The 59,554-nt window shown below is 38.4% G+C and overlaps 1 protein-coding gene and 1 long non-coding RNA gene across 2 annotated transcripts; both read left to right on the top strand.

The window, feature by feature from the left end:
- The first annotated feature begins 742 nt into the window (after nucleotides 1-742).
- LOC124872796 lies at nucleotides 743-3,214 on the top strand. Its single transcript, XR_007039359.1, has 2 exons — nucleotides 743-925; nucleotides 2,340-3,214. It is a non-coding gene; the product is annotated as an uncharacterized LOC124872796 (long non-coding RNA).
- Nucleotides 3,215-12,629: 9,415 nt separating this feature from the next.
- Nucleotides 12,630-47,267, top strand: sppl3 (signal peptide peptidase 3). The gene is made up of 11 exons (XM_047372836.1): nucleotides 12,630-13,150; nucleotides 37,366-37,443; nucleotides 38,151-38,242; nucleotides 38,365-38,484; nucleotides 38,697-38,775; nucleotides 40,786-40,898; nucleotides 41,600-41,706; nucleotides 43,677-43,840; nucleotides 44,905-45,095; nucleotides 45,237-45,346; nucleotides 45,801-47,267. Exons 1-11 carry the CDS (start codon nucleotides 13,125-13,127, stop codon nucleotides 45,870-45,872), a joined length of 1,152 nt encoding a protein of 383 aa, XP_047228792.1. The 5' UTR covers nucleotides 12,630-13,124; the 3' UTR covers nucleotides 45,873-47,267.
- Nucleotides 47,268-59,554: the final 12,287 nt, after the last annotated feature.

Genomic DNA, 59,554 nt, shown 5'->3' with positions numbered 1-59,554 from the left:
GAAAACGTGAGGGGATGATTTAATGCTACAAAGTCCGTTTGTAGAGGTAAGGGGATTAGTTATCAGCGTTGCTATTGGTTCCCATGATCACATTTTCTTATCATGACCATGAATTTGTATAACCGAGTATTTATTGCTATCACATCCCAGTTTTAGTCTTTGATAAATTACCTACCTCTTTTCAGGGCCTTCGTTTCTAGGGTTTGGTGAGATTTCTGGACTTTCTTTTTCTTCCTGACCAGCCCCTTTGGCTTTTCTGGGGAGAATAAATGTGTGTTCAAGCCATGAGAACATTTATATTTCTCACAAAGTCCCCAGTTTGCCCTTAGGCCTCCTCCTGGTGAGATGTGCCCTAAACAAATCCTGGGGGAGATGCCAGGATGGGATCCAAACCAGATGCATCAGTCTTCTGAGCTCACCTCAGATAAATGAAAAAGAACTTTAAAGGGAGGTTATTTCAGCAATTGGTATTTCTATTATTTCATTTATTACCCACAGAAGGTGACAATGGAAAACAACTGAATCAACATAACTGCCCCAACTTAACATTGATGTCTACCCTGACGTTGGAATCCCGAGCTCCCAGAATATTGAGGTCCTCTACCTGAGGCACCAACTGATTTCACACCAAAATATTCTTTATAGCAGGAGCTTGGGACCTCAGACAAGTTGACAGAATAACAGTCATGTTTCTGAAGGGGGCGCTGATGCGACAACTCTCAAAAAGGGGGAAAAACGCTGAGCGAAATAAATACCAACAATGTGTAGCCCTGACTCACGCCCCTTTCTCGTGCTCTGTTGAAAATAAAACTGCAGAACATATAAAGAACAATCCTGCGCCATGTTTTTCTCGTTATGATGGACCTCCCATCACTGTCGGTCAGACGCACTGATGCGCGACAATGAGCTGATCCAACGGAAGTAGGTAAAGAAATGTTTAAATCAATTAGTTAAAGTTTAGATGACTTTACAGAATGTCTGGGAGTGAAAGCTAACCTTTCTAACGTGTCCCTTGAGTTACAGATTAGCAAAATAACGCAAATAGGTGGTTTTTATTGTTGTTGTTATTATAAGCTAAAGTTAGGATGTGATTTGTAGCGTCTGACAGAATGGTTTCTCTTATTTAAAGGTGGAATTGGTAGGTACGAATCAGAGGCCAGCTTCAGTGTCGTATTTTTCGCCTGAAAAAGTTGTAAACTGATGTTAGAACAGCCTTACATACGTTTACCTGCTGAATGGTTGTTTGACTCTATTTCCTTATGTGAATAGGCTGAGAGGCTGTTTCAGGTCGCAATAAATTATTATTTATTTAACTCAAATATATATTTTACTTTATTTCAGACCCATTCGTATTAGTTTCCATTCTCTTGTTGCCCCAAAAATCCACTAAACTATTACAGAAATTGAGGGACTTAATGCTGGGGAGGTTAATTGCTAGAGTGAACCAAGTTGAGCCTAATAAACAGAATAAATGTCATCTGTCAGAAAGGCAGGAACTGAGACAAAATGGTGAATAAACAAAATAAACACTTATCTAGGGAAAAAACCACAACAGAGGGCAGACCAGAACACAACCTAACATGAGAATGAATACTAACCAAAATGTAACTAAATTAGGAAACAGGAAGTGAACAGGATGCAGAACTCCAGGAAGACAGATAAGTACAAACATAAAACAGTAATGATGGTGGAAAACAAGTAAACAAATTTACAAAACAAATCAGAAACTACAAATACAGCTCAGAAAATAAGAATATGCGTTCTGATGGGGCTCGTTTGTCAGATTAAAAGTACCTTTTGAACATAACTTTTAAGAAGGTATTAAACATAATTTTAATCATTTAATTTTATTAAGGTCACATTTCCGCATGAAAAAAATGTTTTGTTTGGTCTGATGTAATATACTAGTCTTCTAAGAAATGAAATGCCCTGTTTTCATTAGCTGTAAGTGTGAACCAAAGAAAAGCTAAATAAGGAATGTGACCAAACCACAAAATAACCAAAATACAAAGAGAATGTTTGTAGTATCGTGACAGTGTGGGTGGGCAAGATAAACTTGGGTCCATCTACCTGTATTTGTTTTAAAGCTTTTAATTATTGCTTTGATTGTAGATTTGGACACATTTAGGCAAGTAGTTATTTTCTTTTACCCACATCAAAACTTAACCAGATCAACACAAATCTGTCTTACCAAACTTCACTTTTTTTCATTGGGATTCACACTGCATAAATCTGTAATTCAACAAAAGGCTACATTATTTTCAAAATTTTTTACAAACATCTGAGTGTCATGTTTTGGAGTGTGAGTGCATTGAGTGTGCTTGTGTTTCTCTCTCCAGAGGTGCAGGGCATCCATCTGGGGCTGTGGCTGTGTCAAAATGCTGCAATAGCACCAGACTGCAATCTACTCATTACCCTTGGTGTACTCAAGGAGCTGTCTGACGATCATTTGATGCTTTAACCAGTACTGGTTGTGGGTCAAGCTGAATCAAATCATCTTGTGATTTCTTGTCAGTATAGTCATGTTATTTTATCTCTGCAATTTCATAGAAAGGACCAGAGTTAACACTTACCGACCAAACTATCTCAAGTGATTGCCATAATGGCTGCTCCTGGTCCAAGATGATTCCTCCTTTGATCCTCCTTTGAGCCAAACTGACACCTTCCATAAGCTCCTCTGGAATCCTCATCAGCCTCCAGAGTCGTCACTCGCAGCTCCTTCCACCTTCAAGTTCTCTGCATGCCCACTATCATACTTGCCTTCTACAGACTCTGAAAACCTCACCCTCTTCCATCATGCACAGACGGAAAGAGAGCTCAGTTGGCAGTCTTGCCTTGCAGCAAGAAGGTCCTGTGTTTGAACCCCAGCCTGGGGTCTTCTGCATGAAGTTAGCATGTTCTCCTCGGGAAGTATGGGTTATCTCAGGTACTCCAGCTCCCTCCCAAAGTCCTAAAACATGACTACAGATAAGCAGATATTTTTTGGGAGCATTAAACATCAAGAATACCAAAGGAAATTAGGCAAGTAATGGATAAAGATAAGAAGCCTAAAGCAGAGTTACATTACAAAACATCCAAAACTTTGAATATCTATAAAATCTGATAGTAAATGGCACCATTGCAAATCTAGTAAGACTGGGTGGGTGAATACCAATGCATCCTTGGCTGTTTATTTATTAAAAACAAAATAAAACTATGTATGGTTTTCCTTTCACATCACATTTGTGAGCTACTTTGTGTCAGTCTATCACATTAAATCCTTATCAAATACCTTAAAGTTTGTGGTTTTAACATTACAGAATTTTAAAAAAAGTTCAACAGGTGTACATATTTTTTTGCCAAGCTTGCAAATATGCAAAAAATAGTTAACCTTAAATGTTTTTGTTTAAATAATGTTCGCTCGAAGCTTAAATCTGGTTAACAAAACTCTAAATTAATAAACATAATTGCCTAATAATTTTTTTCACCTTTGCTTTTTGCTCTAAATTTTTGATTCACATTCTGTGCATCAGCTTGTTCTTTTAGGAAAGTATTTGCTCCTGGCATCTTACAGTTTTTTCTTTTACCAAATCAAGAGTTCAAAGAGTTTAAGTTTTAATTTTAACGAAGACCAGCATTTTTCTTTAAGGTTCTACCTCATTTACACATGAACAACAACATAGTAAGCATAGTTATCATGTGCTCTAAATTGCATATGGTTATTTAGGCGGTTCTTTCACATCTAAAGTGACTGTGACAATTATGGGACTCGTGATTACAAAGAACCTCTTCAATATCACATAACATCTGATCATCTGCACTGATTGTTTAGAAGTTAGTTGGTAGTTCGGTCTTAGTCTCTTTTCATGAATTGCTTTCCATCTTCTGAATGGAAAAAGGTACCTCTGCAGCTGGTGTTTAGAAAGATGTGATGAGATGTGTATTTTTTCTTTCAAACTGGTTATCCAAACTGTAACAATTAGTCATTCTGTTGAAAAGCAGAAGGCTGAACTCTCCCTAATGTTCAGCAGCACTATTTTTTTCCTCAATGCTGCTGACTAAAGATAAGGGATGCTGCAGAAATTATCCCATTTGCCTTTGAATTAATTAGGCTCCTAGTTAATGCAGTTTCTGGGTGCCGCTAATATGGGTCTTCTTTACTTTGAACAGATTGTCCATAAACTGCAAGAAAATCGGCTCTTTGCACACTTTGCTAATGTCTACTCTGAGGCCTGTGGGAATCCTGTTGACCTCTTAGTAAACCCTATTGGCTTCTTTATCTACTATGAAGGCACACATTTAGCTGGCATAAGCAAAACCTTAACAGGAACATTAATATTTGTGAACATGATTGCTTTAACTATACAATATTTTTAGTCTCTGCATGCTGCTGATATATAGGATATTAAAGATACAATCCACTTGTGTGTTTATTTTTTCTGAAAAAATGTACACTGACCATAAAAACACAGTTGGGTAATAAAGTATGGACATCCCCTACAGGGTTTCACAAAATGTTTCACGAAACTATAAAAGGAGCAATGAAGAGATTATGCTTTGTTTGTGTTAATGTTGATGACATCACACGTGGCTAAAGGATCAAGCTCATCATCTGGCACAAAAGTTGCAAGGCTTTCAAACTTATCTCAGACAGTCTGACTCCAATGACCTCCACTGGACTTATCCAACTGGTAAAATAATGTAGGTGGAAGTAACTGTTGATGCAGCTGTTCTGCAGGAAACATCAGTGGTATAGGAAAGCATTCCAACGCGGCATGAAATGACCGTTTAAGATCTTCGATAATGAAAATTGATAATTCTAGTCATGCCTGATCCTCTTCACAAACTTCTGCCATGTTCTTAAAATCCATGCTGTGTCCTTATACATAGCAAGCACACTGGAAGGAGACATTTGATTAAAATCTTGTGAATAAGAGGAAAAAAAGGAAACTGATTAGTTGACGTATGTCTTGTGTGATATAACCAAAGGCATGTGGGTTTCAAAGCTTGTTTTCAGGAGGGTTTTAGATTTTATCTTGATGAAATAACCAGCTATATTTAAAATTAGTATGATGGATTGTATAGAAACATCTGGCTAGTCTGCCTCAAAGTGCCAAGAATGAGGGTTCTTAAAATGTTACCATTGTTATAACAAGAACTTTATAAAAGATATAGAAACCTCAACATATCGCTTGTTAAACAAATGTAGGAGTTTTAAAGTTGTTACATTAAGTTATACAAATGGTTGATTAAGAGAATATATCACTATTATCCTCTTTAATTAATTACAGGCTGCTAAGCCAGTCTCATTGGTTGTTGTAGAATGCATCAGCTATTAAAAAAAAAGCACAACATTTATAGATTGACACACACGTACACACATACTCACACATGTCCCTGAATCCCACTTTGTCATATCGATGTTGAAACATTAAGTTCCAAGATAAACAACACTGAACAAAGATTTTGTGTAGACCAAAAAAGGACTCCGCACGCACCAGTAGGCAGGCATTTTGTTTAAAGATATGTATCCTCCCTTTGCTTGGTCCATACACTGATGCAAATTATCTGAAAGTTTTGCATGAATAATCTTATCTAATGCAAAGGGGGAAAAACTTGATAGAAAATCCATAACTTTGATTGGTCCCCTGATGTTTCCACCACAAAACAATGAATTCAATAAGCTAACAAGAACATTTACAATAACTGTTTTAGCCTTTTGCACATTGCCAAATTGACATTTGTCATTTTGCAGGAACATTACCCATTATTTTGTTCCAAACCCAACATACCCTGACTCATGCTGCAAATCTATAACAGAAAAGACAGAATTTACAGTAACTGGTCTATGAATCTGAAATGGTTAGTTGTAAGGGGTGAAAATAATAATGATAATACAATTGGCTTGACAACTCATTAACTATATTGGAGCTTGTGGAAGTTCCTCCAGTTATTTCTCAGTGTTGGTATTTATATACACTACTCAAAAAAATAAAGGGAACACTCAAATAACACATCCTAGATCTGAATGAATGAAATATTGTCATTGAATACTTTGTTCTGTGCAAAGTTGAATGTGCTGACAACAAAATCACACAAAAATCATCAATAGAAATCAAATTTATTAACCAATGGAGGCCTGGATTTGGAGTCACACACAAAATTAAAGTGGAAAAACACACTACAGGCTGATCCAACTTTGATGTAATGTCCTTAAAACAAGTCAAAATGAGGCTCAGTATTGTGTGTGGCCTCCACGTCCCTGTATGACCTCCCTACAACGCCTGGACATGCTCCTGATGAGACGGTGGATGGTCTCCTGAGAGATCTCCTCCCAGACCTGGACTAAAGCATCCGCCAACTCCTGGACAGTCTGTGGTGCAACGTGACGTTGGTGGATGGAGCGAGACATGATGTCCTAGATGTGCTCAATCGGATTCAGGTCTGGGGAACGGGCGGGCCAGTCCATAGCTTCAATGTCTTCATCTTGCTGGAACTGCTGACACACTCCAGCCACATGAGGTCTAGCATTGTCCTGCATTAGGAGGAACCCAGGTCCAACCGCCCTAGCATATGGTCTCACAAGGGGTCTGAGGATCTCATCTCGGTACCCAATGGCAGTCAGGCTAGCTCTGGCGAGCACATGGAGGGCCGTGCAGCCCTCCAAAGAAATGCCACCCCACACCATTACTGACCCACTGCCAAAAAGGTCATTCTGAGGGATGTTGCAGGCAGCAGATCGCTCTCCACGATGTCTCCAGACTCTGTCACGTCTGTCACATGTGCTCAGTGTGAACCTGCTTTCATCTGTGAAGAGCACAGGGCGCCAGTGGCGAATTTGCCAATCCTGGTGTTCTCTGGCAAATGCCAAGCGTCCTGCACGGTGCTGGGCTATGAGCACAACCCCCATTTTTGGACGTCGGGCCCTCATACCATCCTCATGGAGTCAGTTTCTAACCGTTTGTGCAGACACGTGCACATTTGTGGCCTGCTGGAAGTCATTTTGCAGGGCACTGGCAGTGCTCCTCCTGTTCCTCCTTGAACAAATGCGGAGGTAGCGGTCCTGCTGCTGGGTTGTTGCCCTCCTACGGCCTCCTCCACGTCTCCTGGTCTACTGGCCTGTCTCCTGGTAGCGCCTCCAGGCTCTGGACACTACGCTGACAGACACAGCAAACCTTCTTGCCACAGCTCTCATTGATGTGCCATCCTGGATGAGCTGCACTACCTGAGCCACTTGTGTGGGTTGTAGAGTCCGTCTCATGCTACCACGAGTGTGAAAGCACCACCAACATTCAAAACTGACTAAAACATCATCCAGAAAGCATAGGTACTGAGAAGTGGTCTGTGGTCCCCACCTGCAGAACCACTCCTTTATTGAGTGTTTCTTGCTAATCACCAAAGATTTCCCCCTGTTGTCTATTCCATTTGCACAACATCATGTGAAATTGATTGTCAATCAGTGTTGCTTCCTAAGTGGACAGTTTGATTTCACAGAAGTTGGATTTACTTGGAGTTATATTGTGTTGTTTAAGTGTGTTTACATCTTCTTTCACAACAGCACATTTGACATTATAATGTCACTTTTTCTGTAATATTACTTTAAAACAGTCGTTTGCTAATATGGTTGCACACATTTAGTAAACAGCTGTTCTGCATGTTTAGATCATTAACCATCTTTATTTATTTTGATGAGTTTTTTAAAAATTTCTGGAGGAGAGGACTTTTTATGTTGTAACACCAGGAAGTGGATGAATTCATCAGGCTGCTGGAAGCAGAGGACTTGACTCTGTGGACGCTCTCTAAATTCTAATAATTGGAAACATTTTTTGTCTTTATGTTCTTTTTTCAGTTTTAACAGTTGTATTGTTATTATAATTTGTTGGCTTAAATGGGTTCCTTAGGTATATGTACTGTTTGTCTTAGTGTCATCACCTAGCCTTTGTGGATATATTTCTTTGTGTGTTCATTGTTATGTTTGTCTTAGTTGACATTTCATTTTGGCCCCTTTTGCTAGCTTCTTGAAATATATTATATATTATATTTTATTTTTCATTTTAACTTAACTATTTTTGGGGAAATTAAACAGAGCATATTTTTCTATACCTTTGTCCTTGTGCCTTACTCTGTTCTCCAAAACAGAGCTGCACATTTGAGAGGAAGTGGGAAAAGTAAAATACTGGTCCTTCTCAAAATATTAGCATATTGTGATAAAGTTCATTATTTTCCATAATGTCATGATGAAAATTTAACATTCATATATTTTAGATTCATTGCACACTAACTGAAATATTTCAGGTCTTTTATTGTCTTAATACGGATGATTTTGGCATACAGCTCATGAAAACCCAAAATTCCTATCTCACAAAATTAGCATATTTCATCCGACCAATAAAAGAAAAGTGTTTTTAATACAAAAAACGTCAACCTTCAAATAATCATGTACAGTTATACACTCAATACTTGGTCGGGAATCCTTTGGCAGAAATTACTGCTTCAATGCGGCGTGGCATGGAGGCAATCAGCCTGTGGCACTGCTGAGGTCTTATGGAGGCCCAGGATGCTTCGATAGCGGCCTTTAGCTCATCCAGAGTGTTGGGTCTTGAGTCTCTCAACGTTCTCTTCACAATATCCCACAGATTCTCTATGGGGTTCAGGTCAGGAGAGTTGGCAGGCCATTTGAGCACAGTGATACCATGGTCAGTAAACCATTTACCAGTGGTTTTGGCACTGTGAGCAGGTGCCAGGTCGTGCTGAAAAATGAAATCTTCATCTCCATAAAGCTTTTCAGCAGATGGAACCATGAAGTGCTCCAAAATCTCCTGATAGCTAGCTGCATTGACCCTGCCCTTGATATAAAACACAGCTGACACAGCACCCCAGACCATCACTAACTGTGGGTACTTGACCCTGGACTTCTGGCATTTTGGCATTTCCTTCTCCCCAGTCTTCCTCCAGACTCTGGCACCTTGATTTCCGAATGACGTGCAGAATTTGCTTTCATCCGAAAAAAGTACTTTGGACCACTGAGCAACAGTCCAGTGCTGCTTCTCTGTAGCCCAGGTCAGGCGCTTCTGCCGCTGTTTCTGGTTCAAAAGTGGCTTGACCTGGGGAATGCGGCACTTGTAGCCCATTTCCTGCACACGCCTGTGCACGGTGGCTCTGGATGTTTCTACTCCAGACTCAGTCCACTGCTTCCGCAGGTCCCCCAAGGTCTGGAATCGGCCCTTCTCCACAATCTTCCTCAGGGTCCGGTCACCTCTTCTCGTTGTGCAGCGTTTTCTGACACACTTTTTCCTTCCCACAGACTTCCCACTGAGGTGCCTTGATACAGCACTCTGGGAACAGCCTATTCGTTCAGAAATTTCTTTCTGTGTCTTACCCTCTTGCTTGAGGGTGTCAATAGTGGCCTTCTGGACAGCAGTCAGGTCGGCAGTCTTACCCATGATTGGGGTTTTGAGTGATGAACCAGGCTGGGAGTTTTAAAGGCCTCAGGAATCTTTTGCAGGTGTTTAGAGTTAACTCGTTGATTCAGATGATTAGGTTCATAGCTCGTTTAGAGACCCTTTTAATGATATGCTAATTTTGTGAGATAGGAATTTTGGGTTTTCATGAGCTGTATGCCAAAATCATCCGTATTAAGACAATAAAAGACCTGAAATATTTCAGTTAGTGTGCAATGAATCTAAAATATATGAATGTTAAATTTTCATCATGACATTATGGAAAATAATGAACTTTATCACAATATGCTAATATTTTGAGAAGGACCTGTATTACGGATACAGATGTTAGAAATGCAAGGACAAAGCAGTTTATTAGAATTTATAATTTCTGACATAATATTATTGTATTAAAATACAAATAAAAACAAGATGATTAAAAAAAACATCCCATATACAACATCATAAATATTTAAACAGAGGGCTGCAATCTTCAATTGAATTTGCAGCCTCTTTATATACAGTTGAAACATTATATCCTATTTTAAGGCAGCTAGGATTACTAAATTCATTTATCTTTGCTAGAATAATGAAGGAGAGATACTTTTAGAGACTTTTCAGAAGATTTCGTGTTTCCTCATACAAGCTTCTCGCAATAGTTTGCTGGAATGTTGGCCAATTCCTCCTGTAAGAACTGGTGTAACTGTCAACTTTGTAGGCTGCCTTGCTCGGACATACCTTTTCAGTTCTGCCAACAAATTATCTATGGGACTAAGATCAGGACTGTGTGATAGCCACTTCTATATAATGATGTTATCCCTAAGCCACTTCATAAATAATCTGAGAGGTATGCTTAGGATCCTTGTGCATTTGGAAGAACTACCTGGACTTTAGTTTTGTGGCTGATGTACTAAGATGTTGCTTCAATATTTTCCTATAGTTCTTTCATCCGCATGTTTTTTCAATCAATCAATCGCTCAATTTTTTTAAAGCCCGTTATACAACCAATTATGGTGACCAAACTGCTTTACAATCAAAAACTATGGAAAAACGTATCATAGAACCATAAGAGCAGGCAAAAAAGATTACAAATCAGGAATAGAATGTCACGGCGCTATTTGTAATTAAAAGCCAGCTTGAATAAATGAATTTTGAGATTTGTTTTAAAAATACTTAGATCAGTGGTGCAGTGTAGATCTAGAGGGATCTGGTTCCAGAATCTGCAACTGAGAAAGCCTGACCACACCAGTGTTTTAACCTGGTCCTTGGTATATACAATAAAAACTGATTCAAAGACTGCAAAGACCTGCCAGGCCCATAAAAGCTCAGTAATTAAGACAAATAAAGTAGGACCAGGCTGTTAAGTACTTTAAAAACAAACGATAAAAGTTTAAAACCTATTCTAAAGCAGAAAAAGTAAAGCCATTGCAAGAAGAATAGAAAGGAGTGATGTGTTTGTGTTTTGAGGTGTCGGAAGGAAGACCAGGAGCTGCCTTTTTCCTGCAACTGAGGGATGACTGAGAGAGACTGAAACAAAGGGCATTACAAGAATCAATTCTGGAGCTTATAAAGGCATGGATGGCCTTCACCAGGTCAGGATGATTTAGGTTTAACTTTGGCCAGGAGACGTAAATGATAAAAGCTTGATCTTACAATGGAGTGAATTTTCTTATGGAATCTGAAATCTTTGTCAAATATTACACACAAGTTAATTTCAAAGTCAGAGAACCGACATCAATGATAGCATTGTCACCAAATAAAATACATTCAGTCTTTTCTTGATTTAAAAATAGAACATTTTGGTTGACCCACTGTTTGACAGCAGTAATGCAGTTATGGAGAGGATGACAAATATTACCGTGACCTCACTTCAAGGATAGGTAAATCATCAGCATAACGATAAAAGGACAGTTGGTGTTGAGTTATAACTGATCAAAGAGGCAGCATGTAAAGAGACAAAAAAGAGGGCCAAGAATGGAGCCTTGTGGCACCCCACATGAGAGAGGAGTACAGGAGGATGTTGGGTGGGAGGTAAACCATTGCAGAGCTGTGCCAAAGATACCAACATGGTGGTCTAGATGAGACAGAAGAACAGAGGGATCAATTTTATCAAAGGCAGTGAGATCTAACAAAACCAGAAGAACAGGGCATTTTGCATCAATATAATGTTTTCATATGTCAGATAGCATCTTCACAAAGTCGTAAGTGCTTGTTGTGGAGTTCAAATGCATTTTTTCACCACAAACTTGTATCATTGGGACACATAACCCATGTTCTTTCTTGAGTATGTGGTTGAACATTCTCATGTTGTTTATACTTGTGTATAACTGTTTCAACAGATGGACATTTCACATTCAGGCATCTGGAAAATGTAGCCAAAGATGAACCAGACTTGTGAACATTCTAACATGATGTCACAGAAGGAAGCAGTGTGTTTGAGGTGTTGGCTTAAGATACATTCACAGGTGTGTCTCCAGTTAAATCAAATGTGAATTAACCTACAGAAACCTTTCAAAGCCATGAAATTATCTGGACTTTCTCAGTTTGTTAAAAGGCTTATTAATCTAGTGAATTTAAAATATTGACTTTGAAGAAAGTAATAAAAAAAATCACAAAAGTTAAACCTTTGTAATCCCAACTGATTGAAAAAGCCTAATTTTTTTCTGACTTAATGTCAGATAACCGAATAAATAATAATTATGAGTCTTTTTGTATAAAGTGGTTTCAACTTTATATATTTATCGGTTCGGTTTTGATGTGTATGAATGTGTTTTGAACAGGGAAATGACCACCTCACTGTATACAGAGTGTTTTAAATGACCCGACTCAGACACTAAAATAGGCTCAACTGGCTCCAACTAACATTTGAGCTCTGTCTCTTTTTAATGTCATCACTTGTAAATAAACCAAATGAATTTAACATCATGCATCTTTTAAAAGTGTAACTTGCTTGTAATAGCCGAATTGTGTGTTTCATGGTGAAATTAAATGTCATTATATCTGATTGATATATATGTCACATGATATAGTATTTTATGAAAAGATTAATTAATTCTTTAATCCAGTCATATATTGTTAATTTTTACTATTGATGTAATATTCAAGTTCAATGGGAGGTGTGCATGATAGGCTACAATGCTTCCAGATAAAAGGGAATAATTGCAATCGTTTTCATTACATGACGGCGTTTCAGTGCTCGTCCCACTTGTAAACCTCTACAGCAGGGCGATAGTGCGCGTTCCCGCGGACTCGCTATAGAAAACAAAGCTGAGCGTCTTCCATATCAGCTAGAGCTGCAGACTCGAGGAATATCCGAATTTATTCTGGATACATCGGACAAAATATGGATCTACATTGGGTGTAGCATCGTTGCAGACCGAGCCTTCTCGGCTGATGTGACGGCAGGACAGTAGCGAAACCGACGAAAATAACATCTGTGTGTGTTTTTTTTTTTTTTCCTCGGGGTGCTTTGTCTTGTTCACCTAACGATAGCAAACCATCATTTTCATCTCAATTGCACGAAATTCAGCTAGTGATTACTAGCTGCCGCCGGGATGTATCAGCATGTTGTCACCTAAAAGTAACTGCTAAAACGTCGGATTGTGAAAGAAAAGCAGAGACCCCTCGCTCCCAGGTCCCAGCGGGCTGACACCGGGACCTGAATCTGCGTTAGCCACAGCCGCGGAACCCACTGTTTTCGGCGATATGGCGGAGCAAGGCTACTCGTCCTGGTGAGTGCGCACAGTCGTTACGCTACCGATTAGTAGCGCCTGCCTAACATTAGCCGCTGCTATTGCCTACTCCGACAACAATATATCAAAAACCCATTAACTATCCATCTGTCATGCTACAAAAAATACTTTTATTGCCATTTAAACAGTTTTATTAGCCTTTAGGGCGGTGTAGAAACCAAATTAGCACATTTACACATATATTTCCTCAGATCTGGTTAGCTAGTGGTGGCTAATGCTAACTTTATTCAGCTGCGGTCAAATCGAATGATGCTATTGAAAGCGGATGAAGAAGTAGCTCTGTTGTAAATATAACACTATGTTGTTTGGGATTGTAGGTTTAATGTGTAGACTTTTATTTCATTAATACACTAATGACTGTACGAAAAGTATTTGTGTTCAATAATTGCAGGTTCTTAAGCTAGTATCAAGTGGCACAGTTGACGCTAGCCGTGCCAACACACTAGCATTTTAGCTGGCTAGCATTTTGTCGTCGAGCCACTGCACACAATAACAAAGGTTATGCTAAACTAGCATCGCAGTCTTAACAGAAAAATACCAGTTTCTCTACTGTAACTTGCCCCTGGTTATTATTAATAGTCTATTTTTTGGATTTACAACAAAATAAGTCAAGAGTCAGTTAGTTGTTTTGGCTTCCAGTGTTTGTGGAAGTGTAGCTTTAGTGAGCAAAAGAGAGCGTTGTCTCCATGAATGAAAAGGCCTAGTTGATTATTTTTGATTTAACTGTGACAAGGGTTGAGTCTTGGTATCAATCCTCCCAGAAAAGATAAGGGAAAAACAGACATGGCTTTACCAGCAGGGGCTTGCTTTTCCAAAACTCCTCACTTAACATTAGTATGTTACTTCCTGTGGTTTCTTTTTTAATTATTTTATTACAAAACTTTAACAAGGATAGTCATATTGAGACCAAATGTCCTTTTACAAGACCTACTGAGTGGGGCAGCAACATATATACTTCACAAACAATCAAATTAACAACATTAATACTTTTTTACATTAATAATATTTTGTCACAGAAGTGGTGAATTGCAGTAATTTACAGTATGTTTCAACTCATTCAAAGTAATAAAGGCTTGAAGCAGAAGTTTGGGTTACAATTCTTTCCATTAAAATCTGAAAGCCATCTTACCCATTTTAGTTCTTACCTTGGGGACGTTAAATGGCGTATTCATGGATTATTTTCTGTTTTCATCATATGTCATTGCTTTTCAGCTAAACAGAAGTTTTTAAAGCTGTACACTATAATTAAAGGTTTTTTTTTTTGTTTACATTGTGTAAGAAATAGACCAACGTTATTAAAAATGACTGTTTCAAAAACCGTTTTTTATTTCATCTTAGAGTATGTATGGGTTAACATTCCTTTAAAAAGATGCTGAAGAAAGTGTTGCAGGCTGTATGGTGTATAGGGTAATGCTGTGTTATTACCCACCCACTGGGGGTGTACCCCACCCAATTCTACCTGTTGCTGAAAACTGCCAGCCAGATGGCTGAAAAAGAAAAAACAGTTACCGTTTGGAAATATTTTTGGCTGCAAAAAACACAGTTATCGTGTGGAGTGTTACCCATTGCTCATGTTCTGGGAACACTGTTTTAAAACTACTGTTAATATGCTACAGGTGGCAAGTAAATTCATCACCCGTGCAAATAGCTCGTAATTACTGCTAATATCAGCTTGTTGGACTCAATTCCTAACATATTATATATAATAGCCAACATATGTTGCAAACATTCCTTTGTGATGTCAGCATTTCACACACTGATATTGTGATGATCCTGCATCTGGGAGTTATTGTGCTGCCCTACAGTTACCCAAGCACAATGGGATCATATTTGGCACAAGAGGTTCTTGAGAACTGCTGAATTTACTATATTTTTTGTCTTTAACTTTGCCTGAACTCGGTATATCAAAATCAAAATGACAACGATTAAATGTTATAGATGAAATTATAACTATAATAATCCATGTTATGTTATTTTAGAAGCAGTAGGAATAATTGTTGCGTTTTTGTTAATAAAATCTGTTAGGGTATTATGTATGTCTTAGAAATATGTATAAATACATTAAAAATATATTTGTTTATTATATTTATTTCATGAGAACCTCATACTGGTTCTAACTAGAAACAAATCAGCAAGAATTGGGAAAATAACAGCAGATTGTAGGCAAGAACTATCTATTTATTCTTTCTAAGGACTATTCTGCGTACAATCTCATTTGAAGTAACTTTGTTTTGATTAAATAATTCAGTGAATCAAACATCAAACACAAAAGCAAATGCGTCCTGCAGGTTCCTTGACTAAAGTAGTAGATTTGAATCCAGCAGGAAATGAAGGGATTCATGTTTATCTCATTTTTACTTAGGTAAAAAAGGTTTATCAAAGAGCATGCTTTTTGTTCATTTGTTTACATGCCAAAACAAGTGGGTTTTAAGTTCAAATGCATAAAATGAGCAAAGCAAATAACTTGTTTTTCAGTATTTGTCCTGTTGATCATCGGTCAGAGCCAATCAAGAGAGAATTAGCAGATTTTAAGATTGATTGATTGGTGCATAACTAATAAAAGTTCTTATGTAGGCTCAGCCCACCAGCCTCTCATTTAGTCAGTTAAATTGTAGGAAATAATTGTTCACTAATTTAGTAATCTAATAATTGTTAACTGGAGTATACACACTCTAAAACATGCCATTTGCTGAAAGAACAACCCACTCAGAGCGGTAATTAGGCCAAAACTGTACAATAAATATATCCATTGTGCATTTAAGATGAAAAAAACCTTCTTTGTCTGTAAATATGCACTATCCAGATCTGCTCAAGTGGCATAGCTTTAGCCTCACCTGGTTCAAATTCTGTAAAAAAAAAAAAAACTCCTATTGAGCACCTTTTGCTAGCTGATTATTAATCAGAAAAATACTCAACAGATTAATCAATTAGTAAAATAATTGTTATTTGCAGCTCTATTAAAATGCGTATTTGCTTTTAAAACACTGCTCACCTCATTCAACAAGTGTGGTGATAGTACTTTTTTATTTAATGTTTGATGTAAAATGCGTCATGTTAGGTAGGGAAGAAACGGATAACAATTGGATTTTTGTCCTTCCAGGGATGTCTAACTAACATCCATGAATATCGGCATCCTTCTGGGCTTTCCATTTCCCAATGACAATTGTTTTTTTACTTTTGCAAAACTTTTGAAACATTTGACCTATGGATGATTTTTACATCCTTTTCTTAGTACATATGTAGAATGTAACATCAAACCTTGTGTTTTTACTACCTTTTTATTTCTGGTATTTTGCCCATCACATTGAGTATTTGACAGTATAGTTGTCATCTTCTAATTAGCATCAAAGTAACTAGGGCCTAAAATGCAAAATGGATGCCAAAACACGCTGCCTAATGTGTATTTTGTCATGGTTGAGATATATTATGAATAATTAAGAGTGGATTGGCATTATTTATTTGAATCTTATCATATTTGCATTTTTCTGTAATACCCTACCCATATCTATGGCTAAATGGAGAAAAACAATAATTTTCAGATATTCATTAGTGTATACAACCTCAAAGTTTATGCCACTGTCTTTTTAATAACAGGCATATACTTTTTATTTTCATATAGGAATAGCTGCCAACATAACTGCAAGGGGCAGTAATGCACCATGTTTTTTGTCCAACATCAGGATGCTTTCCTGCTATGCTCTGGACAGCACCTGTCATTAAGAAGATAGAAAAAAACTTTCAAGTGATTGTCTGTTTCTGCCATTGTGGTTTTATTTGAAAACAATTATAGAGTGCCATATGTGAGCTACACTTTTACTCGATCACCGCTTTTACTGCATGAATACACACTCCCCCATTGTACTGGTGAAAAACAAACCGGCAGAAAATCCTAATAAGCAAAAGCAAATATTCTGATCTAGTTCAAATATTTAACAGATTTTTCTTATAGTGTTGCTTGAATTCTCCATCCCTGCTGCTGGATTTAATTAGTGTTGTAAAATAACCTTTGGACTTTAAAAAAGTATGAACCACATCGCTCTGAAATTTACTGCAGACGTGTACAAGTGTGATTGATCTCCATTCTGATGCGTTCTGCATGCCTTTAATCCTCATTGCACATTGGCTGTATTCTGAAGATATAATGTCAGACTGATTTTGGTTCTAGGTCAGTATGTGGTGTGTTTAGCTCAGCTTTACATAAATATTTTTTTTACAGAAATGCAAATAAACAAGGAATAAAAACAGGGTTCAAACTTGGCTTTTTGTAAATTCTGGTTTTTGTTTCAGTGTTAAGCTGACCGGAAAATATGGCAAAACAAAAAATACGTGCATTTCTTCAAATCGCTGTTTTTCACATTACATTTTCAAATAGTTTTAATTGTGCGGTGGCTTGTATGCTCTGGGAGAATTATGATCCTAAAGATATGGACCATCTGTTCCCTTAATGATAAATTATAAATAAAGATTCTCAGCTAAAACTTAAAGTGGGTGCAATTGACCAACTTTTTGCTTCTTCTTTTTTTCACACAAAATCCCCCTGGCATTTTGGGGTTTTTTTGTTTGTTTTTTTGACATGCATTTGCAGTCTTAGGATAATTTTACTACACAATTAATATTGGAATAATCTAGAAAATTGAATGAAACATAAATCAGTCCTGATCACTTGGAAAGAAAAGAACTGAGAATAAACTTTTATTGCCATTTATCACATTGTTCATGTGACCATTTAAAATAAGTTTTGGATTAATTTCCAGTATCTGACTGGTAAGTACTTACTGATTTACTTATTCTAACATCACCGATTCAGTTGCTGAGTTAAACACCATAAGATCGCTCTGAGCATGTTTATTTTTAAACCACATAAAAAATGATTGTTCAAGTATTTAAAGGAGGTAATTTGTCATATTATTTTTTTTAAAGGTTTTTGTGGCTTTAGTGGTCTTCATTCATTAGTAGCTGGACAGTACGAAGGGCAGAGAGGGAAGGGGAAGACATGCGGCAAATTGTTCAGGAATCGAACCAGGGACAACTGCGTTGAGCACTGTAGCCTCTGGATATGGTGCACCTGCTCTACCACTGAGCCTGGGGTGCCCCTAATTTGTCAGATTTGCAGTTGAATACTGGCAGTTAAATACAACAAAGCTTCCAATCCCTCTCTAATATTGAGCAAAAATAATCTGTATACAAAATAATCCTAAATAATTTTTCATGTTAGTGAAAGACCTATTAGTTGGTCAGTAGGTGGTGTTTGGACTATACATAAATCACTATCTGAATGCTTTCCCCAAATTAAAAGATCTGCCACAATTTTTTGTATTTTACCCCAGTATTTTCATGACTTTATAGTGGAACAACTAATGTCTTCCTACAGGTCCTTCTCAAAATATTAGCATATTGTGATAAAGTTCATTATTTTCCATAATGTCATGATGAAAATTTAACATTCATATATTTTAGATTCATTGCACACTAACTGAAATATTTCAGGTCTTTTATTGTCTTAATACGGATGATTTTGGCATACAGCTCATGAAAACCCAAAATTCCTATCTCACAAAATTAGCATATCATTAAAAGGGTCTCTAAACGAGCTATGAACCTAATCATCTGAATCAACGAGTTAACTCTAAACACCTGCAAAAGATTCCTGAGGCCTTTAAAACTCCCAGCCTGGTTCATCACTCAAAACCCCAATCATGGGTAAGACTGCCGACCTGACTGCTGTCCAGAAGGCCACTATTGACACCCTCAAGCAAGAGGGTAAGACACAGAAAGACATTTCTGAACGAATAGGCTGTTCCCAGAGTGCTGTATCAAGGCACCTCAGTGGGAAGTCTGTGGGAAGGAAAAAGTGTGGCAGAAAACACTGCACAACGAGAAGAGGTGACCGGACCCTGAGGAAGATTGTGGAGAAGGGCCGATTCCAGACCTTGGGGGACCTGCAGAAGCAGTGGACTGAGTCTGGAGTAGAAACATCCAGAGCCACCGTGCACAGGCGTGTGCAGGAAATGGGCTACAGGTGCCGCATTCCCCAGGTCAAGCCACTTTTGAACCAGAAACAGCGGCAGAAGCGCCTGACCTGGGCTACAGAGAAGCAGCACTGGACTGTTGCTCAGTGGTCCAAAGTACTTTTTTCGGATGAAAGCAAATTCTGCATGTCATTCGGAAATCAAGGTGCCAGAGTCTGGAGGAAGACTGGGGAGAAGGAAATGCCAAAATGCCAGAAGTCCAGTGTCAAGTACCAACAGTCAGTGATGGTCTGGGGTGCCGTGTCAGCTGCTGGTGTTGGTCCACTGTGTTTTATCAAGGGCAGGGTCAATGCAGCTAGCTATCAGGAAATTTTGGAGCACTTCATGCTTCCATCTGCTGAAAAGCTTTATGGAGATGAAGATTTCATTTTTCAGCACGACCTGGCACCTGCTCACAGTGCCAAAACCACTGGTAAATGGTTTACTGACCATGGTATCACTGTGCTCAATTGGCCTGCCAACTCTCCTGACCTGAACCCCATAGAGAATCTGTGGGATATTGTGAAGAGAACGTTGAGAGACTCAAGACCCAACACTCTGGATGAGCTAAAGGCCGCTATCGAAGCATCCTGGGCCTCCATAAGACCTCAGCAGTGCCACAGGCTGATTGCCTCCATGCCACGCCGCATTGAAGCAGTCATTTCTGCAAAAGGATTCCCGACCAAGTATTGAGTGCATAACTGTACATGATTATTTGAAGGTTGACGTTTTTTGTATTAAAAACACTTTTCTTTTATTGGTCGGATGAAATATGCTAATTTTGTGAGATAGGAAGTTTGGGTTTTCATGAGCTGTATGCCACAATCATCCGTATTAAGACAATAAAAGACCTGAAATATTTCAGTTAGTGTGCAATGAATCTAAAATATATGAATGTTAAATTTTCATCATGACATTATGGAAAATAATGAACTTTATCACAATATGCTAATATTTTGAGAAGGACCTGTAAATCAGATCTTTCGCTATTATGTGTAACCCATGCGCTTATGATGTCTTGAAAACAAACACCTACTTTATGCTGTGGCATGCTTCTAGCATACTGATTCTGGGGTACTCTCCTTAAAGAAAATGTTAGTGTTGCATAAACATACTAAATTCTGTAAGTACATTGACATTGTTAGCTGAATGTCTTTTTTGCAGCAAATGTTGGAATACATTCAGGCTCCAAGGGAGTAGAGCTACTAAGGGAACAACAGTCATTTTTATTACCATCTTAAAGAGCTGCAGATGTCAACAGTAATTCAAAACAAGGCCAGTCACGGTTTGATGCCACTTTCACCATATGACTTTTTTTTTTACCTTGAATTAAAGCTCGTCTAGTTTCTCTTCCTCTCTTTGGTCTTTGCAGTTGTCAAAACTGCGTATTCTCAAGCTTGAACTCCTTAACCATCATCTTTTAGTTTAGAGAGTGGTGCTTCCAGAGAATAGACTTTAAAATACTTCTGTTAGTCTATAAATCACTGAATGGCTTGGCACCAAAATACATTACAGACTTGTTGTCAGTGTATCAACAGACCTCTCAGGTCTTCTGGGTCAAATCTACTCTGCATACCCAAAACCAGAACTAAACATGGAGAAGCAGCTTTTAGTTCTTATGCTCCACTAATCTGGAATAAACGCCCAGAAAACTGTAAAAGTGCCGAAACCCTAAATTGCTTTAAATCAAGATTAAAAACTTGTTTAGAGTGGCCTTTGACTGTGCCATCTAGGCATGATTAGTTGCGTTTTCAGTTCAATTTTCCTTTCATTTTCTTGTCCATCATTCTATTCTCTTTATATTATTTTACTTTTTTAAATTACCTCTGTTGTTTGATTTTATCATTTGATTTGTTTTTCTGTGTTGTATCTGTGTTTATTTGCTGTGTGATTGTATTGTAATTGTATCTACAGCGCTTTGAGTGTCTCGTTGCTGGAAAGCGCTATATAAATAAACTTACCTTACCTTCCCCAGGTTGAAACATTAGAATGTAAATAGTGCAAGAGCTTTTACTTGACATACAAGAGTATGTCAAGTAAAAGCAGACCTGCACAGTTGTGTATTATTTTACTTTTCACTGTCCAAACTAATGCGCATGTTTTTAAAAATAGAATTTTGCTGAAGCAAGCCCACGTCGCATCAATGTGCAAAGAGCACTTTTAGTGATATATTGTTCAATTTTTTCCTCCAAAATGTTTGGTTGTACCTGTGTGCATTGACAAAAAGCAATTGGTGGATGGATATTTCTGCAGCAGGCTTCAACATGCCAGCTTATAACCCTGGATGACAACAGGAAGACACATCTGAGGACAATTAAAACTTTTGATTTATTAGTGATTATTTAGAAATACTCTTCAAATTTACTCTTAACTCACTATGTGCTACTTATCATAGCTCTGGCTGTATAATAAACAGTTTATTCTGATTTTTAAGAGTGTGCTGACATGAACCAGAAATGGAAATGTGAACATTCTCGTTTGAAGGTAAAACTAGTGTGAACATTAGTTTATCATGCTCATCTTAATTAATTTTGCTTAGCAATTGTTCTTATGTCATATTTAGAAAAACCCTACAAAGCAAATATTAAATAATTACAACAAAGTTGATACCTGACAATCATCACCTGCTCTGCTCCACTTGATTGATAAATATTAGCTGAGAAATCGAGTGTATGGCAGCCTTTTCTTCTTGACAGCTGTGGTCATTGTCGGTATTGTAGTTTTTTTTTTTTTTTTTCTTTTGATAAACCATTACCATTTAAGTTTGAAGCGCACTCATATTTTACCTGAGCTTGATAAGCTCTCAAGAGGCATTTTCCTTCTTCAGTTGCTTTATGGTACTTGGTTAACATCTTGGTACATTAGCATCACCTTACAGTAACAGTAAATGATTATAATCAGGTGCCAGTAAATCAGTAATAAATAAGCTGAAGGTTACAATCTGATGGTCAGACATTCTTCAACATAATTCATGGTTCAGTTTATTACGACAAGTCATCCAGGACAGCAAAGCAGCCCCAGACCCTCCCTGTTCTGCCACCATGTTTGACTCTTGGTATGACCTTTTTCTGGAATGCTACAATAAATATAACGGGACACACAACCTTAAAAAAAAGTTAAAATTTTTTGGCTTTTCAGTCTTCGGAATCATTAAGATGTTTTTTGGCAATGATGGACCATTTGTGTTCTTGTTTTTCTTATTGTCGGGATATGGACACTGACCTTAATTTAGGCAATTGAGGTCTACAGTTCTTTAGATGTTGTTCTGAACTGTTTTATGACCACCTGGTTGAGTCCTTGATGCACTCTAAAGTAATCTTGGTTGGTTGGTTACATCTGCAAGGGTTCAGTACATTTTCATGTTTTACCCCTTTTCCACCAACGCGGTTCGAAGGGCGTTGCGGTTCCCGAATGTGATGCACCGTTGATGCATGTTTCCACCAATGAAAAGAGGTTCCAGGGCGCTAACTCTTTTTCAACTCGATCAGCGGAGAATGTTTGGTTTTTCTCCACGAACCAGTGTCACACATTGTTAGAAGCTGCGGACAATAGAAGCAATTAGTACAGCTGTGAAGATGAAGAACATACAATATAATACCTTTGCCAAAACACACCAAACACGCATTGTTTAACTATTTGTTTCCATTTCACTTGTAGATATCTATCATATGTAAATGAAAACATTGTACACACCATTGTTCTTGCACAGAGTCGCATCTCCTTATCCAATTTAATTATAGTTTATGGATGCTTTCTTTTTGCATTAGAAGGGACATTGTGCGCAACTCAGCAAGCTCCGCTGTCTCACTACCACATTTTCCCCCTGCGTTTCCCCATGCCTACTGTTGATGACTCATGCTTGGTTCCCATAACTGGAGGAAATGCACTTTGGTGCTCAAAAAAACACCAAAGTTCGAAGGCACCTGACCAAACCTGTTCGGATTCGGTGGATAACGTTAACTGGGAAATACTAGAGTTCTAATGCCTTAGAAGCTGATAGATGGCAGTAGCTGGATTTCCATTACAAATGTGCGCAAAACTTTGTCAATATTCTGCCAATGTCGAAAAAACACAAATTTGCAATTGCGGTATTTCCATTAAATAAGAAATACAATTAAAATCACTCTTATTAAGTTTGTTCACGCGATATTTCCTCAAAAAACATGGCAACAACGGATGTAAACAATTGCAAACACTTGTAAATGCTCGCATTTCTTTGCTTTTTGTAATCTAAAATGCTGGTAATGCCCCTGTCCCGAACTAAATTTAAAAAACACTCCGTCTCCATGCCACGCCATTATCCTTCCTGTCGTCTTCTTCATCTTTTTCGCCAGTAGTACCATCCGGGTGTTGATTACGTGACTCGTGTAATGCGAAAAAAGTGTTTCCATTGCAGTTTTACGAAATACACCAATTTTGATGCGGCCGAAAAAACCACCTCATCCTAGCGCCAAAACATTTTATCGTAAAACGGGAGTTTTTTTGTTTTTTTTATTGCCATGTTTCCATTAAGCAATTTTTTTTTTTTGTAATTGATGGTCAATGGAAACGTAAAATACGTAAAGATGATGTTTTTACAAATTTATCCACAATTTGTCTTTGCACCACAGAACAAAACTAGAAAAGCACTTCGAGAACAGACCAGACAGGACAATAGGGTCATTGACACATGTCAGCTTTTTTCCGTACTGATGAGCTACACTCTGGATAACTTCTGGCCACTGCATATCATCTGCTGACATGGTGACAAACCATGTGGGAATTCCAAGTGTTCTCACCATGGTCTGGCAATGATAAAGAATCCTTCGAAAAACTCCTGGATCCAGATGGTGCTCCACATCACCACCGAAATCTAATCATCTGTTCCTTGTCTGAAAATTTCATCCAAATCTGTCTATAACTTTTTGAGATATTTTACAGACAGACCCAACAGTAACAAAAACATCTTCTCCTTGGCTGCGGAAACAATGAAATGACATCAAGCTGGTAGTTGGATCGCGTTGTAATTTCTTCATAACACTCGGTCTTAAAATTAGATCGGCTTCAGTTCTACCAATAACACAAAAAGAGAGGGTAACTGCATTTAAAATTAGAACTATAAAGGATATAATTTATTTGTTTTTGTCTTGTATAAGACATCCAGTTATTAGGATACGTTTCTCTCTTTGATTGAAAATGTCAGAAATTGTAAAAGAAAATTCTATCTGTTCATAATTATATGTTTACCTTATGTCTAGAGACTCCAGGCAAAACTGATGTGTTTGCTGATTATAGACACCCCTCATCCTAGTAGTTGCTTAAAACAGAGGTTTACCTCTGCTAAATTGACAATAATTTAACATAATGTCGAAAGTATCATCTTGAGGAAATATAGAAAGATTAGTGTTGCTCAACCGTGTTGGTAAAAAAAAAAAAAAGGTTTCAGAAATGTTAGTTTTATTTATGCTGAAAAGAAAATAATTATAGATCATAGAAAGCTCATATAGGGTGGAGTTTTGTTCAAAATGTCTCTTTAAACATTAGCTTTGTAGGGTGGGTTTTGACATTTTTGATCTACTTATTTTTTTATGTTTTGTTTTTTTAGAAGAATTTCATGCCACATGAAATCCTTGACTCTTTAAAATGGAGATACATTAATATATTGCATAAGTGTAACTATACATAACACAGCAGTTCACGTATGATAATAGAGCATCTTGTTTGAGAATATTCTTGCCCCTCTGCAATAGATACCACTTGTTTTAGCACAAATAATATGTTTAAATAAGCTATAATAATTATGTTGCCAGTGATAAAGGAGTAACCCAGTGGAATCAAAAGTCACAGGAAATAACTTTGTTGACATATTTAACCTAATAAAATTAGATGTGTATCAGCAAGAAGATGCAGGTCAGGCTGTAAAGGTATGTTTCCACTGCAAGAATATTTTCCTGGAACCAGGGTAGTTTCTAGGGGTTGTCTTTCTACCTCTATCATTTCAGCTGCAAGAACCAGGCCCAGATCATTTTACCAGGGTAGAAACCTACCCCAGTAAAACAGCCCTGGTATGGAGGTATGACCTTTTGTAAGGACACCAATCTACATCTGGAGTTACTATTGAAATTTTATTATCATATAAGTTCATTAAGTGAAGTGCAAATCTCTATTTTCAGCCATCTTTGGTGGATGAGGGAGTAATCAGTCATGCCAAGTCAGTTTTTAAGAATTTAAATCATGTTCTTAGACACAGAAAAAAAACAAATATTACCCCCCTGGGATTGTGTATCCTTTAGGGATGCTCCGATCAGGCTTTTTGCTGCCGATTCCGATACCGATCACCCATGAGTTCCGATCATTGCCGATCACCGATCACATGGATTGGCAGTAAATTTTTCAATTTAGCTATAAGGGCTACTGGCTACATGATGTGGAAAAAAGGAACCATAGAATCACCTTAATTTAGATGAAAAATGTGTTTTTACTTACTTTTTCAAAATAAAAAATGCAAAAAACTTGTAGGCACAATGCAGCAAATATTTAGCGAAAAGGACAACTGAAAACCTGCTATCAGTAATGCAATCTTTAACAGAGTTAAGTCATTAAGCCTCTTGGCGAATAATGCAGTAAAAATAAATCTCACATTGCCTTAATCAAATTATGTCAAATAAAAAAGGAATTGTTCAAAGGCAAGTGCAGGTTGCATTCAAATAACTGTCATAAGTGCATGAGCAAACTGTTGTGGATTGTCAGAAAAAAAACTACATGTTTACCTTTCTTATAATTTACTAAACAAATCAATACTATGGGTCTGTTGCTTCATATATAAATAAAATAGCCCATTTGCTACTCAAACAACATTAACATGGTCTTAAAGATCTTGAAACAGAAAAACAGCACAAGTGAAATTAAAGTGCATTTGCTTTGAACAGGCAAAATGTTGAACAGCATTTTCACATGCTAAATGCCTATTACTTATTGGTAAGCATTGTGGGAAGGTTCTTTTTAATAAAGAGAAGCATCTCAGCTTTTTCAGTCATGAGTCTATTCCTGTGTTCGTCCACAATGTTGGATGCAGCACTGAATAAGCGCTCACTCTCCACACTTGTGCATGGTGCAGACAGGTAAGCTCTTGCTACTTTAGCAAGGTCTGGAAAACGTTCCTTATTAGTTTTCCAGTATTCCAATGATGATGCACTCTGAGAGATGGGTGGCTCTGAGAGATAGATTATCATCTCTGATGGCGTTGGACTGTCGGTGTGAGCCTGCTGCGGGGTTTCTTCTGCCAGGATCTCACCGAATATTGAAGACAAAGATCCTGGTCGTGGCACTTTCTCTGCTGGCTCCCCTGTGCTGTTAGCTTCATGTTCTTGGTTTGGATCCCTCTGAGCGGCTTCTGTCATCAGACCAAGAAGCAGTCTGTGTGTTTTGGTCTTAAGTCCTTCAGAATAAAATCTGTCTTTGTACCTTTAGGGGAGGGGGTCACATAAATTTTCAGGCCAGTTGAGAATAAAAAATGTAACTATGTTGCTTTTATAATTTCTATAATGCTTTTTTTAATCCATCATTATTTTGATGATGATTAGCTCACCTTGGGTCTATGACTGTTGCCAAACTGTAGAGGGGCTCTTCTTCAATGTCAGCAAATCTTTTGGTGACAGCTTCCAGCAACGTGTCCTTAGTTGTCTTCACACCATGATCTGCTGCAGTCTCTTTGGTCAGAATACGCTTTAAAACCATCACAGAGGGTATGACATCAGCAGCAAATGCAGTTGATGAGCATATTTCCTTAGTCAGCTCTTCAAAAGGTTCCAGCAGTGTTGTCATGTTTTCAATCAATTCCCACTGAGAAGATGTAAAGGTTGCAGGTAGCTCAAAGTCAGCAGCGTAAACGCTCAATACTCGTTTTTGCTCAAGGAGACTGTGGAGCATATAATAAGTGCTATTCCACCTAGTGCTGACATCTTGTTGCAGTCTTTTGGAGGGCTGGCCAAGTTGTTTCTGTACACTCTGAAGTCTTGCATACGCTAATGGGGAGTGCCTGAAGTGCCCCACAAAGCGTCTCCCTTTGGCAATAATGTCACTTACACTGCGCTGTGACAGCACTGCCTCATGGATGGCCAGCTGCAGGGTGTTTGCCATACACCCCAAACTTGGTAAACCAGCATCTGTCATAGCTTTCACCATGTTTCTGGCATTATCTCCCAGTATCACGTGTATCTTGTCTTTTGGAATATGCCACGTTTTAAACATTTTCTCAAATGTGGTGGCTAAAGCTATGGCAGTATGAGAACCAGAAAACTCCTGGGCATGCAGAACAGCTTTATGAAGTTGAAAATCGAAATCAATCCAGTGAGGTGTTAAACTTAGCATCAACACAGGACTGACGACCGAGCTCCATATATCACTCGTGAAACTTAAAGAGGATGAGACGCCTTCTTTAAGGAGATGTTGAAAGTGAGAGTACACTGTCTGGTGGAGCTCGGGCAGGGCTACATCTGTGAAGTACTTACGTCCCGGTAGCACGTAGCGGGGCTCCAAGTGTGAGAGCAGTCGGCGGAACCCAGCGTCTTCCACCACGGAGAAAGGCTGGTCATCTAGCCCGATGAATTCAATTATTTTTCGAGTTATTTCCTTAGCCTTCTGACTGCCACGCTCATATGAGCGAGTGTTGGCAATGGTGGGCTGCGTTAACTGCCGTCTGACTGCTCCGGTTGCCTTCTTTTCATTTTCTGCAGTGAGCCTCGAAAACTCACCATACTCCGCCAAGTGCTTGTTCTTTAAATGTCGTATTAAATTTGTTGTGTTGAGGCATTTTGACGTGCTTCCCCCTCGAGGTATTTTACCATTGCATGTGTTGCAGGACGCAAACTTTACATCACTCTCACAGAGTAAAAGCTCCAAACAGCAGACATGTTTGTTCAGGATTTGCCGCCGCGCGCTTGCGCAGTTTGTAGGACATTGGGAGCTACACTACACTGCAAAGTATGAGGTACATGTGATCGGGTTCTGTAATCGGCAATGAAAGACACTGATCGGCACACGTCGATTACATACTTTTTAACGGAAATCGGCAGATAATGATCGGTCGCCGATCGATCGGAACACCACTGGTATCCTTAACTGATTTTAGATTTAAATGCTGCTGCTGAGTGGAGGACTGACAGGAGGATTACTTGGGACGTTCCAGGTTGCACAGTAGAAACGCGCCATAATTGAATGTTCAGAAGCTGGATTAACAATTAACAGCCAGCTTTTGCCAATATCAGTATCAATATCCAGTAATTGCTGGTGTCAAATGTATCTACTCTCTATAATCATACACTGTAGCATGGTTTGTGTCATATGATGTAAAGAGCAAAAACTGTCAACCCTCCACTCTAGCTAAGACACCAAACCTTCAATTACTTATATATTTGTGGATAAAATATGCTCAAAAGAGCAAATACAAAAAATGTTTGAAGCAGCAGAAATTGTCAGGTATGATGAGCAGAATGAGGTCCGTCTATTTTAAAACTCATGTTAGAGTGGGAGGCTACAAGCTTTATTTCTTTTATTAGTGATATACTGCAGTTTGATTTTTGTTTGATTTTATTTACAGAAGGCGGTTGCCTGCTACCCTGAAAACAGATATGAAATATATGTTCATGCTTTAAAGTTCAAATCTGTTAAATCCAATTTAACTTTGCGTGTGGGGCTGATCATTTTTCATCCAGAATTATCCAGCTGGATCAGAACAGATCCGACAGTCCCACTTAATCTTCTCCGTGGCATGTTGACCTGGCCCATAGTGCTCAAATAATGCATGCAACTGGTTTGATGGAGGACGGTTTTTGAATTGTTATTGAAAACCTAGTCTGTCAGCGAACAAGGCTGTCTTATGGCACTTTGGGCCGTTCGCCAGCTCTCAACAGTCCGGGATTGTATTTTGTTTTTAAATGTTCCATTCATCTATCTCACTCATGTTCTCCAGGCTTCTGTGCACAGAATTCAGACAAACCAGTTCGATACCAGAATATGAATGAGCTCTGGTGGATTAAACTAGCTGTCTAGCTGCTTGGTGTGTTGACGGGGAGTCTGTGATATAATTAATGTTGGCATGCAGGAGAACAAGGTCACTTTGTTAATCACTATTTTAATGCTTGTAAGACATGGAACAGTTTAAGGTAAGAACCTTAAAGGCACAAATCATTATGCAAGGTGGCATAAAAGGGCAGGATGTGTTGTCAGACCTTTACTGTGACCTAAATCTTGGGTCTAGCATAATGACTGTATCAGTTTTAATTATTTAGTTTTTATATTAAAGTGAACTTTGACAGGTTTTATTTTTTAATTACAGCCTGCATCTTTTAAACTGTTCACATCGATAGGAAACAGGTCAGCTAAACGCAGACATGTCAAGATGCCTATGTTGCTTTGCCCTAGAAAACAGAGGCCATTTTTAGGTTAAGTATAAGCTTTCATGCAACGCCTGATAACATATATAGGAGGCTGTTTATGTGCAAGATGCAAATGATAACTGCAGAAGTTTTTTTTTTTTCTCAGATGATGTTGCCATCATGAAATAACTGGCTGTTAAATGTGTTGTCTTGATGAGCATTTTCCCACAATAAGCCTGTATATTTTTCAGAGTAGAGAAATGTTTTGTAAAGAATTTGCATCTGCACAAAGTAGAACATTTTGCCCGTTTTTGCAAATTAGCTCGAGCTATGTCAGATTGGATGGATAGCAGATGTATGTTTAGGGTTATTTTCCTGCTGCAAAGTAAACTTCCTCCACATCTCAAGTCTCCTAAAGCCAGCTACAGGTTTTGTTCCAGAATTGCTCTGTATTTATCTCATCTCCATCCATTATGCCATCAATGTTTATTCGGTTCCCTTTCCCTGCTGAACAGAAGCATCCAAGAGCATTATGCTGCCACCAGTAGGGATGGGTACCGAATTCGGTACTTTTATTCCGTCGGTACTACCGAGTACCGATTCACATACAGTAAAATCAAATGGTACCTAAACGCATCATTGTCACACTGAGGGAGTGGAAGAGTAGGCGATTTTCCATGCCGGACATGATCACAGCATTGCACGCACAAGAGCGTAATGACGTCAGTAGCCGCCGGTACCGTCAACAAAGCATGGCTGATAGAAAGCGCTCGAAAGTATGACTCAAAATGAGATGCAGATTACGGTCGGTGCAATGTACAAGGCCAACAGGGGAAATACTTCTAATCTGAGGAAGCACTGCAGCGTTTCCCCTACCACTATTCAAGGGGGGCGCCCGCCCCGCCAACCAAACCGCCCGTCCACTAAGAGGATCACGGCATGTAGTAATAGGGACGTTTTAACAGTTAATGTCACTCGTTTTAATAGATCACGTCGTGAAGAATTTTTGTCGCTACTCTACTTTCTATGGCCAAACTTGACAAAAGCTGGACGAAAACACACTCCTCATTCTCTGTATCACCAACGCTGACACTGAGTTAAGCGCACTCTCGCACAGGTGAACAGAAGCTCCTGACAGCAGACAAAATAACATGCCGCTAAAACCTATAAAGCAGGCAAGGATATCTGCGGTTTTAAAAAACATCAAATTTTGTTTTGATAGCAACACTGCCTCTCCTGCGAGCAGCAGCAGAGCTAACTCTCCTACTCCTGGTTCATATGGCAAAGGTAGAAGTACACAAAATAGACCAAGTACTTCACACCCTGTCCTTAACACGCAGCAAAAGTCCAGTCACCACCCAATAAAAGTTTTTGACCTGGCTTGGTTGTCCGAGGTGAAATTATCCCCCCGGATCTATAAGATCGAGCTTGGTAATTAAATACATACATGAAAGATAGAGAAAAGAAAGATGGAAAGAGACAGAAACATATAAAAAATGTGATAAAGAGACAGAAAGATGGAGAGACAGGTAAAGATAAAGAAAAAAAATACATTGGCATGTAATTACAGTAGGTAGAAGATAAATAAACATTTCAGAGTTTTTTTTTCCTTAAGAATGTTCTGTCGAATATGTAGACAGCTTAAACAGGCTGCAGTCAGAGGAAACCATGGGCGCAGCCATTTATATATTCTTCTGAGTGTGTCTATATACACTGACCTGGTTAAGCACAAGATTTTTGTCAGCCTCAGATCTACGGCTACAAGTTGTGCATTACACTGCATCGTCAGTTAAGGGTTACAATGTTGAAGAAAGGTTTGATACTACTGAGATGTTACAATACAAACAGCTGGATGTGGTTTGGATATATTCATTAAAGGTTATATATTGAGAAATAAATATGTTAAAGTGCACATTTTTTAGATTTTATTATTAAACGAATTAACATTTATTACCACATAAACACACACAAAAGTACTGAAAAATGGTACCACTGAGTACCGGTATCGATTCCCAGGTATGGAGTATCGGTAGGGTATCAAATGTGAAAGGTACCCATCCCTAGCCACTATCATGTTTTGCTGTAGGGATGGTGTGTTCAGAGCATAAAACCACCTTCCCCATCCTTTCTGTGCACCTTACATGTTTTTTGGAAAATTGCTAAAGGGACCTCTGGCTTTCTTTTTGCCACAGTTCCATAAAGGCCATATTTGTAAGTGTGCAATTAGGCTGTTGTATCCACAGAAATATGCCTCCTGAGCTGTAAATCCCTACAGCTCCTCCAGCAATCCCATGAACGTCTTGGCTTCTTCTCTGAATAATGCTCTCCTTGTCAGTTTGGGTGGTCAGCAATCTTTTGATAGCTTTGCAGTTGTCCCATACTCCTTCCATTTTTCAGACAGCTTGCACCGAGCTCTGTCAGATACTAAAAGCTTGATTTTTGTAGCAGTTGTAGAAGTTTTATAACCCAACCCTACCTAAACATATCCACAACTCTATCCCCGACCTGTCAGGTGTGTTCCTTGGTCTCCATGATTAGATAAAAGGCATGAAAATTTCACAAAATGTCCCACTTCTGAGCCTTCTAAAGCTAAGTGGTCACTCAGGTTTTTTTTAAGGGTACCAAAGTGAAGGGCGCTTAATAGAAACGCGCGGCAAAATTTGTATTGTAAAAGAAAATTGTAAAAACAATTTCCTTCCGCTAGTATTTTACTTGTCCTGCTCTATCACATAAAATCTCAATAGAATTCATTTAAATTTGTGGTTGTAATGTGTCAAAATGTGAAAAAGTCCAAGAAGTATGAACACTTGTACCAAGGCAATGTCTGTCTGATATGGAATATTTTTTTACTTAAATAGGCAAGAAAAGTTAGCAATGGGTGTAAATTCTGCTTAGATATAAATAAAATTGCATTGAGATAAAACTGAATATTTAGATCAGTTTGTGTAAAATACTTTTAGATATATTCTAATATTCTGTTTGACCAGGTCAATGCACAACATTAATATATCTCAGAGAAATCTGATTTTCACAGCCTCTTTACAGATGAATTAATATATATATCACCACTCTACATAATGAACATCTTACATCTACCACAAAATCATGATTAAAATGGAGTTTAGTTTATATTTCACTGGTTGTTACCGCTGTCCTCAGGCACCTTTCTTTCCTTTTTTATTATTCATTTTCATAGTTCTGTCTGTTAAATGTAAAAGTCACAGAAATGGTTGTCCATTTTAAACCCAAGCTGATTACATAGAATAATAGAATTAACAATGCATCAAAGACTTTTCAGTAAGACATTTTTAAGTTATTCAATTAATCATTTAAGCCCGACTGAGCAATTTCTAAAAAAAAGTCTGAATTTAACCTTTACAAACCCAATCTGACCTTTTTTAGGCAACCAAACCTTGTATTTCCCAACTTGTTTCCTTTTTTCTCATTTGCTCCCAGTTACACTGATGTACAAAATAAACAAAGAAATCTGCTGCTGTTGAAAGACGAGCTCACCCTCCTCAGACTGTTGTTAGTGTGCCGGACGATATTCGATCCCTGTTGGATTACATTCTTTTAAAAAAATGCAACCAAGTTTATGTTGCTAAGTTTATCTCATTGTTTGTTTTTTTTCTCACTTGTTTCCTTGTGGCTTAGTTCTGTGTGTTGTTGGCCGCATTGATCGCAGGAGACCAAAATATGTTTCATTCTGTAAGAATTATGATTATTGATTAATTAATGTTTTTCAAGAATTATAATTTAAAATCATAATTTGAGAAAAACATTTTTTATTTCTTAACCAAAAATCATTACTTATGAATAGAAATCAGAGATTATGGGGTTAGAGCTCTTTAATTATTACAAATTATTAATCAAAACCACTAACTGTCACTGTTTATTCAACCACTTCACCGAAGATGGAGGATCTTCGACCTTGTTTTGACAGATAAATCACTCTTGCACGAAATAAACACAAACGCTTCTCTTAATTATACAGTACAGACCAAAGGTTTGGACACACCTTCTCATTCAAAGAGTTTTCTTTATTTTCATGACTATGAATATTGTAGCTTCACACAGAAGCCATCAAAACTATGAATTAACACATGTGGAATTATATACTGAACAAAAAAGTGTGAAACAACTAAAAATATGTCTTATATTCTAGGTTCTTCAAAGTAGCCACCTTTTGCTTTGATTACTGCTCCACACACTCTTGGCATTCTGTTGATGAGCTTCAAGAGGTAGTCACCTGAAATGGTTTCCAACAGTCTTGAAGGAGTTCCCAGAGATGCTTAGCACTTGTTGGCCCTTTTGCCTTCACTTTGCGGTCCAGCTCACCCCAAACCATCTCGATTGGGTTCAGGTCCGGTGACTGTGGAGGCCAGGTCATCTGGCGCAGCACCCCATCACTCTCCTTCTTGGTCAAATAGCCCTTACACAGCCTGGAGGTGTGTTTGGGGTCATTGTCTTGTTGAAAAATAAATAATGGTCCAACTAAACGCAAACCGGATGGAATAGCATGCCGCTGCAAGATGCTGTGGTAGCCATGCTGGTTCAGTATGCCTTCAATTTTGAATAAATCCCCAACAGTGTCACCAGCAAAGCACCCCCACACCATCACACCTCCTCCTCCATGCTTCACGGTGGGAACCAGGCATGTAGAGTCCATCTGTTCACCTCTTCTAAGCCGCACAAAGACACGGTGGTTGGAACCAAAGATCTCAAACTTGGACTCATCAGACCAAAGCACAGATTTCCACTGGTCTAATGTCCATTCCTTGTGTTCTTTAGCCCAAACAAGTCTCTTCAGCTTGTTGCCTGTCCTCAGCAGTGTTTTCCTAGCAGCTATTTTACCATGAAGGCCTGATTCACACAGTCTCCTCTTAACAGTTGTTCTAGAGATGTGTCTGCTGCTAGAACTCTGTGTGGCATTGACCTGTTCTCTAATCTGAGCTGCTGTTAACCTGCAATTTCTGAGGCTGGTGACTCGGATGAACTTATCGTCTGCAGCAGAGGTGACTCTTGGTCTTCCTTTCCTGGGGCGGTCCTCATGTGAGCCAGTTTCTTTGTATCACTTGATGGTTTTTGCGACTGCACTTGGGGACACTTTCAAAGTTTTCCCAATTGTTCGGACTGACTGACCTTCATTTCTTAAAGTAATGATGGCCACTCGTTTTTCTTTACTTAGCTACCTTTTTCTTGTCATAATACAAATTCTAGCAGTCTATTCAGTAGGACTATCAGATGTGTACTGTATCCACCTCCTGCACAACACAACTGATGGTCCCAACCCCCATTTATAAGGCTTGAAATCCCACTTGTTAAACCTGACAGGGCACACCTGTGAAGTGAAAACCCTTTCAGGTGACTGACTACCTCTTGAAGCTCATCAACAGGATGCCAAGAATGTGCAGAGCAGTAATCAAAGCAAAAGGTGGCTACTTTGAAGAACCTAGAATATAAGATATATTTTCAGTTGTTTCACACTTTTTTGTTCAGCATATAATTCCACATGTGTTAATTCATAGTTTTGATGCCTTCAGTGTGAAGCTACAATATTCATAGTCATGAAAATAAAGAAAACTCTTTGAATGAGAAGGTGTGTTCAAACTTTTGGTCTACACTGTGTGTGTGTGTATATATATATATATATATATATATATATATATATATATATATTTATTGAAGCCAAATAATCCTGATATACCATTAAATGGAAAGAGAAGTCCTCCTGGTGTGTTGATGCCTCGATTCCAGCGGTCAGCTGATAAAACGGTGAGCTGGGTGCTCTTAGCCACTATCAGCTGATCGGACAAAATCTCGGACAAAGAGTCATAAACTCTGAGGCGGGAACTCAGTGGAAAATCTCCAGCAATAACACTGGAACACTGAATGGTCAAACCACAAGGTACAGACCCCAGTTGCTTTGAATGAAAACTTTTTAAAAGTCCAACTTCTAACTCCTGGCTGATTTGAGATCAGCCGGACAAAACATTAACCACTCACAATTCAGCAGCGCTTGCGCAGCAAATCAAAACACCACTCAACATAAAACACTTCAATCGGTATTGCATGAAACAAGTTAATACCTGAGATTAACTACTGGTGATTCTAAATAACCTTAACTGCCTCATCCTACCCAGACCTCTAAATGCACCTATCCGGTTTAAAATAAAAAGAATGAAATTACTTTGATGTTGATTTCTTTTCTACACCGGTTGAGGATGGACGAAAAATGAGGGGGGATCACGTGTCCGTGATGAAATTAAGAAAAAAAAAACGAACGGTAATTTCTCATCCGTCCAGGAAGGGAAAAGATGAAGAACCGTTTAGTCGACTGAATAACAAGGAGGAAACTCATCTCCTTGGACATAGAACCTCTGTGGGTTTTCACCTGCGCCGGGTGTCGTCGTGGTCTTTGATCGGTGAATAAATCTGCTGATCTTTGTGTATCAAACAGATTTCCAGCTTTCAAGCTCTTCCGGGAATGGCCTTGTGGAGCAAACATTCGCCTGCGAGCTTTTGTCTCTCCAGATATATCCTCCGTTGTGCTGTCCTGTGAGACACGCGGGAAATGGCAACGAAACTCTCAATCTCAGCCAGTTTATACTCCCAGTGACGTCAGGGCTGCGACGTCTGTTGAGCTGCGTGTGTCAAAATGTGCGACCAAAATGGATGACCCCAACAATTCAAAACCATTTTGTAATGAAAAACCAAATATTTTACTTTTTTTTTTTTTGAGAAACAGCCCAAGTAATTGTCATAATAGGTTTGTAGTTGCTAACCCGGTTCCATTCAGATGCATAATATGAAGGCTTTTGTCCGAAATCAGTTTGCTGCTAGACAAGTTACTGTACTGTGTACTGCTACTTCTTGGAATGAAATTTTCATCACCTACAGCATTCCAAGAATTCGCAGGGTTTGGAATCGCAAAAAGGAAAACTACAGTTCTGCAGGAAATGCAGATTAAAGCAAGGAACACAAAGAAAGGGTTATGATGGAAGATAAATTTGCCTAACCGCTCAACCAAGCATAAATGATTAAACCGGTTACCAGGTGTAACCAAATGGTTTTGCAATCATAACTAAAAGGGTTCATTGTCCAGACATGCTGGTTACACTTCAACTATGAGAATATTTATTGACAGATTTCAGAGCAGCTCAAATGACCCACAAATGAACTCTGGCCCATAAAAGAAGTGAGCAACAAGCTGAGCTCAATGTCACTGCAGTTTGCATGTCAGCAGTTTTCTGCAGTTTTCAGCTAATGTCTTTGGGAATTGCCTTTTTTATGTAAAAGTATTATTTTGCATAAAGTATGTGAGCTCAGGTTCCTTGATAGAGGAAGTAGTTTTAAATAAATAAAAAACCTGAAAGGATTACAAGATTGTGCTTTCTTTACGGAATGAACAGGCTGTTTGTTGATCTGTTTTCAAGCTGTTTTCAGTTTTTATGTATTTAATGATCAAGGTAAAAAAAATATCAGATTATTATTTCACTTATCTGTCACCGGTCAGAACCGTTAAAGGGGCAATAATTGGCTGTGGAGGAGTTCAAGAGCCTGGAGATACTTTTTAAGATCACACAGAAAAAAGTGACATGGTCTGTCTTGTTAAAATGAAAAAGAAATAATTTATGACTCAATACTTTTTCTTTCCCTGAAATATTGATAAAAGAAGTGAAATCCTATCTTAGTGCCAGGTTTGTGCATGTATAAAAAACTATTTTTACAAGTTCCTCCTTGAGCTTTATTTTTAACCTCTTAATACTCACTTATTTTTGCTTAGAAATACAACCCATGTTTTTTTTTTATGTGTGTCTCATGTTTTTAGGGCATACTCCCTAGTTGACTCCAGTCAGGTGTCTACCTTCCTGATCTCCATCCTTCTTATCGTTTATGGCAGCTTCAGGTGAGTGATTTAAATGATAGCTTTCTGGTATCTCGTTACTAAGGAGACAGCTGTAGTGCAGCCTGGAATAAATTGAAAAGAAAGTTTTGTTTGTCTGAAAATGACTCTCCTTGTGTACTGTAGAAAAACTGTCCTTGAGACAAAGCATTTGTGCCTTCAACAACACACACTTTCTGCAGCATACACTTAACTAGTCATAGCAAGATAACCAAGCGGGACTGATAGGTCTGACATTGTCTCTGGTATCTGAAGTCTCAAGCAAGATCCTACCAAAAGAAAGGTAAAAGCTTCATAAAATCAACTGATAAAAACATGACTGACTCAAAAGCAACTACAGTTAATAAAGGTCTCTTCTTCATGGTCTTCTAGTAGTGCTTTTAGCTAGCTCACAAAGTGTCATTAGCTCTGTCTAATTTTGTTCGATTTAATCCAAAACATTTGTTGATAGATTAAATTTGTTTATGTTTAAGTATATATTATATTAAAAGAGACCTTGATTGGGATTGTTAAAGTTAAACTACAGAAGTTTGATTGATTTGACATCTTTTTACTTCAAATTTTGCGTTGTGTCTATTTTATACACTTTTTGCGTCCTGAATGAATTCCTACAATGGGGGCCAATTTTCAAAAGGAGATAGACTTTTCATTTTTAGGAAAAATGGTGTGTAATCTTGTCTAAATCACACTGTCTTCTGCTGCTTTTGCAGGTCATTAAACATGGATTGTGAGAACCAGGAGAAGGATAAAGACGGTAACCCCATACCAACAGGGTCTTTTAATAATGGCAACACAAACAACAGTAAGTGTTAAAAAGCCCAGGCCTTTACAAAGTGTTTTATTGGACTCATAAGTCCTGCAGTTGCTTGAGTGGCTGCTTTGATGTTTTGAAGTTCATGTGTTTATATCTGTATTGTTTTCCAGGCATTCAGACTATAGACTCAACACAGGCCCTGTTTCTGCCAATAGGAGCTTCTGTGTCTCTGTTAGTCATGTTCTTCTTTTTCGACTCGGTCCAGGTGGTCTTCACTATCTGCACTGCAGGTAACTATGCAGCTCCGGTGGGCAGCACAAAAGCACCACACATGTCGAATCATTACAAGGCTTTGCCATCGCTGTTTTCTAGTTACATCCTGGAGAATGTCTTGAAACTGAAGACCATTAGCTGCCCCATTTAACACAGAAATGACTGTTTCAAGCTGTCAAGGTGTATTAGGCTGAAGCTCTCACTGCTGTGCTTTTCTTCCTCTTCTCAGTTCTTGCTACAATTGCATTTGCATTCCTGTTGTTACCTATGTGCCAATATCTGACCAGACCCTGCTCCCCGCAGAACAAGTAAGGAAGCCATGTGGCCTTTTGTGTCTTCAAATATTCTCCATGCTGTTTTGTACCTTTCAAAAATATCCAGAACACTGCATGAAATGTGTATTACCATATCATCGTCAAGTCAGCTTCATAGCATTAGCATTTAAATCTGCAGTGCTGTATGTCTCCAAATACAGAACTAATAGAGGAACTAAAGCTTAGTGTAGCTGAAGCTAAAAGAGAACTTTTTATTGATACTGTAATTAAACAGATATCTTCCGTGATGCGGCGTAATGTCACCCCTTACCCCTTATAGATTTCATCTGTTTGTTGTTTTTTGTCACACAATTCTTTTATATCAGATTAAAAAAACGGAGAAATATAAAAAGCAGTTTTCAAATGATTACCCAAACCATTCTCAACCTATGTGAGGACCCAGACATTCAAGAGCATGTGTGAAACAGTCATTGATGTCTTTCAGTGTGGAAAGGCCTAAAAAAAATAAATCGAGGGTCTTGGAGCCACAGAGAGAGCTGTTGCCCACGAATGGAGAAAATATGGAATAGTTGTGAACCTTGCCAGGAGTGGCCGACCTACAAACATTATTCTTACCCCGGATTTACACAGCGTCCGTCTCCGAAATAAAATATGTGTATATTTATTAAAATAATAAATCTAGTCCGTGTTTAGTGAATTATTTTGAGAATACGGATGTGCTCGTTCATTTTCCTGTTGGTGCAGTGTGATCTGTGTAGATTGACTCCGACCTGGCTCCGGCGTCTGGCAAACAAAGAATTGGGCCGGATGTCGGTGCGCACGGCATCGCCCTGCGGAGGCAGTGTAAATGCTCTCATTGGCTGCATAATTACTGCGGAGTTCTTTCTGTGGCGGAGCGGAAACTGGCGCTTTAAGAATTGGGGGGTTAGAGTGCATCGACAATTCATCCAGGAGGTCAGAAAAGAACACAGAACAACAGTCACTGCAGGCCTCACTTAACTTATTTAAGGTCAACAATTATGATTAAACAATAACAAAGACTGAATAAAATGTTATATGTGGGTGAAAATTGAAAGATGTGCACACTGTTGCATCTTTTGTGAAACTAATGGAGCATTTCTGGAAAAGAAAAATATCGACAGTCAGTCATGGTGGTGGCAGAGTGATCTGTGGCTGCTTTGCAATGGACCATCAATGACCTGCAAGCCATTGATTGAACTATAGATTCTGTTCTTTAGCAGAAAATGCTGAAGGAAAAATTCAGCCCATCAAGTTGTGACCTCAAGATCAAGCCAGTTTGGAATACACAGCAGCACATCAACTCCTGAATGGCTCAAAAAAAAGCTTAACGAAAGTTTTAGAGTGGCCTAGTCAAAGCTTAGACTTATTTCCTATTAAGATGCTGGGGCATGACAGGAAACAGGCCATTCATGTTTAAAAACACCCCAGTGTGGCTGTGTTAAAAATATCCTGCGAAGACTGGACCAACATTTCTTCAGAGCGATGTAAAAGACACTTTACCAGTTATTGCAAATGCTTGATGCCAAAAGTTGCAAAACCAGTTATGAGATTTAAAGGACAATTACTTTTTCACAATCGGTTTTTTAAGTGGAGGTCAATTAAATAGATAGATACATGAAATCATCATTTGAAATCTGCATTCTGTATTTATTGAGGTTATTTTTCTCTGATCTCTAAACTTTGTTTGATCTCAAACATTTAAATCATTAAATCTTTTTTCAGAGCACTGTATATTATGTTTTGTTTTTAATTTGTTATACAAAAACAGTTTATTTAGTTTTTTGTTTATTTCTCATGTCTTCTGTTACAAATAATAAAAAAGAAACTTTATGTCACCAGGCAAAACATTAGAAAGAATTTCTTGTTTATAATGTTGGCCTGAAAGTGCTAAAACACTAAATATTCTAACAAAAAGGGAAGTAAATCTTTGGCATGCACACGTCTGAACTGTAAAAACACCTGTTCTCATGTCTTGTTCTGTGTCATTTTTACTTTCTCTTTTGCCGTTTCTTTGCGTTGCAGGATTTCGTTCGGCTGCTGTGGACGCTTCACCTTGGCTGAACTCTTGTCGTTCTCGCTTTCTGTTATGTTGGTCCTCATCTGGGTGTTGACCGGACACTGGCTCCTCATGGACGGTGCGTCTCTCAGTCAGGGCTCACATGACTAAGTTTTCCTCTCGTGGGAACGTCAATGGATGTTAGAAACATATTTCAGGGTTTCATTGAGCAGCTTTAAAATGAGAACCTTCATATAAAACCATTTAATCATTAATCACATTCTACATATTAGACTGGTCTTTTAATATTCAAAGCATCTTTGTAGGAATTTCCTGTGTTAGAGGCGACTTTATGCCTTTTACATTGCTTAAAAAATCCAGTTTTCATCGTCTGCTGAAGAAGGAACTTGGCTTGTTTGTGTTATCTTCAGGTTTTTACAGCAGTGCACCCGTTCTGAGAAGGAGCTCTGTTAGTCAGCTCAGCTAAAGGGGCTTCATGAAATGCAGACCATAAATACACAATGTGTGGTTCTGTAATTAAAAATGTTATTCAGTAAATGTTGCTGGTGGTTTTGCAGTCCTAGAAAAGATAAAAGTTCTTTATTATCAAAAGTTAAATGCAGTTGCTGCATTAAATGAAATTAAATCTTAAGATATAAATTAAATTTGAAATGTAATTTTCTGCTAAATGTGTCTTTTCAAGAAACATTATGAAATATGATTGTTTTGATAAATAAAATATAGGAAATCTGCTCTGACCTCAGTATGTCAGCTTGTTTTTACTAAAATGTGGAAATATGTTTTTAAATGCCACATTTTCTTTTTTCCCCCCTGCTGCAGCTTTAGCCATGGGCTTGTGTGTCGCCATGATCGCCTTTGTTCGGCTTCCCAGTCTGAAGGTCTCCTGCCTGCTGCTGTCAGGACTGCTCATTTATGATGTGTTCTGGGTAAGAAGTGATCCCACTATCAACTTTACCTGCATCACTAAAAGGCCATGAAATATGTCGACTCCAGCAGTTTTTCAGAAAACGACAGCAATTCTGGTTTATGACGGCCTTTATTTGCTCGTCTATATGGAGCTACTGCTTACTGCTTAGAATATGTATTCTGTGAGTTTAAAGAATGGTTAGTCAGTACTCCAAGGAGCGACACTTCTTGGAGTACTGACTTTTATTATACGTAGAGAAAATGAAGAAGCGTTATTGATGTGGTCTAGCTACTAAGGAAAACTGTTAACTCTAATTTTAAAAATTAACAGATCATCCTTTTGTTTTTTCTTTTGGGAAAACTCTTTCATGATACTGATCTGAGTCACTCAAGGGTGACAATACTCGATCCAATGCCACATTAATGTTTTAGAAAATGAATGTAATGTAAACGCTTGAAAACTCAGTGGTAACACATAGCATTTTATCAGGGTTTCAGGGCTTATCTTAGTATTATAATAGATTAATGGGGTCTTGGTTAACATTCAGGATGCTATATACCGTAAGCCACCGAAAACAAATATAGCTTTATATTCTTTCTCTAAAAAATGAGAACTTGTATGTTGTATATATAGATTTTCAACAAAAAAACATGTAGAAAATATAAAAAATATGTGCAATAACATGGTTTTATAAGAGTACACATCCTTAAGCTAATACTTTGATAAAGTACCCTTTAAATAAAAAATAGCATTCAGGTTTTCCTTGATGGGAGGATCTCAGCATCCCGCATCTCTTAAATTATGGAGACTTCTCTTGTCCACAGCCCTTTTTAGGAAACCCAATAAGTTCTGTCAAATTTAGTTCAGCTACGCTCAGACAGCTTTTTGGCCACAGTCTCAGTGCTGGTAGTTTTCCAGTTTGAAAACATTGACTATTATTGCTATGGTTTTCATCATACTAAAATTTCCAACTTAACACCAATAATACTAAGAAAAACATTTGATAGTAGCTCCATGATCTGAACGAGGTTTCTATGTCTGCAGCTCTGCTGTGCAAAGTCGTGTCCCACCTCAGCAAGATGACTCGGTTGATATTGACTTTGACATAAATGACTCTGTTACAAAACAATTATATCAAAAATAATTATTGTTTTTGACAACCTTAATTGTTGCTGATATCTATCTTATCAGCAGAATATTTTATTACTAAAGAGCAGGGCACAAAACACAGTTGTGTGGTACATGTGCAGAGAATCGTGCATTGTTTTTGTTTTGTATTTTTATTACAAATAAACTATTAATGTTTTTTAACCTGGAGCGTGGGGTGGGGTTGCATTATATCTAAAAGAAAAGAAAAAAAAGCCTCCATGTTTTCAGTTTTCACGATGTTAAACAATTAAACAGAACCATTTATTCTTGAATGGTTGGAATGTATGAACCTGACTGTTGTGAAGTGCCTTGAGACAACATGTGTTGTGAATTGGCGCTATATAAATAAAACTGAATTGAATTGAATTGATTTAACTTTATGTCAGTGCCAGGCTTTAAAATAAACTATACACAAACTATTTATTTTACCTTGAATGGTGTACAATTAGTTTTAAAGCAGCGCTCTGTGTCTCATACATGAGAGCTGTTATTACTGAGCCCCCTTCCCCACAGCGAGGCTTTAAAACATAAACTTAGTCGTTAAGAGTAAATAAGTGTGTAGACTCCTTTGTGAGTTAACATTTCTCTCAAGGAGTAATTGTTGTTTTTCGCTTATTTCCCTGTAGATTTAAGTTAGTTGAGTTTTTCCTACACGTCATTGTGTAATGTTGCTTCTGTATGACTGAGCTGCTGATCCTCTTCACCAGTTACCCAACTGGTCAAAGCTGATTGATGCAATTAAGGGGCTGAATGGAAAATCATTTTTTTGTTTTTGGAGGTGTGGGGAATAATATGCCAGCACAGCTGATGGTGTTTCTCTCTCCTGCTCTCTCCCTCCAGGTTTTCTTCTCAGCGTACATCTTCAACAGTAATGTGATGGTCAAAGTTGCCACTCAGCCTGCTGAAAATCCCATAGATGTTCTCTCCAGGAAGCTCCACCTGGGGCCGGGAATGGGCCGCGACGTACCCCGACTCTCCTTACCTGGCAAACTGGTCTTCCCAAGGTAATATTCATATTACAGTGGTGCTGGAAAGTTTTTGAATTTGTTCTGTATTATAGAACCTAAAACGAGTCTTTAAAAGTAGATGAAGACAAACCAAATTAACAAATGAACTATTTAAATTGTTACAATAGTTAAACTCAAAGTGTTAATTGAGGATTTGCCTCCATCTGCGTTTTCCTCTGATGTTTTAAGTTATTTGACAATGTCGACAATTGTGTTACCAAACTTTCCAGCACCACTGTAACCATGGAGGATGGGAAGGAGTGTAATTTGTAGAATTTCCTCGAGATTGACCTTTGCTGGTGTTTGCTTCGTTGTGTGATTTGTCGCTTTGCTAAATACTCTCAGAAGGGCTGTGTTCAAGCAGTTCATACCTGAGCTGCAGTGAAAAAAGTCTGAACCTCTGCTTGAAATGCGCTTCCAGAATGACCCCTGAGGCTATTTACCGACCGAAGAAAAGGCCGACCTTCAGGACAGATTGTCGCAGTTTTATTTGTGATCCGAACATTGGAAATCAGCACCATGTCTAGGTGTCGGTACTGATGTAGCTACTCTCGTGACGGGGCTTTCTCACGCTCAGGCTCTGCCTGCATCAAAGCCTTTCCAAACAGTGTACTGCATCCTCTCATGAGCCTGTTTGTTACTTTGAAGGGCAGCCAGATGCCAATTAGATGTGGCAGTGGTTAACAGTTGTGGCTCCTTAACATACAGTGCTTAACACAACTCCTCTTAACTTCTTAATTGTCTTTATCTGTGTAAACAATGAAATCAAAATGCAATTTGTTGACTCTGCAGGATTTCTAGCAGCCAATCAGAAAACCACGCTTTGTTCCTGCTTTTCATTTTAAGGAAAAGGAAAACAACAGTATAGGAATAAAGTGGTTTTGTGGTCGAATTTGCCCAAAATAAATTAGAGAAAAGTGTAGACAACTGAAGGTTCATATTTGAAGCTGACTGTTGAAAATACTGTGATGTTAGATTTTTAGTTGTTAACTGCCCGCAGCGATTCTCGGTCTGTCTCTTCTAGTGTTTCACCTTCGTTTCCACTCTGTGCCTTCATGCAGCTCCACAGGAAGCCACTTCTCAATGTTGGGAATAGGAGACATCGTGATGCCAGGGCTGCTGTTGTGCTTCGTCCTGCGTTATGATAACTACAAGAAGCAAGCAACCGGGGAGGTCCCGGGGCCCGGTAACATGTCCGGACGCATGCAGCGCGTCTCCTATTTCCACTGCACTCTCATCGGATACTTTGTGGGTAAGCAGCCAATCAATAGACAGCTGGATGCGAAAGGTCAAGGTTTTTTAATGTCTGCTTACAAGTCTGCCATTTTTCTTGCAGGACTCTATCTTTTTTATTATTTACTTTAGGGATTTTGAACATGTTGTGTCTCTGCAGGTCTGCTGACTGCCACTGTGGCCTCGAGAATCCATCGCGCTGCTCAGCCCGCTCTGCTTTACTTGGTTCCCTTCACCCTGTTGCCTCTTCTCACTATGGCTTACCTGAAGGTACTTTTACAGGCTAATTTTGCTCAAAAAACAAAATCACAGTAGCAGATTTTATTTACTGTACTCACTTGCAATTTAGGTGACAAATCTTCTGGTGTAATTGCAAAACAAAATGTTCATCATAAAACTGGTAGAGTTTTAGGGATGATTGACTTACTTATAAAAATATACACCACACTTTTCAGATTTTCTGTGCATTAAAAAGGGAAAAACTATATATACTTCTCTTTCCGTTTCACATTTCTTCACTATTTTGTGTGGTTTATCGCATAAATAATTCCTATAAAATACACTGAAGTTTGTTATTCTAATACGACATCTGAACGTGTTTATGTGAATACTTTTCTACGCCACTATATCAACAGAGGAGACTAATTGTACAGTAGCAAAAACTGAGTTTTTTTTACTCCAGATCCGTGATTTGTTGACTGATTGAGTGATATTACATTCACAGGGGGATTTGCGGCGAATGTGGTCTGAGCCTTTTCACACCAAGGCCAGCAGCTCTCGCTTCCTGGAGGTATGATGCAACCCGGTGACCCAACAACCAGCGCGGGGACGACTGCTGATCTTTTTCTCTTTATTGGAGGAAAGGAAAGAGGGCACACTCACCATGAGGCCATGTTGTCATCACTTCATGCTTTCCACCGATCTGTGAAGAAAATAAAATCTTGCAGAAAGGACACCAGAGTGTGGATCACAATGCCCAGACAAGGACTCATCTTTGCTACCTACATTCTTCACCATTTCATCTTCACTTCCTCCTTTACCCTTTCTTTCCTGTCCATTACAGCACATCCTGCCTACGCTGTTTTTGTGCTGCCTTCCTCTTTGTCTCCTTTCCTTTTTTTTTCTCATCCGCCCACCTTTCTACGTGACCCATCTCATATTTTCCACCTCCTCTCTCTCTCTTCTGTCTTTTTGTTCTGGATTCCTTTCTCTCGGATGAACTAAATGGACCAGGCCTCCCCCACCCACCTCCTTTTTTTGTGGACTTACAGTTGTGAGACATGGCTGGGGTTTATATGTATTTTTTTAGCATTGTCGTGGTCATTATAATTAATGTTATTATTATTGAAGAACTTTAACAAGTGGAGAAGAGTTGGAGTGTTGCAGTTGCACAGGAGCAGCAACATCATCCAGAGTCCTCTCTCTTCTTCAGTCTCCCTGTTTCATCACCCCTCCCTGATGGCTCCCCCTCCTGGTGCTCCTGCCCTCTTGCTACACTCCTTGTGCTACTCACCCCCCCAACACCCACCCACCCTTCTGTTCATCTGCTGTCCCTACCCCAACAGATAACTATGTATTTTATTTAGAAAGGTTTTATTCTTTGCATATACAGAAATGATGCATTACAAACTGTTAAGTCGTCGTTCCCCCCCCCCCCCCCGTCCTATGAGTCGGAGGGGGTAGCTTTTATTTGTATATATGTGTACACATGTATTTGCGGTATCATGAGTTTGTATTTGTGTTTGAGAGCATGTTGAAGAGGGCGGTAAACTGATGTCTAACAGCAGCCTGATTTTACTCAGATTGGTAAAGTGTGCAATAGAAACATCCTTAAAGAAAAAAGTACAAACGCAGACGACAGTTTCCCGCTCTAATCTTAAAGTGTGCGTGTGTGTGTGAGTGTGAACACGAGCAAGCCGTTATTTTACTCTTGTTTTAATTTGAAATCATCTTTAAAATGACGACAATAGTCAGGTTTGCATTGAGCTGTGTGTTGGATCAAAGGGCGTCAAGCACATGAAACACATGTAAATGGTTTATCTTGTAAAAACAGGGGAAAAAATATATAAGAAAAAATGTAGAAACTCCACAGAGGTCATTTTTCTCTTCAGTTTTCTGCAGATAGCAGAAATGTAAACAGTGTTTTTGTTTTGGTTTTTCCTTCTTCCAAATAAATGAATGTTAAATAAGATTTCCAGTCTGCTATTTTACTCTGACTGCATCATACATCGCTCTGAGTGTTAAAACTGTCAGCACTCTAGATTTAACTTATGGATAACTGCCTGGATTTTGCAGCTGCAGGTTAGGAACCTCTTCTGAATTTTGTAAATGTCAGCGTTTAACCTCAGCCGATGAAGACCCGACTATTGTCAGAGTTTAAACTCTAAGCTTTTGTATAAAGATAAATGGGTTTGGTAGATATGCATTGAATAGATGGATGGTTTGGTCCAGATAATGTTATCTTGGTAGCTGTTAAAGGCTGTATTTGTGTTTCTTGATTTAATCATAAAGTTTTGGATCCATGGAAGAGAGTTATAAATCAATCATTCCCAGGTCAAATATAATTAGGCCTGAAATTTTGTTCCTGCTTCTGTTTGTTTTGTTTCCCCACTTTTAGTGCTGCTTTTCATTTAATATGTGTATAAATGGAAACCGTATGAAAGGAAGAGATATGATGTACTGGCCACCATCATTTGCAATCTCTGAGAAAGATGGACAAGAAGGTTTAATGTAAATTTAGCTTTTTATTGCTGTAATATTAAAAATCTAAAAACAACCTTTAATTTGAGGTAGTTTAAAGTAGTGGGGAAGCCAAATCGCACATTTAGAGATAATTGCTTTATAAAAAAAGTTTTAAAAATCACATCTGGCACAATTATTGCTACTGTTGATGTTAATACTTTATAACACCCCCTTTTATTTAAACAGGGTATCAATTTGCCTTGTTGATTTGATAATGTTCTTTTTTTTTTTTTTCACCTGGAGTCCATTTGATTCTGTTTATTTAAACAATCTTGAGGTTTTAAAAAGTTCATGATGCTGTGCGCTCTAACAAGGTTCCCGGGACTTTTGGTGGAGAAACGGGCCTAGAGCATCACAGATCCTCCACTATGTGAGCATGAGGTTGCCAGAAGGCATAACCTTAGTCTCTTCTGATCAAAGCGTATGGCTCCAGTTAAAGTCACAGTGGAGTTTAGCTAGCTCAACGTTTACATTGTGATGGTAGGACAGAAAATGCTTCTTTTTTTTTTTCGGTATCTAATTGTCGTTATGGAGTCTTGGAGACCTCAAGATGCCACCTTCAGTTATGTCTCGCTCTCGGCAAGCTTTGGAGATTTTATTTTACTTCCCTGAAGGAAATAGGCCTCTGTGTTATATATTTATACCCCAGGGAAACATTACTAGACACTGATCAGTGTAAAGAATTATTCAGTTACATTTTAAAGGGGCTGTTAGGTGTATCTATTATGTGATCAGAATCAATACACTCAAATTAAAGGTTAAATTTTTCCTACCTTTTCCATTGTGAATCTAATGCTACAGCAATAAAAAAAAAAATGAATTCACCTTAAAGCTTTTCCTACATCTTTACCACTGTGGTCAATAAATGCAGATGGCACTGTATGAACAACCCTGTTTTTATTTTTTGTAAATGCTATCTATCTGTGCATGTTAAGTGTACAGTGTATCATTTTCCCAGATGAGGGCTACTGGACCTGTGGGCTTTCATCAGTGGAGTAACAGACGCTGCAGGTGGGAAAGACTTTTTACTGGTCAGCTTTGACTTCCACTGACCTGTAAAGGCTGAAGATTGAGGTGTTAAATTTTGGCCACCTCACCACTTATGGACATGGCAGGAAAATATATAGATTTATATGCATATATACATATGTTTGTGTGTGTATACATATATAAATACCAGATGATGATCATGCTGATATGTCTTTTTGTTTTTTATAGAGGATTTGTTTTTTTAGCCCCTGGTTTGTATGTTTTCCTATAGAAATTGAGTTTAGTTTCCTTTCCCCTTTCAGCTGATGACTTGAGCACCATTTTCACTCTGATTTTAAAGTGGAGTGGATTCTGTATAGAAGAAAGGTGAATAAACTAAATTAAGAACTGTGTAGTGTGCCATGAATCCTGCCCCCAACGTCCCTTCCTCTTCATTCAGGATCCTGCTGTAAATAAACCTGACACTAACTGTAACAGCAGTATCTCTTTCTTTAAGTTTAATAAAGAGAGTTTAAAACTCCAGAGGTTGACTCTAGTATCCTTGTGGAGGTGATGCAGCTCCTTCTCTTTAGATTTTCTTTACTAGTATTTGTGCCCCTTGAACCTTTTCACATTTGATCACGTTAATACCACAAACCTTATTGTATTGTTTTGGGATTTCATGTGGTGAGCTAACACATTATTGCAGATAATTGTGAATTTTGAGGAAATCAAATCTGAATGCTGTGGAGCACATTGTTGGCTTTTCACCACACATTGCGTTTTGCATGTAGGCCAAAAAGATTGATTTCACCTTACCAGAGCGCCTTCCTTCACACATTTGCAGTGTCCCCCCACGTTTTGTAGCAAACTGCGAATGGAAATTCTGGTAGCTGTTTTCATGCTAATTCTCTATAAAGGCTAGATTGGTAGAGTGCACAACTAAAAGTTTTCCTGTCAACTAATTCTCTCACCTGAGCTGTGGATATCTGCAGCTCCTCCAGACTTTACTGTGGGCTGCTTGCCTGCTTCTCTGATTAACACTCTCCTTGCCCAGCCTGTCAGTTTGAGTGGATGACTATGTAGGTGTGCAGTTATGCTAAACTGTTTCAGTTTTGCTTCAAAACTTGATATATATATATAGGCCATCAGTAACCAACCCCTACTTTAAATTTCTCCACAATTTTATCCCTGATCAGTTCGCTGTGTTCCTCTGTCTTCATGATGCTGTTTATTCACTGATGTTCTCCAACAAACCTCTGTGGCCTTAACAGAACACCTCTAATTATACTGAGATTATATACAGGTCCTTCTCAAAATATTAGCATATTGTGATAAAGTTCATTATTTTCCATAATGTCATGATGAAAATTTAACATTCATATATTTTAGATTCATTGCACACTAACTGAAATATTTCAGGGTCTTTTATTGTCTTAATACGGATGATTTTGGCATACAGCTCATGAAAACCCAAAATTCCTATCTCACAAAATTAGCATATTTCATCCGACCCATAAAAGAAAAGTGTTTTTGATAAAAAAAACGTCAACCTTCAAATAATCATGTACAGTTATGCACTCAATACTTGGTCGGGAATCCTTTTGCAGAAATGACTGCTTCAATGCGGCGTGGCATGGAGGCAATCAGCCTGTGGCACTGCTGAGGTCTTATGGAGGCCCAGGATGCTTCGATAGCGGCCTTTAGCTCATCCAGAGTGTTGGGTCTTGAGTCTCTCAACGTTCTCTTCACAATATCCCACAGATTCTCTATGGGGTTCAGGTCAGGAGAGTTGGCAGGCCAATTGAGCACAGTGATACCATGGTCAGTAAACCATTTACCAGTGGTTTTGGCACTGTGAGCAGGTGCCAGGTCGTGCTGAAAAATGAAATCTTCATCTCCATAAAGCTTTTCAGCAGATGGAAGCATGAAGTGCTCCAAAATCTCCTGATAGCTAGCTGCATTGACCCTGCCCTTGATAAAACACAGTGGACCAACACCAGCAGCTGACACGGCACCCCAGACCATCACTGACTGTGGGTACTTGACACTGGACTTCTGGCATTTTGGCATTTCCTTCTCCCCAGTCTTCCTCCAGACTCTGGCACCTTGATTTCTGAATGACATGCAGAATTTGCTTTCATCCGAAAAAAGTACTTTGGACCACTGAGCAACAGTCCAGTGCTGCTTCTCTGTAGCCCAGGTCAGGCGCTTCTGCCGCTGTTTCTGGTTCAAAAGTGGCTTGACCTGGGGAATGCGGCACCTGTAGCCCATTTCCTGCACACGCCTGTGCACGGTGGCTCTGGATGTTTCTACTCCAGACTCAGTCCACGGCTTCCGCAGGTCCCCCAAGGTCTGGAATCGGCCCTTCTCCACAATCTTCCTCAGGGTCCGGTCACCTCTTCTCGTTGTGCAGCGTTTTCTGCCACACTTTTTCCTTCCCACAGACTTCCCACTGAGGTGCCTTGATACAGCACTCTGGGAACAGCCTATTCGTTCAGAAATGTCTTTCTGTGTCTTACCCTCTTGCTTGAGGGTGTCAATAGTGGCCTTCTGGACAGCAGTCAGGTCGGCAGTCTTACCCATGATTGGGGTTTTGAGTGATGAACCAGGCTGGGAGTTTTAAAGGCCTCAGGAATCTTTTGCAGGTGTTTAGAGTTAACTCATTGATTCAGATGATTAGGTTCATAGCTCGTTTAGAGACCCTTTTAATGATATGCTAATTTTGTGAGATAGGAATTTTGGGTTTTCATGAGCTGTATGCCAAAATCATCCGTATTAAGACAATAAAAGACCTGAAATATTTCAGTTAGTGTGCAATGAATCTAAAATATATGAATGTTAAATTTTCATCATGACATTATGGAAAATAATTAACTTTATCACAATATGCTAATATTTTGAGAAGGACCTGTACAGCACAGGTGGACTCTTTAATAAATAGATGACCTCTGAAGACCATGGAAGTCAGAGTAAAGGAGGCCAAAAAATTTTTTATTTTTACAAACCTGTTAAAAGCAATGTTTCAGTTTCCTTCTGCTTCACAATCATGCTCTTTTTTATCACATTAAATCCCAATTAAATCTCAATTAAACAATGAGGTTTTAACGGGGCTAAATACGAAAAACCTCAAGGGATATGAAGAGTTTTGCAATTCACAGAAAATAAAAAACGAATCTTAAGCGCAACACACATGCTAACATTTATTATTCCTAAAATAATTACTTGTTTTGCTGACCTTGCTTGTATTTACTGGTTTTAGCTCGTGTGTTTGGATTAAGGTAGATCCAGAGTCTGGATTGGAGTTGAACTGCCTTACTGCAGCTTAAACAGCTTCTCAGACTGAATTTGAGACTGTATAATCATTTACATATTATTTTCAAAGCAGTAATATGGCTGGCATAGATGTCAACATCCCCACCACAGACTGACAGTATTTCCTGTTATTTAACTCTAAAACATAAAAAGGGGAGACAAGTTTATATTTTTTTATTTAATTTTATTTATTCTTTTCTTTTCTGAAAAGGTGTTATAGGTATTTTCTTCAAATATTATTACTTTCCTCTCTGAAAGTGCTTTGTTGTTTTCTATGTGCTGCTAATCCCTATATTGGCAAATTGCCTAATTATCTGCAATTCCAGTCTATATCACCAGATGGCAGCAAAGCATACATTTATGAAACCACAATATCATGAAAACCCCTTTGAGGATTTTGCAAGGATCGATGTTATTTAAGATTTTCAGACCAGATTATGCAGCCTATTCTCTTTTCTGATTATCACAGGAGCATTTCAATGCATTCAAAGCTAACATGCACCTGAAACTAAAGAAGAGGACTGCTTATGATCAACCCCATGTAAGATAAGCAAAATTGCACAATCAGGGGGAATTAGAGAAAGGAAATCAGCCCTTGATGGAGCAGTTTAACTGAAATGAAAGGCGTGCACTCATCACAGTCAGGTAATTGGTTCCTGCAGGGACCAGGCTGATATCTCCTGAGCCTTAATAGCACAACCAAGACGCTGAGTCAAGAGTAAATGTTTTTGCGCTAACAAAAGATCAGTGAATGAAGAAATGTGTTCCTTTCCATATAAATTACTCTCCTAGTATTAAATAGTCATGTTTATTAAAAATATACCTCAGTTTGATAGGACCTCTACTAGTTCTGGTTCTATGTTCACCATTATGTTTGTCCTGTTTAATTAAAGACACTCAGACAAATGGGCAGCTTGACCTGGTGAGTGACCAGCACACAGATGGGTGCGTGAAGAGGCTGATGTGGGGGATGATGAGATGGAGGAGGAGAATGCAGGGTGGGTGTGGGGAAGGTCGGTGAGGTCAAGACGGGCAGGGTCCACCCCTCTTTACCTATTGGCCGGAAAGCTTGATGATTCCCATCCAGCTTTGAAGCCTTGAAGTAGACAGAATTCCACCATGGCCATGGGGATTGTAGCATGTCATTTGTGAGAAATTTTTGCCGAGGTGGTCCTAAATCTGAGCTTGACCCTCATTTTTCTTTTTCTTGGAATGTATTTGAAAACGTTTGTGACTGATTGATCACTAAAATTATAGGTGAAAGGCCAGCTACAATTAGTCAATAAATGCTGCAGGATGAAATGTGTTTTTTAGAGTGATATGCATTTTAAAAACCTGTAATTTGCCAAGATTATCCTGAGTTCTGGGCTCTCTCATATGCTCTCTTGATCTCACCCCACAGATTTTTTATACGATTTAAGTCTGGGGACTGAGATGGAGGTCAATTTTCTGTGTGGTGAACCATTTCTGTGTTGATTTGGTCATATGTTTTAAATCATTATCCTTATCATCCTACTAAGTTACACAATGACGACTACTTTTGCATTTACTGGGAGAGGCCACCTGAATTAAATGCCCTGGTATTTCACAAAGGCCATTATACCCTGCATTGTAAAAATGGTTCCCAGGAGAGTGAAATAGGCCCACAGCATCACAGACCCTCCACCATGGATCATGGTGTGCTTTTCCAGGTCACCAGGTTGTTTTATTTTGTGTGTCAGGTGAATCATTTCTGTGTTGATTTTTCTTTATGTTTTGGATCATTGGCCTCTTAAGAGCCAATGACAACCAATTTTCAGTTTGCTAGTGGACTCCACCAGAATTGTATTTAACATGTCCAGGTTTTTATATATATACCATGCACTCTAACAGGACTACGATAAAATGCGAGGAGAAACAGGCCCACAGTATCACAGATCCTCCACTGTACTTAACAGGGGGCATGGTGTGCTTTTCCACTTGTTCATCTCATCTCCTTGATTTTTAACTATAGTGTATACTACTGACCAAAGCAAAATGTTTTAGTTAAAATCCTAGTCTAGAAAATCCCACATGTTTGCAATTGGTAGGACAGAAAACAACTTTTTTCAGAACTTTTTCCCAAACAAACAATTAGCAGATAATGTCTACTGGTTGCTGCCTTTGACAGAGAAACCGGCCCGCATCATCACACGTCCTCCACTGTATTTAACAGTGGGCGTGTGGTGCTTTTCAATATATTCATCTGATCTCCCTAACTTTTAAATATGATGGAATAGCAAGTTTAAATTAAAAAATATATATTTTTATTGAATTATTAAAATAGACCAATTGCAACCAACCAGTTCAGCTTGTTCTGGCTGAATCAACTTGATTAATGTCAGTGATATAAAAACAATATATAAGACAAGCACATTTCAAAGGCTGACTGCACTTCCAGAACATGCATGATACGTTCAAGCACATTACAGCAGCTGGCATTTATTCCTGTTCCAACTAGTGAACATATAGATTGAAAAAGAGCTAGTAATAAATTTCGGCAGCACATGAAGTCAGCCAATGCAGGCAATTTAAAAAGTGTTGGTAGTTATTGGAAGTGGCTCCTGCGCCTTTTTAATGGTACAGAAGTTCCTCCCCCTTCCCCCTTGCTTCTTCTTCTTCTTCCATCGAGCCAGTTTGTTTAAATAAGGCCTGCCTGCCTGGGCGCGGGTAGATTCCCTTCTGGCCCTTTGCCCTTTGACCCAATGTGCATTCCGTATGTAAAGTGAGGAATTCCTCTGAAGTTCAGTTAATGGGGCTGAGTTGTTTTTTCATCTTTTGGATCTGCCTGGTGGAAGAGAAAAAAACTAGCTTGACGTAGAGCCTTATTGCTATGAGTTATGGATGAGGTTTGTTACTGCTTGCTGGTGGTTAGAAATCGATAAGACTCCGCCAGAAAACTTTTCCAGCGGCGATGATGAGTGTCGGATTTAACGGAGGGGGTTGTGGAGTGGATGTTTGCAGGTTTGAGACAGGGGAGGTTTTTTTTTTTATTGTTCTTTGTCTCTTGGCCTCGGAAACAACTTTATAGGGTGGCAATAACAAACACAGACTTTTAAGTTGGGGAGTTCAATCTAAAGATGAGCTCCGTTTCACTCAAATAGGGAACATTTAGACACACTGCGTTATCATGTGAAAACAAGTGCTTTTATCAGCAAAAGGAGGTAATAAAATTGAATTAAGCTCTATAATTTAATTTAGCAAAAATTGAATGAGAGCACTTTTTAACTTCTTTACAGACCTTTGGTGTTGTATGTGTTTTAACAACTCAATACATCCTGAAAGGTTTATGATTTGACTGTAAAGAAAGCATTTTATGGGTCTAGAAACTTATGAAAACACAATGATTTTCATTTTAATATAAGAGTGTAAAGCTTTAAAATTAAACAAGGAGCTCTTACAGCAAAATGAAAAATATGAAATATGTCAAAAGAAAGCCTTGATTCTGATTGTAAAAAACACAAAAAACACAATTTCAGATTAACTTTCAAACAACACAGTACTGATGTGTTATTTGGGAGAATAACCCTGACTTTTAGTTACAGCTTTTTTCCACCCTGGCCTGGTCTTGTTCATGTTACTGTTTGGGTCCAGCTGATCACCTCTGATCAGCACCTCTTTAAGCAGAAAGATGTGTGCGTTGTACAACAGATACCAGTTTGCAATGAATTACAGTGGCTGATTTCAGAAGCGTTTGACAGTGGTCTCCTCCATTTTCCAGAGCTGTATAGTTAATAAACAGAAAGGTTAGAACTCAGAAAATCTATATTTTAAAGCAACTTTAAAACATTTAATTGGGGATGTAGAACTCTTTTTAAATGTGGCTTCGAGGACAGGTTTTTTTTTTTTGTTCCTTGTTAATGTAGTTGTTCGTTTATTCTGTATGTATCTTAATGTTTGTTTGGCCATATTGTGAATCGCTTTGCTTAACGTTTTTTTGTTTTGAAATTTGCGATGAAATGAAATTTCACACAGACATTAGCATCAACTGTTATATAACTCTATATTCTTACATTATTCCTTTCTGCTTATTCTATCTTTATCTTGTTGCCTGTTTGGCTAAACTGTGAAGCCCATTGGTCAAATGTTGTTGTTTTTAAATGTGCTATCAAATATATTTAAGATTAATATTGATGTATGTTTATATGGAAGAATATTGCTTCAAATGAGGAACTTAAGATTTTGGCCGTCTTTAAGCATGCCTTTAAAACCTGAAATACACATATCTATTGTAAGATTTCTAAAAACATTCAAGAAAAATCTAGCTACTATAAACATTAAAGCTACTTTCCTTCTTTAAATTTGATTTCTTCTTCTTAACCATTGCTTCACAATCAATTAATATCACGGAACAATTACAGGTCTGAGATAACATGAAAGTAGTTCATATATTGTTTGCGTATTGTCTGATTAAAGGGGTATTTTAATAACTTAAGAGCAAACCATGCCATTAACAATCTTCTGAGGTTTTTAATAAAGTTGTTGGAAACATTTGAAGCTGGGGTTTGTCAGTTTTATGGGCAAAAAAAAAAGGTTTTTTTACAGTTTTAAAAGTTATTTGGGAATTTTCAGAGACCTTTAAACAAGTAAAATAAGAAGATAATTTAAAAAATAGATAGGACATTTTTTTAGGTTGGTTTAATCTTTAAGAGCTTCAATTACAAGATGTAATTTGTTTTTTTATTAAGGTTTCAAACGTCTCATAACTTCAAACATTAGATTTGGAGCTGAAGACGTAAAAAAAAAACCTGCTGTTTAGTGACTTATTGCTTTACACAACCTGCCCTTTGAACCTCCAGGTCGTCAGGTAAAGAGCCATGAGAGCTTCTTATCACTGTTCTCAGGTGAGGTCAAGCCCTGTGAAGGCAGTGAATGAGAGGATGGAGGCAGGGTTCCTTATGCTGCTGTTCTTCAGGAGTACTGTGTTCTGGTGGAGAAGCCATAAAAAAGCCGTGCCACCCACACAGCTGGAATGTCGTGCATGCAGTCCATAGAGTCTGCTTCAAGAGGGAGGTGGAAGGAGGGGGAAGGTGAGGTGAGGAACCCACTTTGGAGGAGACTGTGGGTCCACGAGGTGGGGTCTGCTGCAGCTACTATTACTACTGCTCCATGAAAAAACGATGGTGCAGGGTAACCCTCTTCTCACCCTCCAAAAGGTTCTTAATTAACATTTTTTTTTCACTCCTTTCCTTGGTGGGAAATTATCAATGACGATCCATCAAGGCTGTTTGGTCTTCAGGCCGGCGAGAGGAAACACAGAGGGGAGATGTGGGATGGAGGGATGGGGGTTGGGAGAGGTTAAAGGGCAGAGGAAGAAAGGAGGTACATTTTCGGAGGATGGGAGGTTGGCGGGGGAGAGTAAAAAAAGAGAAGGAACAATGACTCCCATGTTTAAAAGGCTTTTCTCAACCCCATGACACCTCACACAGGCAGCAGTTTGGAGTCAGGCCTTTCAGGAGGTAATGGTTCTGAGTTTGTGGCTGTTTCCCCCTGAGGCGCAGGAGCAGGAGAAATACTCTGCAAAACATGAAACTTTTTTTACTCTGTGTGCCTCATGAATCTATAGATACATCTAAGCATGTAATTTAGGCTTTATTTTTATCCTTACTATTTCTGGTTGGTTAAATTAGAAGCGGTTATCACCGCCTTCGATGAGGATCTTTTTTTTATTATTTGTTGCAAGAAAGAGAAATTATGTAGAACGAAAGACACAGATGTAAGAAAGAAAATATATGAAAGGTTCAAGGTTTCTACTTTATAAATCAACACTTGGTAAAGAAAAATACAAGCAAATATGACAACTTGAGTATAAAAGGATTAAACTGGAATTTTTATGTTTTTGGATTTCTTTATTGTTTAAACAAAAGTCTAAACAAACATAAGAAAAGACAGAACTGCCTCCTTGAAGTTGTTTTGATTAACTGCCATAGAAAAGGCTGTCTCACAGCTGGAAGATTAGCACATTTTACATAATCAGCTATGCAGATGATCCATTTTTTCGTTAAAATTACTGTGCCTGCAGCAATTTTACATGTTTACCTCATTAAATGAATTTAGGTTTAAAACCTGATAATGATCCTAAAGTTTTTTTCAAATCAAATGAAAAGGACATTAAAGCGAACTACTTTGTTGCCTGTTGAGAGGAGAAAAAAAAACTATGTGACTAATTCAAACACAATTCAATTTTATTATCTAGGTATCCAAGTATTATAATTCTTTCTCCTTTTATTGGCAATGTTTAAATACAGATAACTGACTGAATGATAGGAGCAATACACCTAGAGAAATAAAAAGAAATGGTAGGATTTTTCAAAAGATCCTAAATTAAATATTTAGTTTGAAAACAAAATATTTTATTCGGGGTGTTTTGGGCATTAATCTTTATGGGTGTTGTTATAATTTCATCTTCTTCTTTTAATTGAACAGAAATAGCCCAATGGTGGCAAATTTATTCAGTTTAAAGACAAAATAAATTAACAAAAATCTTTTTAAACAGGTTGGAAATTAGCTTACTTCTGCATATATATATATATATATATATATATATATATATATATATATATATATATATATATATATATATATATATATATATATATATATATATATTAAACCAAATTTGTAATTTCTAAACTAAATTTACATTTTGATTAAACATTAAAAAATGTTCAATTCTTTCTAAAATGGCTGGTTAAATTAAAAGATCCGCGTAAAACGCTGCACCTCCTCAAACTGAATCCTTCTCTCCATACGTCACTGCTTCACACTAATTTAGTTCTTCCACATTAGTGTATTTAGGACTTCATTGTTTCGAATAATTTGCTAAACAAACTAAAAAATATATTTTTTTATGATTTATAGAAAATTGTTTGTTTTTGTGTCAGTAGGGATCTAATTAGACCCACTTTTGTAGTAAAATCATTTCCAGGTTACAGTGCAGTTTGTGGAAACGGCCTCTCTGACTGGGCTGACGGTGGGAGGGGGGCAGAGGGGGCCAAACCTACACCGGATCCATCCCGCCCCGCCTTACATCAAACATTTTTTTTCTATATCCGACTGGCTGCACAATCAGATCCCTTCTGAGTGGGCCGGAGTCGGGTGGGTGTGTGTGTGTGGAGTAAAGAGTGGGCCCTCTCCCACTGGATAATGCCATTATTTCAGCTCCTCTGGCCAGGAATGCCAAATTCCACAGCCCGCTACTCTTCTCTCTGCGTCAATCAAAGCTGCGCAAAAAAGAGCGGCTTCTGGGGGGGAGGGGGATGGGTTCCCACACTGGGTCCGCCTCCTCCAGCACCGTGTGGTCTGATCAAACCATTGATCCCCTACCACAAGATACAGCCATGCTCATCCTGCATGGACCACAAAAACGCAATAATGGGAAACCTATTATCTCTTCAAATCAGTTTACTGTATAATTAGAGGGTTAAACTTAAA

This window comes from Girardinichthys multiradiatus, chromosome 8, assembly GCF_021462225.1.
Source record: "Girardinichthys multiradiatus isolate DD_20200921_A chromosome 8, DD_fGirMul_XY1, whole genome shotgun sequence".
Taxonomy (NCBI): domain Eukaryota; kingdom Metazoa; phylum Chordata; class Actinopteri; order Cyprinodontiformes; family Goodeidae; genus Girardinichthys; species Girardinichthys multiradiatus.
The sequence above is the reverse complement of the archived record's forward strand: the minus strand, read 5'-3'. Positions and strand labels throughout refer to the sequence as shown.

Coding starts and splice junctions, on each gene's coding strand:
- sppl3 (XM_047372836.1), top strand. CDS start 13,125: ATGGCGGAGCAAGGCTACTCGTCCTG. Junction 38,485..38,696: donor CTTCACTATCTGCACTGCAG/GTAACTATGCAG, acceptor TCCTCTTCTCAG/TTCTTGCTACAATTGCATTT. Junction 41,707..43,676: donor TCATTTATGATGTGTTCTGG/GTAAGAAGTGAT, acceptor CTCTCCCTCCAG/GTTTTCTTCTCAGCGTACAT.